The sequence below is a fragment of the Natrix helvetica genome (assembly GCF_964273705.1).
Source record: "Natrix helvetica genome assembly, chromosome: 9".
In the NCBI taxonomy this organism is placed as follows: domain Eukaryota; kingdom Metazoa; phylum Chordata; class Lepidosauria; order Squamata; family Natricidae; genus Natrix; species Natrix helvetica.
In genome coordinates this window covers 18367063-18428010 of record NC_138560.1, presented here as the reverse complement: position 1 = coordinate 18428010, position 60948 = coordinate 18367063, and the positions used below count along the sequence as shown (strand labels likewise).

At 44.3% G+C, this 60948-nt stretch overlaps 1 protein-coding gene across 3 annotated transcripts; it reads left to right on the top strand.

The window, feature by feature from the left end:
• Positions 1 to 371: 371 nt before the first annotated feature.
• On the top strand, positions 372 to 48813 carry CLSPN (claspin). Of its 3 annotated transcripts, none has more exons than XM_081962653.1 (25): positions 372 to 511; positions 2560 to 2689; positions 3291 to 3670; positions 7356 to 7526; positions 8289 to 8366; positions 8546 to 8618; positions 9046 to 9154; positions 12668 to 13215; positions 15358 to 15552; positions 16635 to 16837; positions 19789 to 19988; positions 20758 to 20822; positions 24399 to 24604; positions 27708 to 27868; positions 29018 to 29232; positions 32036 to 32147; positions 33775 to 33859; positions 36191 to 36315; positions 37177 to 37341; positions 37459 to 37580; positions 38120 to 38250; positions 40064 to 40175; positions 44294 to 44376; positions 45626 to 45787; positions 48128 to 48813. In XM_081962653.1, exons 1-25 carry the CDS (start codon positions 494 to 496, stop codon positions 48236 to 48238), a joined length of 3960 nt encoding a protein of 1319 aa, XP_081818779.1. In that variant the 5' UTR covers positions 372 to 493; the 3' UTR covers positions 48239 to 48813. The 3 variants fall into 3 exon arrangements, with proteins under 3 accessions (XP_081818779.1, XP_081818778.1, XP_081818780.1); XM_081962652.1 differs by having other exon boundaries at positions 33772 to 33859; XM_081962654.1 differs by lacking the exon at positions 372 to 511 and adding an exon at positions 743 to 916 and having other exon boundaries at positions 33772 to 33859.
• The last annotated feature ends 12135 nt before the right edge of the window (positions 48814 to 60948 follow it).

Genomic DNA, 60948 nt, shown 5'->3' with positions numbered 1-60948 from the left:
AATTATAGGGTAAATATTAGTACATATATCATGAGTTAGATCAGTAGATGGGCATGTGAAATTAGATGTTTAAATACTATTAATTTTGAGTGTTATTTAAACAATGTTGGGAATTTAAAATGTTAATGATTGGGGAAGGGGAATTCGTGAGATATTTTCTTGGAAGAAAAAATAGGGTAAATAACTGGAACGAAAACATCTTAGATTGTATTTCTGTAGTCTTGCAAATCCAAGAAACTCCTCCACGGGGAGGGCGGTTCGGTACAAGAAAGACGATTGGACCATTGGTCCGGAGAGTCGCCGGTCCAAGCTATTGACCAATGGGGACGAAAAGGGGAGGCTCCCTAAGGCTGGAGGCCAGCTGTGACTGGCTGGGGAGGAGGGGAGGAGCCAAAGGCCGAGCAAGAGCGCGAAGACTCAAACGCAGCCGCTTTCCCTGAGCTTTTGGCGCTTTCCGTGTCGCTCATCTTAGCCAAGGCGGGAGGCGGCTATCATGACGGCGGCGGGAGTGGTGAGTCTGGCCCGTGTCAGGCGCGGGGCCGGGACGAGCTATCCGCTAACCGGCGGATGAGAAGCTGCCTCGGGTGCCGTTTGGGGAGGGGGGGAGGGGGATGAGGTCTTCCCTCGTAGACATTTCAGAGACCCGGGACTACGACTCCCGGCATGCGCTGCGGCTCCTCTTCGACATCCCGGCATGCCAAGGGCGCCCCGCTTAGGTGTGCTGCCTCTCCTGGCGGTGTTTCCAAAGTGGCTGCGCGTGCTGCGAACAGATGGGGACAGCGCCCCCAGACGACCCCTAGGTGGCAGCAGAGACCCAACTCGCCAATGCCATCTAGGCTTTGTCCGGTTTATTTTTTAGTTCGGATCCAGCAAACCTGGTTTCTTGCATCCCGGGTTGGAGAAAACGGGGATGAAGGTGTGCGTGTGAGTGTGTGTGTTTACGTGTTGGGGGAAAAAAAGGACAGGTTTCAAGGTTCAGATTCACAGGTTTTATATATACTGCACGAAGTCGGAAAATGCTGGCTTAGCAAGAGGGGTGAATTAGCAATGGCGAATTGGAAGGCAGGTTTAGGTCACCTAACTGCAAAGACAACAAAGGCTTAGAAAATAAACCAGGATGAAGAAAAGTATTAACTAGCATGATCGTGAGCCTGGGACCCTGATGGGTGGGGACCGTAAAATCTGAGATCTTGATAGCAATGGCACTTAGACTTATATGCCACTTCAAAGCGCTTTATAGCCCTCTCTAAGGGGTTTACAGAGTTAGCTTATTGGGTGTTTTGGGGGGTGTTTTTCAGGCCAAAAAAACCACAACATTTTTCAGGCCAGACAAAACGTCCATAAATGTCCGAAAACCAGCCTGGAAAATGGCCCAGAAACGCCCCTGAAAATGGCCTGCTTTTCGGGCATTTTTCAGACTATTTTCAGGTCGTTTTCCAATGCTCCAGGTCCCACTAAGACAACCGGAAACCAGAAGAGCAGCTGGGCATGGCGCATGTGCCGACAGAGAGGGCTCTGCGTGCCACCACAGGCACGCATGCCATAGATTCACCGTCACAGACTTAGCCCGTGATTAACTTGTGACAGTTGAGATTTTGGCAAGATGTAGGGATATGATAGAGTATCATTTTAAATAAATCCAACCCTTATCCCGGCTTTGACAGCTGCCATTAAAAAACAACGGCCAGAGAATAGAAAACCTATAGATGTTGCTTCAATCTCCAAACGGGTTCTTATATTTTGCTTTTCTTAGCATAATGTGTGCCCCCAGTATTATGATGTGTGAACCATGTTTCATGGTATACTGTAGTATGTGAATCCAATTAACTTGTCAAAAGTTAAGCATAATGCAACCCTCTTGCTAAAAATTGGAAAAATGAGAAAATACCAACGCAGGAGGAAGTTATTTACAAAATAATGGAATGTGCAGAAATGAGTAAATTGACGTTTGAAATTAGAGAACAAGAAGATAAACAATTTTATAAGACATGGGATTTATTTTATTAATGGTTAGATAAAAAACATATGGAAATGAAAGATACTAGAGAATGTTACCAATACAAAAATAATAGAATGACATTGAATATACTATAAAGATACATTATTATTGGATAGATTGAAGATGATGTAACGAATTGTTATAATATAAATGATCCCAATATTTTATATAGTTTGTTGAAAGTGAAGGAATAAATAGTGATAGTCAAACAAATGAAGTACAACGATAATAATATATATAAATATATTGGATTTGATAATATGTGAATTCATATAAATTGCAAGTGATGACTATGGAAAGGATGCACAAACACCTTATAACCAATCGACACACTGTATGTGATGAAAGATGGTTTTATGTATTATGTCTTGTTTGTTTATGTTTCTCTAAAAATTTAAAAAAAATTCTACCAAAAAAAAAAGCATAATGCAATCTATGTACTGAATCAACCTTCTTGAATCTGACAAGAAATGAATAATGGCATATTTGCCTCCCTTTTTTAATTACTGGATATGACATGTGCTTATCTTTTCATACTTGCCAATGTTCCTGGACTGTAGTTCCATTTGGATGGCCAGGATGTTGAAATTCAAGATGCATCTGACAGCGATTCAGACAGTGGGCAAAGCAGCTGTGAAATGAGCTTCCGGTCCCAGATAAGCAAGGGAGTTGCATCTGTTGATGAAGGAGGTGCGTATCTTGGGTACAATTTCACTACAACAGGGAGTCCCCAACCCCTGGCCCAAGACCCACTACCGGGCCGTGACATATTTGCAACTGGGCCGCATGAGCTCGACTTGCAGTAGGCCAGCACAGATGCGCGATGCCACTTGCAGTTGAGCTGTGCATGCTGGCCCACTGGTTGCACAGGTTTAACTGCGTGCATGTGTGCCGGTCCATCACTCACACGGCCCGGTTCTCCTCTCCTCCCCCCCCCCGGCAACCAGTCTGCCAAGCCACAAAGTTTGAGGACCACTGCATTAGAATACAGTTTCAATTTAGTTTGTGGATCTAATGTTATGTAATGTTGTTTGAGTGTTCTGTGCGAATTCCACGTTTAGTCATGCCAGCCACATGACCACGGAGACGTCTTCAGGAGAGCGCTGGCTCTTCGGCTTTGAAACGGAGATGAGCACTGCCCCCTAGAGTCGGGAATGACTAGCACATATGTCCGAGGGGAACCTTTACCTTTATTATGGTTTAGTGGATTGTGTGAAATGGCAAGCTAGATGTAAACAAACTATGGCTTTGCGCATAAGTAAACCTGATGTCATATATATATTTGGGGCAGATTCAGATGAAGAGATCTGCGTGCGTAAGAGAATCCAATGCAGGAGGGTGCTTGCTGACAGCAATAGTGAAGGAGAAGATGGCAGCCTGGAGAAAGTGAAGGTTGCCGCTAGCGATGTGGAAAGCACCAAGGAAAAGTATCGTTGGTTGGGAAACAAAGACAGCGTCCTCTCCTACCATGCTGGGGTGAACGGCGATGTCAGCGACACTGAGAACCTGTTGCCACCACTTCAGCTGGGGATCCCCGAGAGGGAAGACAAGAGCTTGAACAGGAGAGAAATGAAAGAAAAGAGCAGCTCGAGGAAAAGGAAGAGAAAGGAAGAGAAGAAGAGAAAGGCCACAAGGCAAGCAAGAAAGAAGGAAAAGTCACAGGAACAAAAGGTAGGATGGGAAGTGAGACAGTGGCTGAGGACTGTAGCATCATTTGGTAGCATGCAGCATGATCTAGAGCAGGAGTCTCCAACCTTGACAACTTTAAGCAGAGCTGGCTGGGGAATTCTGGGAGTTGAAGTCTGCCAGGCTTAAAGTTGCCACGGTTGGAGACCCCTGTACTAGACCCAACTGATGCAAACAATTGAACAGTTTGTCTCATCACACAAAGAGAAATGCTTTGCCCATGTTCTAAAACAGTGATGGCGAACCTTTTTGTCCTTGTGTGCCGAAAGTGCATGCCCACACCCATAATGCAATGTGCACACGACAACCCCCTTTGCGCCCTGCCCCCTGCGCATATGTGCATGATCCCCTTGCGCTCCCCTGCCCCTCCATGTATGCGTGTGCGACTCCCACGCATGCATGCACGACACACACACCCTAGAAGGCCTCCCAGAAGCCGCCTGGGACCAAAACTGGCGCGGGCAGGGGGGCATTGCACCCCGTGCTCACCCCCTACACATGCACACGCATCTCCCACATGTGGGCCAAAGACCTGAAAATCAGCTGGCCGGTGGGAGGCGTGCATGCATTCACGGTGGAGCTGAGCTGGGGCGACAGCTCACAGATGCCGTGTTCGCCGTCACGGTTTTAAAATACCCATATTTTATTCTTTGCAATGTGGTCAATCGCTTATGCAGGTGTTCCTCTCTGTTTACAAAAGTAACAACTGCCAGCATTGCACATAGAAACATGAAAAACATGAGTCACTTCAACACAGTTTTCCCAGACACGAAAACGTTCAGTGTTATGCAATTGATTGAAAGCCCACTGCTTGTATATCCACAGTGACATAGTGCAGGATAAATGACTTGAAAAGAGACTGAGATGTGGATGGATGAGGGGAGTTCTAACACGAATGGGCAGGTTGTCTAATTTGCTTGGCATCTGATGGGGAGGAGTGGAGTGATTCATTGTTCCAGCGTAACCTTTTATAAAGGTTTGTGGTGTTTTCTCTCATGCTGGCCTCCCCAACCTACCGTGTTTCCCCGAAAATAAGACAGGGTCTTGTTTTCTTTTTACCCCCTGAAATAAGTGCTTGGCCTTATTTTCGGGGAGTCATATTATTTTTTTAATATTTTTTTTCAAAACAAACACAACACATCCTTCTTTACATACTGTAGAAAGTGTATCAGTTGGTTACAAAAATCTTTCGTGCATCTCTTCCACAGTCAACAAACATAATTCATATTAACTCAAGTATTTTAACTCGGATATTTATACATGTTACCATCATCATACCTCCATTTTCATTTGACTATAATTGTTTTAACGTCCATCATAAAATATACCAAGATTTAATACATAACCACATACTGGCATTTCATTTACTGTTTCTAAAATCCTCCAATAACACTGAATCCTTATGTCCTATTCTAGCTAAACATCCATAATATTTAATAACAAAGTTTTCTAATCCTCCTTTCCAAATCACTGTTTACAATTTACATCCAGTTTCCTTATGTTGTACCCATACCTATATATACGTTGTTATCATTATCCCTCCTTTATTTAACTATATCCTGTATCATAACATTTTCCCCCTAATAATCAAGACTTAACTGTGTCTAACTTAGTTCTTTTTTATTATCCTTTATATATAATCCAAAAGGATTTCCAATCTTCCTTTCATAGGTACCATTCAATATTCATATCCAATTATTACTTATCATAACACTACACATTGTATACATTATTATCATTATCAATTATTTATTTAACTATATCTATTGTCACTAAATTTCACTAAGTTTAACTAGTTTTAAATTATACTCTTCCATCTATCAACCTGAATCTTTCCAGTAGCAAAACAGTCTCATATCTTCTGCCATTTGTGGTGTCAGTCCTCTAATCATCTCCTTAATCAACTTTGTATGGACTCCTCTTAGCAACTCCTTGCTTATAAAATCTCTCATGTAATTTCGATGCCCTTCTTCTGTTTCCTTAATCAGCTTATCTTTGATTGTGTTATCAATGATATTGCTAATAAAATTTCTCTCTCTAAATCCATAAATTCTTTTGTTTTTTCTTCTTCTGTATCTTGCCATCTGGGGTTGATTTCCCCTCCATTTAATTCCTCTTTCAGTATTCCACTCTTTCCATTTTCAGAGACAAACCAATCACCATAAATATCAGCAAATTTAATTTCTTCATATTCATTTTCCTCTTTGATTTTTAGGATTTTAACTGCCACTTTTTCCACTTGATAAACATCTCCAACTTCTTCATCGTATTTGCTGTTAGATGCTCTAAGTCTTCTAACTTCTTCTCTATCCTCTCATATGTGTTTGATAATTTCTGTATTTCTGAGAATATCTTTTGCAGACTTAAAGTTTCTTTCTGCTGTTGAAATTGTGCCATTGTCTCCAGCTAACAAACACTGCTGCTCTAGCTTGGAAGGTTAACAAGATTAAGCATAGATTCACAATAAAGTTTTATTTTCACTTTTCTCTGGTTAAAGATATACTTCAAAGGGACATCTGTATGCTTTTCTTCTTATCACTCTCTATAAACAAGCAGTGAGATCTTGGAGTGCCAAGCCAGGATAATCAATGAGAAAAGTAAGAGTGTTTCATTTCCAATACACTAACCTCCAGCCTCCGAGTAGCAGTGTTATTGTTGCAATTTTATTTGTTTCTTTTTGTATCTTTTTTGTATTTCAAGTTTTTTAAAAAATCGGATTCTTGAATGACTTAGAAAAACACCCACAGTAATGAAAGAGGAGAATTTTAGTCCATAGGTTACAAAGAATAATAAAAGAAAACTTAATCCATTCATTTTAAAAGGCTTACACAAATTCCATCCATGAAGATAGCATTTAAAAAGTAAGATAACCCACTGTCCAAAACCATTCCAAACTTAATTCAGCCGCTTATTTCTTCTGTTCTCCAATTTAAATAAATTTTAAGTTTTTTATAGGCAGTCTATTTTAAAACGGTAAAAATTCCTCACCAGCTGGAAATACTTTCTCTTTCCGTATCCTTCCGTTTTGGAGCTGCCCCGACTTCATCAGCCTAATGGCTGGATTTTTTGTTGCTGGCTTGAAAAACTTCTCTTGGATCGATTAGGGACTTTGCAATGTCCCTGAGATCAGCAAGATGTATTCTTCCTGTTCACCGTCTCTGTGGGACGGTTTAGGTTCGTTTGGACCACCCAGTGGCAAAAGTATCGACGGCGATCTCAGAGCATTGAGATCGCACGTCGTCTCGTCGCGACATTGGCTCCTCCTCGGAGTCATATTATTTTTGAGGTGCAAGAGGCCCCTTAACCTCAGCCCGCGGATCAGCTGATCCAAAGAGGGCCAGAAGTTTCTGGCACACTCTTGCCAGCCCTAGCATCGCTGGGCCTGGCGCTCTTTTTGCGGCCGTCACTAAGAGAAGGGGCGCGATAGCTAAGATTTGCAGGAGCAGATTCTGCGAGGCTGTTCGCGTGGGTGGCAGGTACATGTGGGATATATTTCCCCTCTTTCCCCCCAGGAAATGGCGGAAACCGGCTGTGTATGTCTTTATATATTTTAGGGGAGGGCTTATTTTGGGGGAAACAGGATAGTTTCTAGTAGTGGGTTGGAAAAATCTCATTTATGGAATTGAATCTCTTCACTGGAATTCCTGTATTTTATTTCCGTTGTTCTTAGAATGGTGAAGACTGTCCTTTTAATGACAGTGGGTATTTGCTGACGGATAAAGAGCTCTTTGACAATGGCCTGGAGGAAGAGGAGGAGGAAGAGGATGGCTCACCTTTTCAAGTTGGAAATTTGGAAATGTCAATAAATACTGCAGAGAAAGTGAAAAGAAAAAAACGGAAGGTGGGTTGCATCAAGGTGGTTATTATTATTATTGTTCATCATTCAGGTGTCTAGAGTGGATTTGGTACTTTTATCCACTGGAGTCCTTCTCAAGGATCTGATTATTATGATGATTATTGTCTCTTTTACTCATTAAATATGAAACTCAGCCAACTGAACATTTAAAAATGTGTCACAAATACCATTGACTGGTGCTAATGGTTGATACGGGTTGCTGCCAGCGTCCTAGGTATCAACCAAGTACCTTCTTAAAATATAAGATGTTCCGAGTAGCGCAGTTTTTTGCAGTTCCGCTGGTGTTATTGCAGGAAGCTGCAATTTGTTGATGAATTTTGTAAAATTCTTGGCCATGGTACCAAGTGCCCCGATGACAATGGGTATCACTGTTACATGTTTCATCCATAATCGGGTGGTTTTGATGGCCAGGGTGCAGTATTCCATGATTTTTTTCCCCCCAGTTCTTTTTTTTTCAACTCTGGCATCTCTTGGTACAGCGATATCAATAAATTGTACGTTTCGGTTTTTGGACAACTGTGATATCTGGCATGTTGTATTCCAAATGACGATCTGTCTGTGATTGTTGTTGTTGTTATCAGGCTGTAGGACCTGTTTAGCGGGGAAAAAATCCCAGAATCCCTAACCAATAGGCAATTTGACTATGTTGGAGTAATTTTTATTTTTTGTCCTTCGTCTCCCCTAGAATCCCATTAAGTCCCTCAAATATGAGATGAAAATTAACATTCCCTTTTTGGTTCCAAACAGCTATTTTTAGAGAGTGAGGATTACCAACAATTGACGGATGACAGTGAGGGGCCCCTTCTAAAAGAATCTAGGAAAAGGGTAAGTACTTCCCCCAACCCATATTAACTTGTACTTTATTTTCCTCCCACTTTTTGTTCAATTTAAGTAGAGATTCGTATGGCAGCATATCCGTCTTCTGCCCGTCTGCTTTTTAATTGCATTTCACAATATGTTCTTGAAAGAGTTACTTATTCCAGGATTTTCCTTCCTTTATTTAGAAGCTGAAACCAGCCAAGTTAACGAAAGAAGAAAACAGACAGCTGCATAGTGAGAGCCAGAGACTGGTTAGAGGTATAAAAAAGCAGAGACTCTGTAATGCTTCTAAGAGACCCCAGGGGCAATTTTCATATAGCACTGTAATTATTCCCCCCCCCCAAGTGTTCTACTGTCAAATCATTTGTGTAATTTACCTAAGAAAACAGGATGCGTAGGACAGCGCTGGCTCTTTGGCTTTGAAACGGGGATGAGCACGGCCCCCTAGAGTCGGGAACGACTAGCACATATGTGCGAGGGGAACCTTTACCTAAGAAAATTCTTAGAGCAAGGTTATAAATCAAGGCCTACCTGTAATCTATTGAGCACTCTGGTTTATGCTGAAAATCAGCTTTGTAATTTTTGGTACTCTTTGCATTTTTGTCAAATTAAGTTATGACACGTTAGCAATGCAATTAATGGTTTGCTTGGGTTGATTTTCTTCTATTTTTTTTTTTAATGGTAGAAGCCACAATGACGCTACCTTATCACCTGCCAGAGGTCAAAAGCGTGCAGGAATTCTTCAAGCACAAACCTCGGCCTTCTTTCCAAGGAAGTGCAATGACTTTGCTGAAGTAAGTCCATTTTCCTTTTTTTTTTCCATATTCTTTTAACTTCTCAATGTTCTTTGCTGACACTGTTGGAACAGCGTAAGCTGCAGTTGGATGCATGATCCAGCTTCTAAAAGATATATATATATATATATGTATTTGTGTTACAACCCCTGGTATGACTAAATATGGGAGGAAGGTCACTACTCCCTCTTTCTGTCCTTCGGCTTATCACAAAGACCATGCAGGGAGAAAACCATATTTTTATTTTTACTGTTGCCTTTTTATATTTGTGTTGTAATTGTACTGATAAATAAATAAAGGGAGACTAGGATAGATATATTTCGAGCTAATTAGCTCTTATCAGCTAGCCATACCCTTACTGGGATTAGAACCCGGGCATATATATATATGTTGTATTTGTGCTGATAAATAAATAAAGGGAGACTAGTATAGATCCATTTCAAGCTATTTAGCTCTCATCAGTTAGCCATACCCTTACTGGGATTTGAACTTGGGCTGTATTGCATATTAGGCAGGAGTCTTAGCCACTAAGCCACAAGCTCTCCTCCTTTTATCAGCTAAGCCAGGGAAATAGGTATGTATTTGTGTTACAACCCCTGGTATGCCCAAATATAGGAGGAAGCTCACTACTCCCTCTTTCTGTCCTTCGGCTCATCACAGAAAACCATCCAGGCAGAAAACCATATTTTTATTTTTAATGTTGCCTTTTTATATTTGTGTTGTATTTGTGCTGATAAATATATATATATATATTTATATGTATATATATATACATACATACATACATACATACATACATACATACATACATATATATATATATATACATACATACATTTTGTGGGTATGAAAATATGCTTGCTGCAATTTCAAAAATTGAAGCGGTGTCTCTGAAAAAGATTATAAATGTCAAGAATGGGAGTTTTGTTGTCTATCCTGGCTTTTTTGGCTTAACAAAACATCCCAAGAATGCTATGTAAAATAAGCAAATATGAAGAGTTTTTAACTTGAGAACCTTTCTCAATGCTCTTTGTTTTCCTTGGATAAAACTGGATAAGCTTGAAGAATTCTTTTGATTCAGAGTACACAGTTTGCCCTTGTCCCTTTTAGATAATATGCTATATAGCGCTGTGATAATATTTTCTTGATTTTTATATCTTGTTGAATTTTCATATTTTACTGGGGTTTGACTGTTTCTTAATTCAAAAGATCGTTACTCAAACTATAGTGTGTACATAAGTACAGAATAACTGTAACCCCAATTAGCCCCAATTGATATGAAAATCTTCCCGTTTAGCGTATTCTTATATTTATGCTTGTTATTTAATCTGAGTTTGAAAGTTTTACTAATTTGGCATGTAGAAGTGAACTGATTGACGTTTTCTTTGTTCTGGAATTTTGTGCACAAGTGGGTAGTTTCTGTTGCAGCTTCATAAATCATGAAGTGTAATTTTGTCAGAAATATTATATAAATATAATAAGGTTTGATTGGATTTGGAGGCTGCTTGATGCCAGATTGCTTCTGGAGCAGGTTACAATTTAAAACTAAAGCAAGAAAAAGGATCTAGAGCATCTCAGTAACAATATCGCGCAAGATAAAATACAAATTTTACCCCATGTGAAACTTAGGAGAGCAACTATATTTTAAAAGATCTCTGGAACGTCATTAGGATGCAAACCATATGAATGTTTGGGCTAGGGGGTGGAAGTTACTGCAGAAGGCATCACTTCTGCCTGATCTTTCCAGACGGATATAATCCAGACGAGATAACAATGCCTCAGAAAAATGTTCCATGTGCCATGAAGGTCTTTATAGATGACTATCCGATAACCCAGCATTGCCCGGGTATTTATTTATAGAGGGAAAATGTCCAGACCAAACCTAATTTCTAATGTTGGATTTTCCCCCTTTCCAGAGGGAGCCCTCTTGTGGAGTACTGTGAAGCCGTTACCATGGCAACTGCACTGTGCTGCGGAGTAGAAGCCATTTTACGGCAGTTCAGTAGAAGCCATTTTAAGCCACAACAGGCTGTATCTTAACAGAACACACACCCCTAGCAGTTTTAGGGGCGTCTTAACCCCTATAGTATTTATTTCCAGAGAGTAAGTCATCTGTGTACCAAGTTTGGTTGAAATTGCTCGAGGCACTCCAGAATTCTGCTACACACACACACACACACACACACACACACACACACCTTGATTTGAACAAGTAACCAGGGCAGGTAATGGAGCATTGGAGTTAATCGTTCTGGTAAACATCATTAGATGAACTAAATCCATTTTATTGAAGGCTACCTGAACAGAATCTTGCAAATTTGAAGGTACAAACTTACTACTGCCATTTTTAACCTTCTAATCCATTATGGTGCATCCTTCCTAACTTTCTTTGTGTGACTATTTACACTTCTGTTGTCTGATTGTTTCCTGGGCAGCATCTCTTCTCGTCCCTCGAGATCCATCCACACATTTCATTACAATACTAACATTAGTTGTGCCACTGCATTCTGTACCACTTGTGGGTTCTGAACGGTTTACAAGGTCAGCCTCATGTGGAGCACATTGCAATAATCCAATCATAACTTTTTATTTCATATAGATCCCTTCTTTTATATTCTGTATACCTTTAGCTCCCCCTCTCCCCAAGTTTTTTTATTTTTTACAAATATATCGAATCAAAGCATGAACAGTGTGGTACCTGGGTGTCATACAGTCTAATAGAAGTAAAACGGATAAAGTTAAATCATAAATATTACATTCAATCAACTTCTGTTTTTCTAATAATAATAATAATAATACACGTTTATATTAGGTTGCAATCTATCATTATTCAAATGATAAAAAATACATTCAAAAATGTATCCACTAATATTCCCCTTTCTCCTATTTCTATCACTTATTCTAGCTTTAGTTCTGTCACCCTTTATTAAAAGGCTTTTTTCTAATTTCTAATCATGTCACCCACCTAAGAAAAGAAAAGAGAGAGAAAAGAAAAGAAAAAATAAATACCTTTAGCTTGATTGTCTCACGTTTTGAATTCGAATAGAACAACAGAGTTGGAAGGGACCTTGGAGGTCTTCTAGTCCAACCCCCTGCCTAGACAGGAAACCCTATATCATTTCAGACAAATGGTTATCCAACATCTTCTTAAAATCTTCCAGTGTTGGAACATTCACAACTTCTGGAGGCAAGTTGTTCCACTGATCAATTGTTCTAACTGTCAGGAAAATTTCTCCTCAGTTCTAAGTTGCTTCTCTCCTTGATTAGTTTCCACCCATTGCTTCTTGTCCTGCCCTCAGGTGCCTTGGAGAATAGTTTGAGTCCCTCTTCTTTGTGGCAGCCCCTGAGATATTGGAAGACTGCTATCATGTCTCCCCTAGTCCTTCTTTTCATTAAACTAGACATACCCAGTTCCTGCAACCGTTCTTCATATGTTTTAGCCTCCAGTCCCCTAATTGACTGAGTTCAAGGGAAAAGAGGAGGTTGCTGATTTACCTGTGTCTTGATAAACAGGTCAACGAAAACTCAACCTGACTCATTCCAGGAAGATAACGTGACAGGGAATTCCAATATCGGCTGCCATAGCAATGGGAAAGAACGACCTCTTCAGCCAGGAATATTGGACCAGCCAAAGTCAGGTTTTGCAATTCCTTTGGCTGCCAGTCTAGGCGGCTCTTCTGCAGAGGAAACGGAGCATTTGATAGCAGATTGCTCGGAAGAAGATAAGCAGAATGACCGTTCCAAAGCAGGATTCGGGGAGGATCTAAGATCCAGGAAAGAAGGAGAGCTTAATGAAGTCCCCGCTGACTCCATCAAACCACCAGAGGAGAAACTGGAAGGAGATATAGTTGAAGAAAGAGAGGCGCAATCACTGGAATTGCCTGGGGTACCCCAAGAACCCGTTCAAGACTTGGAGCCCCCGGTGGAAATTCCTGGTGTCAAGATTAAAGAGTCCCGATTGGATCGGCTTCGGAAGCTGGGGGTGGATCTGAGTATTAAACCCAAGCTATGCTCTGGCATGGAGTCGTTTATTGACCTTGATGAGCCTGAACCCAACAGAGGTATGGTAACCCTGAGCCTGCTCAGATTGCTGCTATGTGTGAAGCTTTGCTAAGTCTCTTTGTGTAGAAGCCCCTCCGTGCAATTTATTCTGAGAGGTTTGCGAGGGGGTGGGGTGGGGGTGTAGGAAAGACCTTTCATGTTGCATTTTTTTCTGCTATTTTTTGCCTTTTTTTGTATTGAATTATAGCAGCAGCAGCAATTGATTATCAAAGATGATGCCATAATTCGTCAAATCAGTCTCCTAGCTCACATATACCGTGTTTCCCCGAAAATAAGACAGGGCCTTATTTTCTTTTGACCCCCCCGAAATAAGCACCTGGCCTTATTTTCGGGAGGTCTTATTATTTTTGAAGTGCAGGTGGTCACCTCATGGCTGCCTCTGTGTTGCAATATTTTTTTGGGAGGGCTTATTTTAACGCATGCGTTCAAAAGCCCGATTGGGCTTATTATCTGGGTGTGTGTGTGTGTCTTATTTTCATGGAAACAGGGTGGATAGTCTTTGACTTACCACCATTTGTTCAACTGACAACTTCCAATAAAGGAGAATATTTGTAGCTCGGGGTTGAAATGAGAGGTCCTTGGTGCTCTCTGAACTTGGTTGTTTTCTTGCAGAGGTTTCGTTGTAGGTAACATCATCAGTGCTAGAAGGAGTGAGGTTTGCTCTTGGTTCCTTGAGCACTCCCCTCCTAGCACTGATGAGGTTACCTAATTCGGGTAAAGAAACGTCTGCAATAAATCAACCAAGCTCGGAGAGCACCAAAGGACTCCTCACTTACAACTTCAATGACTAAAATTACAGTATTGCTAAATTAATGGTTACGGCCAATCCTTGGGGTTCTGGCCATCCCATCACCTATGGTCATGTGATTGCAATCAAGGTCCTTGGCAACCCACTTGCACTTAATTAGTTGAGCCACCCCACAATCGTGAGTACCATTTGTGACCTTTCCTGCCGGCTTCCCCAGAAAGCCAATGGGGAAGCCTGCAGGGGAATCCACAAGTTGATGGGGTAGGTCTCCCCTATCCATACACACTCTTTGACCCTTGCTGGACTTCTTCTCTGCCCTACTCTCAAGTGCCCTCCCGCCCTCAGCCGTAGCCACTTACCTGCCTGTGCCCAGGACTTGCAATTTCCTGCTGGCTTTGCCATTGCCTTAATGACAGCAACCAGGACTGAAGGATTCACATCACTAAACATTTTTGTGCTTTATTGACTGCATTGCTTACCGATGGAAATTATGGCCCTAATTGCTTTGTAATTCAAGGACTACCTGTAATAAATTCCTTTAACATGAGGAATTTAAATATGCAATTTAAATTTAATATGCAATTTAAATCAAAAGCAAGAACAGAAAAAAACATTGATTAAAAAGGGAGAGAGATAATTCTCATAAATACCCATCCAATCAATGAGTTGTGATTTTACTTCTCTCTGTCCAATATTTGCTGTTTGCCCTTCTGAGGTCAAGCAAAAGACCAGGTAATTTGATTTTGTTTTGTTTTTTTCAAAATCAAGCAGCAGGAATTACCCCAATAAAGAAATACTTCCAAAACTGATTTTATGAAAAAGATAGTTCCAAATATTTAATCACTTTATGAAGGCCATTTTTTTCAGTTTATTTACACATTTAAAATAATAACCTGTGGCATATACTGTAGATATTCATGATAATCATTATGGCACACAGCAGTCGCAAGAAGAGAAGGAAATGGAAAAAAAAAGTTTTTTTTTCTTTTGCGAAAACTTCCTATTATGATAGACTGGAGCAGTTCCTAATTTGCAGAAGCTAATATAAATTTGACCATTAGTAGGTAGAGGATACCGTTTGTGGTATCCTCATTCAAACAACAGAATTACTCTTATATGAAAAGAATGCTTGAGCATCCTTTTATCTTGATTTTATCCTGAGTCTTGATTTTAGATCTGTGGTATTTTATGATTTGTTCAAGAGACAAATTTGTTTCCTGTTATCTGCAACAAATATAAAGAAACTGAGCGGATAGCTTTGCAGAATTGAGTTATGGGTGAATCCAGTATTGAATTGGCTTTTTTTTTTACAAAATGAAAAAAAAAAGATTAGAATTATTGTACAAGTGATTTCTAGTCAATTTCCTTTTGCATTTTTCTTTGGGTTTTGCAGAACTGGAAGCTTTGAAAGAACGCTTTGTAAAGCATGCATTTCACATGGCCAAACCAAAGACGGAACAGCCAATGGTGAGCGTGAACATTATTCGTAAAGAAGTGATGAATGATGGCAAAGAGGAGCTGAAAGCGGACGTAGTAACAGTAATTCTGGCTACAGAGATGGTAGAGGATGCTGCCCGGACTAAGCCAGGTATGCTTAGGAGAGCACAGATTCAAGGTTTAAGGATTGATTCTCTTGGAAGCAGGATGCTTGGCACGTAGGAAGCTCTACCATTGATTGATCTGTGAATCAAACAAATTCCCTTCAGTGTGAGCTGGTATTCAACTCTGCGGTCCAGGAAGTTATAAAAGTTGAAGTCTAACTCATCTGTGTCATGCAAGCACAACCACCAGCGTAGGAATAGTCGAGACGACTAACTGGTGTTAAGGTACACATACCGTATTTTTCGGAGTTTAAGACGGACCTTTCCCCGCCCCCCCCCCCCCCCCGCCCCCAAAAAAGAGGGTGAAAATTTGGGTGCGTCTTATACACCGAATGTAACACACACACACACACACACACACACACACACACACACACACCATTCCCACCAGAGGCCAAACACGTGAGGCAGGGATGGTCTTTGGCAATCCCTGCAGCCTGGAACGGCTGTTTGGGGGCATTCCGGCAGTCCGATCCACCCGCCAATCAGCTGTGCTGAATCAGGCTACAATGCCGCAAACTCTGGCTGGAGTTTTTTCAGCAGCAATCACATTCAGAAAGCACAGTAACTGATTCAGCAGGATCCAAAATAATAATCACATACAATGCATTACCAGAAGTAGGTTTTCCAAGGTAGCAGTAAATCAGGGGTGGGTTCCCCATCCCCTTGCAACCGGTATGCTGCAACGGGGCCCCGCGTCCACCACATGCACACGCGCAGCAAGCTCATGCGTACTTACCGCCCGCGATGCTCCAGCTGCATCATCTTGTCCCCAAGAATACAGAACCCTTTGGGTCTTGTTCTGAAGCCAAGAGAGCAACTCAGCACCGAGGATGCTTTGATGCAAAAGGTGTTGATGGATTGTTTTAATTGCCTTGGAAAATAAAGCCCAGGGCTCTTCTAGTCAATGGGTGAAATGTCTTTCCCTTTTCAGGTGCCTCCGTTATTGCTTTTTAGCTCAGTTACGTGTCGCTTTGCTGAAACGATGGCTGGAGGCCATCAACTAAAGGGGTGGGTTGCACAGGCCTTAATGTGGGGATCCAACCTACCTGTCTCCCTGACTACCCAGGTGAAAAGTTGCAGGCGTTGAAGGCTAAACTGCAAGCGGCCATGAAGCTTCGCAGGACGGAAGAACGCCAGAAGCGGCATGCCTTGTTCAAACTGGATAACGAGGAGGTGATGGAGGAAGAAGAGGAGGAGGAGGAGGAGGAGGAGATGTCAGATGAATTGGAGGAGGAGGAGGAAGAAGAAGACGATGAAGCGAATCAGGAGGTCTCTTTCCTTTTCTTTTTGCCTCTTTTGGCAAGATTTTTCACGTAGTTGGGAAAAATCAGCCAGGGAATCGAGATAATTGGCGTGTTGATGAAGAGAGATCTTTTCTTGGCTTGCTGCCCAGAAGATAAAAGTTCTTTGAAATTAATACCCCCCCCCTCCAGCCATAATTAAGTCATGAAATCTTTTAAAGACTTCAGCTGTCCAGAGCAAAGCATTTAAATGAGAGTGATGGGTGTTCTATAGGCTTAATTATTGAGTAGCTTTGCAGTCAGAAACCTCACCTATCCCTGTGCTCTATACCTAGAACAGTCCTGGCTAATGAAAAGGAGATTTACTCTCAAGAAGCAGGGACATAAAGGTACAAAGCAGGGATGAAATGCTCCGAAGTCTGCTACCGGTTGGCTTCGGTTTACCTGAACTGATAGTTTAAAAAAAATGCTTTGAAAAAGGATCCGACAATCAGCTGGGCAACAATCAGCTATGCCGCACAATCGTTGGAACTTTTAAAAAACTTTTTTAAAGCATTTTGTTACTACCAGTTCAGGCCAGGCCATTATCTGTGATTGTCTTTCATGTGACTGGAGGACCCCAAGTTATGAAAATGGCTGTTCCATAATCTCACCTTAGTTACATAGTCATCAGATAAGTGTTGGTAGGGGATGAAGCTGAGGACCACCGGATTACATCCAGTGTAACTCACAGCCCTGCTCAGCGGTTGTGTATCAAAGAGAAAGCAACAGGTTCTGAGTGATGCCAAATGGGTTATACCCCAGCTTCTTTTTATTACAGTTTCTCACGTAGTGTTTCCCTTATCCTCCTGGCTACTGCAAGATGTAAAATGAAGGGAAAGAAAGAGGGACTTTGGTTCTTGATTTGCATTATACCCTTTTCGCCCTAACTGCATGTTACAACATGGTTACCAGATTGTGCTCTGGCCATGCAGCATGGAATGTGTTTGCAGCTTCAGGATTCCTTTAGAGCAGTGATGAGCAGAGCCTTTTTCTTACGGCGTGCCAAAATTGTGTGTGCGCCCGCGTGCCCACACCAATTGAATCCTCCCTGGCCACCTGCGCATGTGCGCACAACACCGCCAGGCTCAGGAGTCTTTCCTGAAGCTTGGGGAGGGTGAAAATGCCCTCTCCTGGCCCCCTGGAAGCCCTCTGGAAGCCAGAAATGGATTGTTTCCGAACACCCAGTTGGCCCGTTGGGGCCATTTTGTGCCCTCCCCAGGCTTCAGGAAAGCCTCCGGAGGCTCGGGAGGGCGAAAACGGCTTCCCCCGGCCCTCTGGAAGGCTGACAATCATGCGCCCGCCAGTTGACGACTGGCGTGCCAGCAAATATGACTCTGCGTGCCACCTGTGGCACGCATGGCATAGGTTTGCCATCACGGCTTTAAGCGTCCTGGAATCTATTTTTGCTGGTTCTCATACCCGCTTTTCAGAAAAGGTGGAGTTGTAAGGGCCAGATATTTGCTTGTGATCTATGATTATTGTTGTTATTCACACTTTTGCATAAGGAGAGGCCAATTCTGCAATGGCCACCAGTAGGAGAAATATCAGAAGAAGGTTTCCTGATGCAAATTTCTGCAAAATGAGTTCAGAAACAAAGCCTGGTGGTTTTGGCTTGTGGTGTAGTAGTTGTGAGCAGGACTTTCTCAGTGGTGACACTGTGACTCTTGTCCAGGGATTTTTTTTTTTTAGCATAGCTTTTATTGTCATTGTACAAAATAACTACAACGAAATGGGTTTTAGCCCACTGGTGCAATTCATGACAACAAATACAAACAACATAAATAGTATAAAGAATAATACCGATGCAGCATAAATACTATAAAGAATAAAGATGGTAGTTTTAAATGCTATAGTGGCCTTCTCCAGCTGTGCCTTCTGGGTCAGCCTGGCTCGGAATTCTGAAAGCCAACACTTTCAGAAAGAAACAGTCTGGGGTAAATTGCACTGGGTTTTAACTGGATAACATACAGAGAAAGAATAGAATAGGAGTGTCCAAACTTGGGAACTTTTAAGACTTGTGGACTTCAAGTCCCAGAATTCCCCAGCCAGCATGGCTGGCTGGGGAATTCTGGGACTTGAACTCCACAAGTCTTGTGGACTTTATGACTTGTGGATTTCAACTCCCAGAATTCCCCAGGAGAATTCTGGAAGTTGAAGTCCACAAGTCTTAAAGTTCCCAAGTTTGGACACCCCTAGAATAGAACAAAACAGCCTTGAGGGGGGTGGGGAGGAATACACGGTTATCTATTTTTTTATTGTTCCATCATTACAATAAGTTCTAGGAAAAAAGACTTCTGGGGTGTTTGAGACAGATTTATAGGCACAAGATCTGTTCACCTTGTGAGCTTATGGGTACGGCACGCCCGCACACGACCCCCCCCTGCGCTCCCTCCCCTTGTGGCATGCGAGCCAAAAAAGGTTCGCCATCGCTAACCTAAGCCATTGGTCTTGTATAGGGTAGGGATGGCGAACCTTTTTGGCACCGAGGGCCCAAACTGGAACGTGCCTTCATGTGTGTGCGCCCGAGTGCTGGAAACCCCAAAACCAGCTGGCTGGTGCACATATGCGCGCCAGCCAGCTGATCTTCGCGTACATGGGGGCACTGGAAACCCAAAGACCAGCTGGCCAGCACATGCATACCTATTTTTTTTGGCCATTTCTGGCGCTCTGGTGCCTGCGAAAATACACCAGAAACCAGAAGAGCCGCTGGGGATAGCGCACGTGCCAACAGAGAGGGCTCACCATCCCGGGTCTAGGGCTTCCTTCCTGAGCAGGGATTTGGACTGGGAGACCTCCAAGGCCTCTTCCAATTCTGTTATACTTTTTTGAGCACCGTTGTTAACTTTGAACAATCACTGAACTAATGATTGTAAGTCGAGGAGCACCTGTGGTTCTGCTTCACTCATGGAGTTTGTGTGTCTGTGTGTGTCCCGTTAGGACCCAGATGGTCTCGGAGAGATGGAGGAGGAGCACGAAGAGCTCGGGGAGAAGGATGTTGAGGATGAGAAAGAAACAGACAAAGAATCAGCCGATGAAGACGAAGCCGCCAACGTTGGACTGCCCTGCAGTGTTGTTTCAAAGCCTGCCTCCACAGAGTCCACATTGCTCCTGTTTAAAGACAACTCTTCAAAAATAGGGTACTGGGAAAAATCCAGAGAAAAAGCAACGGCTTTCATTGTACACCCTGAACCCGTGATGGAGAACCTATGGCACGCGGAGCCCACTCTGGGCATGCAAGCAGTCACCCCAGCTCAGCTCCATCGGGCATGCCTCCTGCAGGCCAGCTGATTTTCGGGTCTTTGCAGTGCATGCAGAAGACGCGCGCATGTGGGGGGGGGGCGGGGGAGCACAGGGGGATGCCTCCCCCTAATGGCCTATTTTTCATCCCAGGAGGCTGCAGGGAGGCCTACTAGGGCCAAAAAGGGGCGCGGGGGGGTGTCGTGCGGCATGCATGGGGGGAGCGTGGGGGTGGCACAATCAGGGGGCCCTCCCGTGCATTGTATTACGGGTGCAGGGGCTCTGTCAGGCTCCCGTGTGCATGCTTTTGGCACGTGACGACAAAACGGTTAGCCATCCCTGCCCTAAACCTTATTTCGGGAGAGCCGATGGCCAATATCTTTTATAACTGTCAAACGCTACACAAAACATCTCGATGAACTGTTGTTATTTAATCCGTTAGAAAATTTATTAGCTTCTCATGTTACCTTGGGGCAACTCCTTTCTCTGTATCCCTTTCTATTTGTTCCATTTGTTCATAAAATTAACTTGCGTTTCCGTGAATAATTGCTCGGTGGAACAAGAAGCCAAAACTAATAATTAAGGCCCATTTAAAATAAATCAAAAGTAGGTAGCATGTCATGCTGATAAATCATATTGATATCTTAAATGGGTTTTGTTTTCTGGCAGATGTTTTTTGGCAGGTGAAAAAGTTGAGCTGGAGGAAGCCCTGAGCAAGAGAGCAGAGAAGCAAGGTAGAACATCTGTCCCTGTGTTGTTTCTTTCAACCCTTTTTCCTGGTGAACGAGGCAAGGGCATTGCAGACTCTTTTCTTTACTGTCTTTTTAAAAAAAATTCTGCTTTTCACACCTGTCGCTCAGGGTGGATTACATCCATTAAAAAAATAGAAGGAGGCCCTGTCCTCAGGCCCTGTCCTATGGCCCTGTCCTCAGGCCCTGTCCTATAGCAACTATAAAGCTGCTACCTTAGAATCACCTGAAAGATAGGTAACATGTGGAATATATTAGTGGCATTGCTGTTTTCATTTTTAGTGGGCAGTGGATAAATCATGTGGTTTTATTTTGGAGGGGCTTCTTTGAAACTCAACCCTGGGACTGATCTGGGCAGCCAAATGCTTTCTAAACAGCCATGCTTCATGGGGCTCCAAAGCAGGTCCTGAGCCCAACTGGACTCAATCTTTCAGCATATGACAGTGACGAAACAATGTTCCTGTAAATAGCGGAAGGAGGAAGAGACAGTATGAAGCATAAGATTTAAAAGCTGGTCACTGCATGTATTAAAAATAAACTCACCTGTTCACCTGAGTTGTTATGATTAGACCAGTGCCATGCGGTTAAATGTGTGCTGGAGAGTTTAGGATCCTAAGAAGCTGTCTTAGAAAGCAATTCCAGCCTGCTACCCTGTTTCCCTGAAAATAAGACCTCCCCGGATAATAAGCCCAATCAGGCTTTTGAGCGCATGCGCTAAAATAAGCCCTCCCCCCGAAAATAAGCCCTCCCCGAAAATATTGCAACACAGCAGCAGCCATGAGGTGACCAAACTTGCCGCCTCCTGCACCTCAAAAATAATAAGACCTCCCCAAAAATAAGGCCAAGTACTTATTTCAGGAATCAAAAGAAAATAAGACCTGTCTTATTTTTGGGGAAACAGGGTAGTTTATTCGTAGTTCTGGTCACCTATGTGATTGACCTGGTACCCGAATGAATCAATTTTTTGGGACTGAATGGTAAACTAAACCAAAAGTCTGGATTCACACAGTAAACTGAACCACTTAGATGGAAGTTAACCATGGTTCAGCAGAGTTTGTAGACTCTTGGTTCTTTCATCAGAAGGCTGAAAGCTGTAATACCATTGGAAAAGGGGTGGGGCTTGTGTGGCAATGTGACAATACAGATATTCTTCGACTTACGACCAGAATCGAGCCCCAAATTTCCTTTGCTAAGTAAGGGGGTTATTAAGTGAGATTTGCCACGTTGTATACCTTTTTAATGTGATCGTTAACATGAATCATGTTGCTAAGTGAATCTGGCTCTCCCTTCCCCCCTTGACTTTGTTTGTTGGAAGCCAGCTGGGAAGGTTCCAAATAGTCATCACATGACCCCAGGACAGTGCAAATGTCATAAATACATGCCAGTTGCCAAGTTCTCAAATTCTGCTCACGTGAGGTTTATGTGTGAAAACCAGTCATAAGTCTTTTTTTTCCCCAGTGTCGTCGTAACTTTGGATATTCACTAACCAAATGGTTGTAATCCGAGGACTACCTGTACTTTTTTCATCACTTCCTCTGTCCACTTGTAGGTGCTGCTGATTGGATTATTTCTTTAAAAAGAAATATGATTTTAAATAGCATACCTGAAGTGCCGAGTGTCTTTATAGGTTAGGTTTATAGGTTTATTGGACTTATATGCCGCCCTTCTCCCAAAGGACTCAGGATGGCATACGACATACAAAACACATATTACAAAAGTTAAAAGAAAGATTAAATAGAATATCCAAAAAACCCAATAGACATTTACAATGAGATTTAGAAAGTACGTTAAAATTAATAATTAATTTTATTCAGGCCAGGCCGGCTTGCTGCAAAAGCCAACTTTTCAGGGCGCGCCGGAAGGACTGGAGGTTGGGAATTATGCGAAGCTCCGGGGGCAGCTCATTCCAGAGGGAAGGCGCTCCCACAGAGAAGGCTCTCCCCCGGGGGTCGCCAGCCGACACTGCTTGGCCGACGGCACCCTGAGGAGGCCAACTCTGTGGGATCGTACTGGATGGTGGGAGGCTATCGGTGGCAGTAGGTGATCTCGCAGGTACCCTGGGCCTAAGCCATGGAGCGCTTTAAAGATCATAATTAACACCTTGAATCGCACCCGGAAAACAACAGGCAACCAGTGCAGGCTGCCTAAAAGGAGTGTAACATGGGAGCACCTAGGTACCTCCATGACAATCCACGCGGCCTCATTCTGGACCAGCTGAAGCCTCCGGGTGCTCTTCAAGGGCAGCCTCATGTAGAGTGCATTACAGTAGTCCAGGCGAGAAAGTACGAGGGCATGAGTGACTGTACACAGGGCATCCCAATCCAGGAAGGGCCAACCTGGTAAAAGGCTCCCCTGGTCACGGCCGTCAGGTGTTCTTCTAAACTAAGCCGTGTATCCAGGAGGATTCCCAGATTGCGGGCCTTCTCTGAAGGGGCTAAGATTTCTCCCCCTATCATCAAAGATGGTACAAGGTGCACAAATCGGGATGACGGAAACCACAGCCACTCAGTCTTGGAGGGATTGAGCTTGAGCCTGTTCGTCCCCATCCAGATCCGTACAGCCTCCAGGCATCGGAACATCATGTCGAGGGCATTGTTTGGGTGGTTTGGGGTAGAGATGAAAAGTTGGGTATCATCAGCATATTGATGATACCGTACCACAAAACCATGGATAATCTCGGCAAACGGTTTCATGTATATGTTGAACAGGAGGCGTGAGAGAACCGACCCCTGGGGCACCCAACAAATGAGGCGCCTCGGGGTCGATCTCTGCCCTCCAGTCAACACAAACTGCGATCGATCCGACAGGTAGGAGGAGAACCACCGCAAAACGGTGCCCCCCACTCCCAACCCCCCGAGTCGTCGCAGTAGGATACCATGGTCGACGGTATCGAAAGCCGCCGAGAGGTCTAATAGGACCAGGACAAAGGAACAATCCCTACAAAGCGAAGCTTGGAGACCGGACAATAGTTGGCTAAAGAAGCTGGGTCCAGGGAAGGCTTCTTAAGGAGGGGCCTCACCACCGCCTCCTTCAAGGTGGTGGAAAAGTACCCCTCTGTCAATGAACCGTTGGTAATCACCTGTATCGTGTCACCTCCTGGGAAGCCGAAACTAACCAAGAGGGACATGGGTCCAGCACACAAGTGGCAGCACTGAGTCTCCCCATAATCCAGTCCATGCCCTCGGGAGTCACAGGCTCAAACTCATCCCAGATAGTTTCCACCAGATTCATCCCCGTCGACTCCCCTGAATCTACACAGTCAGAGTCCAAGCCTGTCCGGATCTGAGCGATTTTATCCTGCAGATACTGAACAAATTCTTCAGCCCTACCCTGCAAGGGGTCTTCCCCAGTTCCTTGATTAAGTAAGGAGCGGGTCACTCTAAACAGGGCGGCTGGGCAGTTATCTGCGGACGCGATAAGAGCGGGAAAATGTTGCCGTTTTGCCGCTTTTATCGCCACTAAGTAGGATTTAATATGAATTCTTACTAGTGTAAGAATTTACTTTTATTGTTTCTCTAAAATGGATCGTGTTTTCTATCCTCGCTCCTTTCCTTCTCTTAGATGATGAAGATTCGTTTTTGCTGCCAACCTTGGCAAAAGAGAACAGCCACAATAGCAGCTTTGAGCTCATTGGCTCCATGATTCCCTCTTATCAGCCATGTAATAAGCAAGTGGGACGTGGAGGCCACTTTTTCTCTGCGGTTGGAGCAGCCCGCTCTCCTTCTCCGGGCTTCTTCAAAACAAGCTTCCTCAGCTCAGCTTCTAAGGTAAGCCTCTATTGCTTTAAGTCTTTACAGCATTTTAGTTTGATGCTAAATGAATTTGTGAGAGTACAAAGCCACACAATGCAAAGGGAAAGGTTTTAAAGGCAAGTTTTAAATGGCGTGAGAAAGTTTCTAGAGGAGATTCTGCATCTTGTAACGTGGGTTTGAATCCTCCACCCCTCCTGCCCATCCCTCTAATACAGTGTTTCTCAACCTTGGCAACTTTAAGTCCTGTGGACTTCAACTCCCAGAATCCCCCAGCCAGCACAGCTGGCTGGGGAATTCTGGGAGTTGAAGTCCACAGGACTTAAAGTCGCCAAGGTTGAGAAACACTGCTCTAATACCACCAAGAGTATCAACGATTAGTAGGGCGGTTCTCCTCTGATTGGAAACCCTGAAGCCTGGTGGGCCAGGTAATCAAGAAACACCTCACGGCCAAGCTATACGCAAAACGTATCTAAATGCGAATTTTACCACTCCAGCCTAGGCTACCTGGGGTATCGAGTCTCCTGTGAGGACGTAGAGACGGACCCAGGTAAAGTCAAAGCCGTCCTAGACGGGTAGCCTCCTCGCACCCATAAGCAACCCCAAAGCTTCCTAGGGTTCGCAAACTACTACAGATAGTTCATAGTATAGTACAGCCTTTATTGTCATTGTACATCATGTATAAAACGAAAGTGGTTTTAGCCTCACTGATGCAATCCCTGACAACAAATACAAACAACCTAAATAGTATAAAGAATAGTCCCTATGCAAGTAATTAGGAAAAATTAAAAAAAAAAACTAGTCCTACGTTTCCACATGCACGTGGAGTGATTGTGTTTAAGAGTCTTGACAGCCCAAGGATAGAAACTATTTTTAAACCAGTGTGTTCCGCTGGCTATGCTTGAATGTCTTCTGCCCGACGGTAGAAGTGTGGCTAACTAGTAAAAGCCTTTCCTTTTAACTTTTGTGATATGTGTTTTTTAATGTTGTACGCCTCCCTGAGTCCTTTGGGAGAAGGGCGGCATATAAATCCAATAAAACTAAACTAAACTAAACTAAGTGTGAAGGGACACTGACCAGGGTGTGAATCATCTCTGAGTATCTTCCTTACTCTGCTAAAGCAGCGAGAGCTGGAGATGTCATCCAGTGGTGTCAGAGGGCAACCAATGGCTTCTTGTGCTGAATAGATCACTCTCTGTAGTGCCTTCCTGTCTGCAGCTGTTAAACCAGCGTACCATCCCCTCGTGTGCTGTAATCTCCCGTCTGATTACTGACCTATTAGAAATGGGAGGGATAGGTGGGGGTTAAACCGTAATCCAGGCAACCGCTACAGTGGACCCCAGAGTGCCAGAGGGCAATTGAGGCACTCAAAGACGATTTGCCAAAGAGCCAATCTTCAAACTCCCAAACCCCGAGCATCCATTTATCATTCAAGCAGATGCCAGTGATGTGGCAGTGGCTGCAGTTGTCCTCCTGCAAAAGAACGCAGAGGCTCAGCTGCAACCCTGCGCCTAGATCTCCAAGAAACTGAAAGTAAGATCATTTCATTGCAACTGCTTCATTTAATGGCCAAATTGCTGGTCCCCATTTGGTCATTAAATGACGTCAGTGCCTAAGACGCTGAGCTTGTTGATCAGAAAAGTCGGCGGTTCTAATCCCTAGCGCCGCATAAGGGAGTGAGCTCCCGTTATTGTCCCAGCTTCTGCCAACCTAGCAGTTCGGAAGCACGTAAAAAATGCAAGTAGAAAAATAGGAAGCCACCTTTGGTGGGAAGGAAACAGAGTTCTGTACGCCTTCTGTGTTTAGTCATGCCGGCCCCATGACCATGGAGACATCTTCGGATAGCGCTGGCTCTTCGGCTTCGAAACGGAGATGAGCACCGCCCCCTAGAGTTGGGAACGACTAGCACATATGTGCGAGGGGAACCTTTACCTTTAGTTTTTGACTTACAACCATTAATGACTGTTCAAAATTACAGTGGCACTGGAAGAAATAATTGGTCATCCCCAGGGTCACGTGATCAAACTTTGGGCACTGGGCAAACTAGCATGTGTTTACGACAGGTGCAGCATCCTGGGTCATGTGACCATTGACTTTCCCAGCCAGCTTCCATCAAGCCAAGGCAAGCCAGATTCATTTGACGACCACACAATTCACTTAACAAGTCGCCTGCGAGTGAGTAGGCGGCAATATAAAATTTCCAAATAAATAATAACTGATGATTCGCTTAAAAAATTCGTCCTTTCTCGCCTGGACTACTGCAATGCTCTCTACATGGGGCTGCCCTTGAAGAGCACCCGGAGGCTTCAGCTGGTCCAGAATGCGGCCGCGCGGATTGTCATGGGGGTATCTAGGTGCTCCCATGTTACACCCCTTTTAGGCGGCCTGCACTGGTTGCCGGTTGTTTTCCGGGTGCGATTCAAGGTGTTAATTATGACCTTTAAAACGCTCCATGGCTTAGGCCCAGGGTACCTGCGAGACCACCTACTGTCACCAGTAGCCTCCCACCATCCAGTACGATCCCACAGAGTTGGCCTCCTCAGGGTGCCGTCGGCCAGGCAGTGTCGGCTGGTGACCCCCAAGGGGAGAGCCTTCTCTGTGGGAGCGCCTTCCCTCTGGAATGAGCTGCCCCTGGAGCTTCGCATAATCCCCGACCTCCGGTCCTTCCGACGCGCCCTAAAAAGTTGGCTTTTCCAGCAAGCCGGCCTCTTCTGTTAATTTTAATTTTAACTTATTTTAAATGCATTGTTTTTTTAAATTTGGTTTGCTTTTTTGGATATGGATTTAATCTTTTTTAACTTTTGGGATGTGTGTTTTTTAATGTTGTATGCTGCCCTGAGTCCTTTTGGAGAAGGGCGGCATATAAATCCAAATAAACCAAACCAAACCAAACCAAACCGTGGCATAAAAGGTTGTAAAATCGGGTGTGGCTCACTTAACAACCACTTTACTTAACAATGGAAATTCTGGTTCCCGTAAGCCAAGGACTACCTCTAATTTCAAGTGTCCTCTGATACTCTTTCCTCTGTCTCCTCCTCTCACCTTACCTGTTTACTTCCCGATGTGGGTTGAAGATGTGGCCTGTATGAATGAGTTTCTACTTTGTTTGGAATCTACGCAGAGTTCAGGCAAAGCATCGGAGCCATCACTACCCATTGAAGATTCCCAGGATCTCTACAATGTTACACCGGAGGAGAAAAGCCCAGTTCCAACCGGGGGGAGGTTTCAATTCCAGTTCTCCCTAGAGGATGACACGCAGAGTCAGTTGCTTGATGCAGATGGGTAGGTAGCAGAGGAACACAAGAAGCATCGATTAAAAAAAATGCAAGGTGATACAGGCTAACGCTAATGCTGACGAGGCTATGCAGGAACCATGAAAAGAAAATTGTACCCACATCGATCCCGAGAAAGGAAGACAGGAGAAAGAAACTCAAAATAATCCTATATTGCAGGGGTGTCAAACTCTCGTCATGTCCTCGCGTGACCAGGGGTGGGATTCAACCGCTTCAGGTGAATCGGATGCTAATTTTACATCTGGTTCGCTGAACCAGTAGTTGCAAGGACTGGCTGGTCCCGCCAACCCCGCCCTTCTCAGGAGTCTCCACCTGGCCCGTTTTGGATGCCAGGCAAGTGCAGGGCCTGGGCAGAGGCTCTGGGAGGGCGAAAAGCAGACGTCCCGGAAGTCCAGAAATGAGCCCGTTTCTGGCCTCTGGAGCCCGGGAGAGGCTGTTTCCGCCCTCCCGGAGACTCGAGGAAAGCCCCCTCCCCACCAAGATGCAGGAGGCCGAGATGACCACGCGCACTCAGCAACCAGACAGAGAACATATTGTGACTCCCCCTCCCCCTTTTGCTAAAACGGGGGTAGGTGTGGCCAGGGTGTGACGCATCTGGCCTGTGGGCCGCGTGTTTGACACCCCGCTATATTGATTCAGTTCAGTATAAGAAAAGGCAGAGGGTTAATTTGGCAGATTTTAAAGATTCCGTTGTTCTGTTTAGTGTTCTTAAGCTGCATTCCTGAAATCCTTGCACCCTTTCCTCTCCTGGCCTAGCTTAAAAGGGCTAACTTATAAGAACCAAAACTCACATTATTCTAGATCAGTGTTTCCCCAATCGTAGCCATTTTTAGATGTGTGGACTTCAACTCCCAGAGTACTGCTTGTTGTGGCATATTGAGGGTTGTGGAATTCTGGGAGTTGAAGTCCACACATCTTAAAATGGCTACGATTGTGGAAACACTGTTCTATATGGATTTCCAAGTCCAAAAACTAGCGGGTTCACTTGTTGGTGGTTGGCTTGTTTATTTTGGATACAGCCAGCCGTTGCTGTCTGTTTGATAAACCATGGTTTATTAAACAAATCCAGGGGCGGGAGGAATGGGACTCTCCGAATTGGCTTTAAGGGCACCTTATAAAATCCACTCTTGACTTTCAGGTTTTTGAACGTTGGCCCTCACCGGAACAAATATCAGTCCTGCAAGAGCCGTCTGCCTTTGGCCAGCATGGACGAGAATGCAATGGATGCCAACATGGGCGAATTGTTTGATCTGTATTCTGGGCAGAACCAACAATCTCCTAACCCAGGCAGCGGCAAGAAGTCAGACATGGAGGAATTGCTCCATCTTTGCTCAGGGAAATTCCCATCTCAGGGTGAGTCGGTGTCTCCTCTGAAAAGTACAGGAGGGATAATTGCTATAATTAAGAACACAATGAAGAATCCGGTTCTGGTCCCCATGATACAAAAAAGATGTTGAGACACTATAGAAAGAATTCAGAGAAGAGCAAGAAAGATGATTATGGGTCTGGAGGCTTAACCGTATGATGAATGACTGAGGGAACTAGGTGTGACTAGTCCAGTGTTTCTCAAACTTGGCGACTTTAAGTCCTGTGGACTTCAACTCCCAGAATCCCCCAGCCAGCATAGCTGGCTGGGGAATTCTGGGAGTTGAAGTCCACAGGACTTAAAGTCGCCAAGTTTGAGAAACACTGGACTAGTCTAACAAAGAGAAGGATTGGGGTTAAATGATAGCCATCTTCCACTGCTTGAGCGATTGTCATAGAAAAGAGGGGGGTCAATCTTTTTTCCAAAGCATTTTAAGGGCAGGACAAGAAATAACAGGTGGAAGATCATAGGAGATCCAACCTAGAATGATGTTGTGGCTTGCTGGCGGCCAGCAGAGTTGGACAATGAGGAGGTTGGGGAGGAACATGGCCCAGTCTGGGGGTTGAGGAAAGCTCAGACGAGGGCTCTGCCTCGGAGGCAGAGAGAAGACTACACAGCAGCGAGGCAGAAGAACAGCTGGAGCCTGTTCCCAGTGTGCGCATGCGCAGAGCAGCCAGAACACAAGAACAACTAAGAAAGCAGTTGGGAGTAAAGTCAGCTGCTTGGGAGTAAGTCACCTACTTGGGAGTAAAGTCACCACAAGTCACTTGGAGGTGATTGGCCCCTCCCATAGGAAACAAAAGAGGAGCGAATGGGGAGTGGGCTTTAGCAGGAAACAATTCATTCGGTCTGGAAAGTTCTGTTAGTGATTATAAGAGACTCTGTGTCAGGTTTTGCTTTGCCCTGTGTTGTTATCTGGCAGCTCTCCAAACGAGATAAGGTGCGTGTGGATAAGCATTCCTCTGAAAGACTGTTTGCTAAAGCCTTGCTGGCTGTGAATGAAAGGAATTCACAGTCGTGTAAATCAAAGAGGTTTTGTCGGGACCCAGACTTTGCTTCTTGCTTTCTAAGGAAGCCTGGGTCAGAACAAACGAAGGAGAGATTTCTCAACAATTAATCTGAAACAGCTTACTTCTGGAAATTGTGGGTGCTCCATCACTGGAGGATTTCAAAAATAAGGATCTCCTTCTTGAGCAGAGGGTTGGTCTGGAAGACCTCCAAGGTCCTCTCCAACCCTATTGTTCCATTCATCCTCATCGGGCTGAATGGTGCTAAATCCTGCACTCACCTTTTCTCAACCAAAATGCAGGCAAGGGAATAGGAGTTCCACATTTCTAAGCCCTGGGTGAAGATTATATTTGACCCCTGGGTCAGACTGGCTCTTACCTTGGATGCCAAGTACTCAAGGATTGTTGGCTCCAGGGCAACAGCCATTTTAGAAGTAGAATAATTAATAATGGACGCACTTAACCTCTCAACATCGTTTTTTCCAGCCGGCTGAACTGAGTGTGTTTAATCTCTTTGCTGTTTTATTCCAAGGATTTTCCATCCCTCCCCCACAAAAAAACCCGGTCAGTTAAATAAGTTACCCTGAGAATCCTGCTACTTGGCTCTCAGATAGTGTGTCATTATGAGCCAAATGTCCTTGGAAGGGAGGGGGTGGGGCTTCTGAAGTCAGCCCCGCCTTTTTTGTTACACTTAGAAATAACTGCTTTTAGAACCCCTCGTTGTGTTCGAATAAAACTTCCCAGCCTTCCAGTGTAGTCTCCACTGGAGTCCCCATCAAATTATCGTAGAAGTCTAGGCTTCCACAAAGCTCAGTTCAAAAAAGCTGTGCTGATGTCTGTGCGAAACCTGTTTCTTTAAAGTAACCAGGCAAGTGGGGGGCAATTTTATGGTGGCCAAAGCCCATCCTTGGCATCTGAGGAAGGGTAAGATCTTCAGAAGATTGGGCCGTGGTGTGAAAATGGTTGGGGCCACGTTATGTACATGGAAAGGATTCGCCTTTTCTGTGTTTTTTGTTTCCTTAACTATTTAGCTTCTTTTAGGAATTTATTTTAATTCCTGCCAATCTAGCAGTTCGGAAGCATGCAAATGCAAATAGATAAATAGGTATCGCTTCGGTGGGAAGGGAATTGATCCGTGCACCTCTGCATATAGTCCTGCTGGCCACATGACCACAGAAGTGTCTTTGGACAACGCTGGCTTCCTCAGCTAAGAAATGGAGATGAGCCCTAGAATCAGACATGACTGGGCAGGGGGAAACCTTTACCTTTTAAGGAATTTATATGAGTCTTTGGTGGGTCTCCTGCATTAAATTATGCCGCTAACGTTTGACACAATAGTCAGAGAAGAATTCAGGGATCACAAACAATGATTCGGGTTAGGTTTGGGTGAACGGGGAGCTCTGTTGATCAGCTGGGAGCAAACCGGTTCGCTCCGACAATCAGGTGGGTCTGCCTGCCCTCCCCTGCGCTTTACTTGCCCATATCCTCTCAGTTGTGTTTACTTACCTATATCCCCACCTCAGCTGTGTTACACCCCAGAAGCAACGTGGAAGGTAAGTTTTGTTAAAACTGCGTACATGCACGGGCATGCATGCGATCACCGAACCAGTTGTTAAACTGGCAGGATCCCACCACTGGGCTAGATATGGTCTGTGTCTGGGGTAGCACAAAGGTCTCCCCCATCCCACTTAAAGTAGCAGAAGAAGCAAAACTTGGAATAGTTATCTTATGTTTTGATCTGCAGTTCGATCCTGTTCTAAAGACCTCTTATTTCTGATCTCAGATTCTCCTCTTCAGTCATTGTCGGCCACTTCTAAACTGAAAAAGAAGAGAAGGACCAAAGACCCAGGGGGGGAACCCCTCTCTCTTTTTTCTAACTCCTTCCCACCTGAGAGGTAAGGCGTGGAGACATGCAAAGTATTTGGCTTTACAAAACTATCCCCGAGAGATGAATATAAAAGCTGTTGTGAAGTTCAAATAATAATAGCAATCACACTTAGACTTATACATCGCTTCACAGTGCTTTACAGCCTTCTCTAAGTGGTGTTACAGAGTCAGCATATTGCTCCCAACAATCTGGGTCCTCATTTTACCCACCTTGGAAGGATGGAAGGCAACCTTCAACCTGGTGAGATTCGAACTGCCAAATTGCAGGCAGCCAGCAGAAGTAGCTTGTAGTACTGCACTCTAGCCACTGCACCATCATGGCTCAATAAAATGTTGGTTAGTGAAGCATATGCATCAGGGGTGGTATTCACTTACCTTCCCTACCAGTTCACAAATGTGAGTGCGTGCTCCTTTGGTGAAAAAAGGGCCTAAATGGGATGCCGTAGACCTGGGGCGGGTGAGCAGAGCCACCCATGATTTCCACTACCAGTTTTGGCAAACCAGTCTGAACCAGTTGAATACCACCTCTGATACAGCCTCCTGACAATCAGCTGTTTCAGGATGCAGGGATTGCCATAGCCTATTGCTGCCTCTGTGCACCCCATTTTCAGCTTCCGCATCCCATTTTTGGCCTCTATGCGTGTCATTTTTGGCCTCCCTGCACCCCATTTTGCGCCCATTCCGATCCCCACCACCTGGAATGGGTGGAAAATGGGGCACATGGAGGCCAAAAATGGGATGACGGAGACAGCAATAGGCTATGGCAATCTCTGCAGTCTGAAACAGCTGATTGTCAGGAGGCCGATCCAACCGACAATCAGCTGCTTGTGCTAATCAGCCTGTGCTGAAACTGAAACAGGCTGTTCGCTGTTTGCTCCAAGAAGGCAAATTGCTGAGAGACAGGCAGATTCTTTTTTTTTCTTGTTTTCCTCCCCAAAAGGTAGGTGCGTCTTATACTTTGGAGCGTCTTATACTCTGAAAAATATGGTAATTTTAGGCCCCGATGAACTCCCTGCTGGATCTGTCCTTTTTCTGCCAGCCTTATCAGAGTCTGTAGTGATGGCTCCTATAGAATTAGGCATGAGCTTTTCAGTAGTGGCAGCCACATTCTGGAATTCTCCCTCTCTTTGTTTATGCTTTAGAAGATGAAAGACACATACCAGTATTATATCTCCCTGCGCTCCTGTTGAGTGACATACCAATTTAAAGCCCATGTTAAATAAAAATCACTGTACCCAGCAACCATTTGTTTCTACATGTTCTATGGTGCTTAGTTAAGTCAAAGCATTCAGCAATTAAACTGGCGTATCCAATTAGCTACCCTGTTTCCCTGAAAATAAGACCTCCCCAGATAATAAGCCCAATCGGGCTTTTGAATGCAAACGCTAAAATAAGCCCTCTCCCAAAAATAAGCCCTCCCTGAAAATATTGCAATACAGCAGCAGCCATCAGGTGACCATGCTTGCCACCTCCTGCAGCTCAAAAATAATAAGACCTCCCCAAAAATAAAGCCAAGTGCTTATTTGGGGGGGGGGGGGGTGTCAGAAGAAAATAAACCCTGTCTTATTTTCGGGGAAACACAGTACATTCCTGTTGCATTTTCTTTTTCTAAAAAAAATGTTACTTTTCAAGCAGGGAGGCAGAAGATGAAGAGAAAGAAGAGGAATTTGGGGAGTTCCAGCTTTTAACAGATGATCATCCTTTTGACAGTGAGGAAGAAGTAAGTACTGTGCACAATTGGAGCGAGGTCCAAATGGAGCATAAAGCACACATGCCAGTCCAATCCTGAAACATGGTTTCCAGTCCTAATTCAGCAGCAATGACAACAATATTTTTTGTTCAGTTGGTCAGTTTAAATGCTCCTATTTGTTCTAACCCAAACTTCCTTAAAAAGCAAGAAGCAAAGTCTTGGCCCCAGCAAAACCCCTTTTAGTTACATGACTGTGAATTCCTTTCATTCACAGTCAGCAAGGCTTAGTAAACTGTCTTTCAGAGGAATGTTCATCAACACGAACCTTATCTCACTCAGAGAGCTGCCTGATAACTAGTTTCCAAACGCAGAGCAAGGCAACACTTGGCACAGAGTCTCTTATAGTCACAAACAGAACTTTCCACTCTTGAAACAACCGAAGGAATGAATTGTTTCCTGCAAAAGCCCCCTCCCCTTTCGCTCCTCTTTTGCTTCCTATGGGAGGGGCCAATCACCTTCAAGGTGTGGCTTTGCTCCCAAGTCGACCCTGCTTTCTTAGCTGTTCTTGTTTTCTGGCAGCTCTGGGCATGCACACACTGGGAACAGGCTCCAGCTGTTCCTCTGCCTCACTGCTGTGTAGCTCCCTCTCTGCCTCCGAAGCAGAGCCCTCGTCTGAGTTTTTGTCTACCCCAGAATTGGCCCATGTTCCTCCCCAACTTCCTTGCTGGCTGCTGGCGGGCGACAACATGATTTTCATTCATTTTCAGGCAAAGTAGAAGATCATTCTGCACTAAGCAACTTAATTGTCCGATAAAATATAAGACAATTCATATTAAGTAAAATGCTCATTATTCTCTCTTATTTTGCACAGAGGTAGTTCTTGACTTACAATCATTCATTTAGTGACAGTTCGAAGTTACCGTGGCACCGAAAAGAGTGACTTGTGACCGGTGTTCACATTTAACAGCCCTTGTAGCATCCCCATGGTCCCATGATGAAAATGTTTGACACTTGGCTACTGGGGCGTGTTTATGACTTGCGTTATCCGAGGGAGTCACATGATCCCCATCTGTAACCTTCCCAGCCAGCTTCCGACAAGCAGAGTCAATGGGCGAAGCCGGATTCGCTTAAGGATCTCATGATTTGCTTTGCAACTGCAATGATTTCGCTTAACAGCTGTAGAAAAAAAAAGTCGTAAAGCGGGACAAAACTCACTCAACAACCGCCTGGCTAAGAAACAGAAATATTAAGCTGAATGGTAAATTGAGGACTCACTGTCAGGCCTGTAGTTAATGTTCCTTTTAGGATCTTTGGCCTGCCACACTTTCTATTAATTCACTATGCTGTTTCATTAGTGTAGTAGTTGGGAGGGGGGAATAGAAAGGAGTAGAATTGTGGAATGTGTTGTTGTCATTCCTTTCTAGAAGCCCAAGGTCATCTTTTGTCTCTGCACCTCTACGCTTGACTGGAACCAGCTGGGTGGAGATGCCAGCGTGGCCGAAGAAGATTGAACCATGTGATGGATTTATGGGTGTGGGGAAAAGATCATGAACTTTCAACTGGGTGGAATCCCAGGAAGTTTTCAGATTTGGGATTCCACAGTTTGATGCCAACATGTCTGTCTTATTAATTGGAACCTTAAGGATAGCTCTGACTTGGACTCTGATTTAATTCTGCATGATATTTGGAACGCTGACACTCGCTATGCTTTGTCATTCCTTCCGGTTGGAAAAGAGCGAATTGGAAGCGTCCCCACTCACTGCCATGTTCTGCTACCTGTTTGGTATCTTTGAGATTTCAACGGGTGACTCCCATGTTTCGGAGCAGCACTAAATCCTAGGCCTGTAATGGCGAACCTATGGCATGCATGTCAGAGGTGGCCCATAGAGCCCTCTCTGCAGGCATGCAAGCCGTAGCCCCAGCTCAGCTCGGCTGCACATGCACCTTCCCCCCGGCCAGTTGGTCTTCAGGTCTCAGCTGTGCGTGTGCAGAGGGCGGGGTGCATGCACAGGGGATGTGCACAGGATGCACGCACATTGCATTTTGGGGATGCGCACGAGCATGTGCGCTTTGGGCGTTCGTTGCCGAAAGGGTTAGCCATTACTATCCTAGGCCCTTGCTCTCTTTTTTTTCCTCCTCTAACAAAATCTTTGATGAAATTACTCTGGGTTGCTAATCTCATTCTTTGTTCTTTTGCTCCCAGTTTAATACAATCATAATCTCCCATTAGGAGAAGAATGGTGGTATTGACTCCGCTAAAGGGGGAAAAGAAAAGAACAAATAGAGATATTGAAAGATATTAAAGGATATGTTACCATGCTTCAAGGATTCATGAACGTGATATTTTTTTCTGATTCATAGGATGAAAAGTGCAAAGAGGAGGAAGAGGAAGAGGAGAGTGATCAGGAGGAAGAAGGAGGTGATGAGTTAGAATATGATGATGAAGAAGAAGAACTGAAGCGAAGGGAAGGAAGGAAGAATAAATTGTAAGTAACGCTTTCTAAACTTACTGGCAAAGTTGATTTCATCTTAAATCCTTTAAAGCAGAATGAAACTGCATAAAACAAAATGGAAAAAAAATAGATGTATTTAAATACTAGCCAGTAACCCGGCGTTGCCCAGGTATTTATTTATAGGGGAAATTGTCTGGACCAAATGTAATTTCTAATGTTGGATTTTCCTCCTTACCTACCAGAGGGAGCCCCCCTTTGTGGAGTACTGTAAAACTGTTACCATGGCAACTGCACTGGGCTGCACAGTAGAAGCCATTGTACAACAGTACAGTAGAAGCCATTTTAAGGCACAATGGGCTGTATCTTAACAGAACACACACCCTGAGGGGTTTTAGGGGTGACTTACCCCCACAATATTTTTCTCTAGAGAGTAAGTCATCTGTGTACCAAATTTTGTTGAAATTGCTCGAGATGTTCCAGAGTTATGCTGGAACACACACACACACACACACACACACACACACACGTTTTTATATAGATAAGTTAAAAGTTAAGGAACCTTTCAAGACAGCTTGTCTGAGAAGCTTATTAAAATTTATGTGGGATGAATGAACTGATATTACAAATAAAGCTGTATCGTGGCAACCCAGCTCTATCTTAGCTTGGACTTTGCTTCCAACCTTCCATTTGTCTTCCTATATTTCACCGAATTCTGAGTTCTCCACGTAGGAATCTCAGCGCAACTCTTGTGTCGCATGTCAATTTTTTCTAATAGCAGAGCTGAAAGGAAATATTCTCTCCTGGAGATCCTGGCCAGCTTTCTGCGAACAATATTGCTTTGAATTCCTTTTGAACTCAACTTGCCTTCTTCCCCCCCCCCGCCCCCCCTTTCAGCAATTTAAAAGAGTTCATGGAAGATGAGGCTGAGCTGTCGGGCAGTGAAGGGGGAAGTGAAGATGAATATGACGGTGAGGAACTCAATGAGTACGAAGAAGACGTTCTGGATGAGATTCTTCCAGCCGATGGAGAACTTCATGATCAAGTCAATAAAATCCATATGTAAGTATCTGGCTGTATACCAGTGTGCTTGTCTATTATGGCTGCGCTTCAGTTTTTGCGTGGATCTTCCGAATGGAAACTAGTCATGTTCCCTTTCCTGGCCTGCTCCCTCTCCAGGAAGATGATACGCGATGATGATAAACGGCAGTTGCGCTTGTATCAGGAGCGCTACCTTCTCGATGGAGACCTTCACAGTGATGGTCCTGGGAGGATGAGGAAGTTCCGATGGAAGAACATAGGTAGGATGAGTTACTACGCTGGTCTACATCAAGTTTTGTATTCACAGGTTCTGTGAAGCCGTTATCATGGCAACTCCACAGCGCTGTACAGTAGAAACCATTTTAAGGCAGTACGGTGGAAGCCATTTTAAGGCACAACAGGCTGTAACAGAACTCACACACGCCAAAGGGTATTAAGGGTGTCTTACCTCCACAGTATTTGTTTCCAGAGGGCAAGTAATCTGTATACCAAGTTTGGTTGAAATTGCTCGAGGTGTTCCAGAGTTATTCTGGAACACACACACAGGCAGGCAGGCAGGCTGGCAGACACACACACACACACACACACACACACACACACACACACAGAGCCATTTATATATAGATATGTAGATATCCATTATCACTTTGCCCTGGTCACAGATCTCATGCCTTCTTCTCTGAGTCCAGATGCTTTTTCTCAAATTACCCTTTTTCTTCTAAAACAAACCCTGAGACTTAGAGGGGGGGTGGGAACTGGGACAAGGAGCTTATTTTCCTTTTGTGTGTTGCATTCTCAGATGACATTCCCGAGGGAGAGGATCTTCAGAAGGAGGCCGACAGTGGGGATGACAATGAAAACCACCTTGAAGAGACCGAGGCCAAGTGGAGGAAGGAGCGCTTTGAACGAGAACAGTGGTTTAGAGAACAGGTAACCAGCATGGTACCAAGTCACGTACAGATAGTCCTTGTCACTGTGTTAATTGGTTTGCCAACTTGTGCTTATATTCTGAGTTATACAGTAGACTGAATTGTTTCTTATCTGACAATGATTAATGCGCATGTCTCATAATACGTCACACATTCTCTTCTTTCCTTCTGATCTTCTGTTCGCCTGCCAAGAAGGTGGGCAACATAGCTCTTGCCAAAATGTAAGATTTAGATAGCAAGTTTTGTATTTTATTTTATATTAAAGTTGTTAATTAGAATATGCTCCGGGTTTTATTTCTGCTTATTCCGAAATATGCTGCTTGGAAAGCCAACGGTCCACGCCTCATTAATTCAGGGTGAAACTTCCCCTGACAGTCCTCAACTTACAACGGTTCATTTAGTGACCGTGAAGTTAACACCGGCGCTCCAAAAAGCAACCGACGATCGTTTTTCACACTCAAGGCCCTTGCAGCATCCCTGTGGTCACGTGATCAGAATTTGGATGCTTGGCAACTGGCATGTCTCTATGACAGCTTATTTAATTAGGGAATTTATATTGTCAACTAGTCGCCCATGGCGAGTCAAGGCAGCTTACAGAATATAAAACCTCATACAAGAACAATAAAACGAATGAAAGAAGAGTCATACAATAAATTAAGGAAATCACCCCCTGCCCCAGCGACAGCCCCTCACAATGAGCCATTTCATGTCCCAAGGTCTCGTGATCACTTTTGGCAACCTTTTGACAAGCTAGGTAATATCATCCGTGCTGGTTATCCTAAAATTTCTAGCACTGATGATGTGACCAATAGAGGAGAATATGCGTAGCTCAGGATTGAAATGAGGGGCCCTTGGTGCTCTCTGAGCATGCTTGTTTTCTTGCAGACATTTCACTACCTTACTAGGTTACATCATCAAGAAACAAAAACAGGGGTCATCTACAACATACAAGTCAGATTCACTTAACGACCTTGTTACTAAGGTCATAAAATGAGGCAAACCTCAATGAACAATTATCTCGCTTAGCAAGATAATTGGGTCATAAGTTGAGGATTACCTGTATTTCCCAGAGAAGGCCAGGAGAACCTGCAACCTAGGCTAGAAGCCCCCAAAAGGCCTAATGTTACATGGTTGTCAGCTTAATTTCAAAAACTCTTTATTGGCAAGTAATTTAGATGGGGGGGGGGGGCGTTTCTTCCCCAGCAGTCTATCACATGAGAGGAACAGAGGAAAGAGAGTATCAAAGAGTGGGATGTCCACGAGAGACAAATAAAGGATGGCACCAGTTTTTTTTTAAATATACCTCCCTGATCAAGGCAGAAGTCTTGTACCATCCCAATCAAATGGTTGTCCAGTCTGTTCTTGAAAGCCTTCAGTGACGGAGCACCCACAGCCCCAGGAGGCAAGCTATTCCATTGATTAACTGCTCTCACTGTCAGAAAATTTCTCCTTACTTGTAAGTTGGACAGGGTGGGTAGGCTGAGAGAAATCATGGAGACAAACAACCAAGAAATGGAATTTGTTCGCAGCTAATCTCATAATCTTGTGCGCCTTTGGCGTTTAGCCATGTCGGCCACATGACCACTGAGAGGCCGTCGGACAGCGCTGCCTCTTCAGCTCTTCGGCTTTGAAACTGAGATGAGCACCGCCCCCTAGAGTTGGGAACGACTAGCACATATGGGTGAGGGGAACCTTTACCTTACCGACTAGTAGACAGTGGTTTTGTTCAATTTTGTTCAAGAGAGAATTTTTTTCTGTCTCTTTCTTTCCTTCTTGCTGCTTTGTCTAACGCAAGTTCTTCTGCTTATTCACAGTCTACGAAAGGAGGAGAGAAGAAGGAGGAGGAGGAGGAGGAGGATGTGGATGAGGATAGCCAGTTCATGAGACTGGCCAAAAGGTTCACCCACAAGTCATTGCAAAAGAAAGGTATTCTTCTTTTCTCCCCTTTATGAATGGTAGAGTTACACCTTAAGAAGGAAGGACTCTATACTTATTTTTTCCCCCCAAATTGGCTGATTTAAAAAAAAAATCAAGGCAGGGCAATTCATGCATTTAATCCATCTCTTTATGCTCCATGGATCTTCCTCATCACTGAATTTCAATTGTGCAGTAGGAAAAAATAACTGCTATGTTCTAATTAACGTTTTGCTGATTGACTTGAGTTTTTTTTATTTTAACCTGCCACAATCAAGAGACTCCTAGCAGGTTATAATATCAACCACAAAACAAAATATGACAATTGAAACATGGGAAAAATGATAATAACAATATAACTAATAAAAAAAATTGAAGGAGAGACCAGTAACTCAAACGTGCCCTTTGAAATGTAACAAGGTAAGAGCTGACTGGATTCTTGGAGCCAGGAAGTTCAATTGAATCAGCACTATCATGGAAAAATATTTTAAGATTGCCCTCTAATCTCCCAGAAATGGGTGATTATTAATAGATAAAATAAATTAGACAGATAGGAACTCTACATTGGGCTGGTCAAAAATTTGAGTGAAAGAGATGATTTTGGGAGATCCAGGAAAGAAATCAAAATGAAAGCAACTTTAATAAGCTTTGTTGTTGTTAGTTGTGAAGTCGTGTCCAACCCATCACGACCCAATGGACAACGTTCCTCCAGGCCTTCCTGTCCTCTACCATCCTTTGGAGTCCATTGAAGCTCAGGTCTACTGTTTCAGTGACTCCATCCAGCCACCTCATTCTCTGTCGTCCCCTTCTCCTTTTGCCCTCGATTGTTCCCAGCATGAGGCTCTTCTCCAGGGAGTCCTCCTTTCTCATTAGCTGGCCAAAGTCTTTGAGTTTCCTCTGCAGGATCTGGCCTTCTAAAGAGCAGTCAGGGTTGATCTCCTCTAGGACTGACCGATTTGATCGCCTTGCAGTCCAAGGGACTCACAGGAGTCTTCTCTAGCACCATAGTTTAAAGGCCTCCATTCTTTGGCGATCAGCCTTCCTTATGGTCCAACTTTTACAGCCATACATTGCAACTGGGATACATACGTGGCATACATTCACAGCCATACATTGCAGCTTACCATAGTTTTAAGAAAAATCAACAACCCTGACATTATCCCCTCTCTCTTGGCCATCTATATAAAATTAGTAAGGTTGAGTCACACATATTGGCGGGGGAGGGGAGACACAGACAAGAAGTGTTTTCTTCTAGGCTTTAAAACAACTTTATTTTCTGTGTGCCAGCCAAAATCAATGATTCATCCTTGCTAATTTTGTACCATTGCCCTTTTCTTTGTATCCCTAACTTCCCTCCCCCAAAGTTAAGAACAGCCTTCAAAGGTCATTAAATCATTTTAAATATTCCTAGGTTAAAAAGAGAAGGACGTGGTGGCTCAATGGCTAAGACACTGAGCTTGTCGACCAGAAAGGTCGGCAGTTTGAATCCCTAGCACCGCGTAACGGAGTGAGCTCCCGTTATTTGTCCCAGCTTCTGCCAACCTAGCGGTTCGAAAGCACGTTAAAAATGCAAGTAGAAAAATAGGGACCACCTTTTAGTGTTCCATGCAGCTCTCCACCAGGAATCAGCACCCAGCTCAGCATAGAATAGAATAGGAGAAGAATGGAATGGAATAAGAATAGGAATACTTTATTGGCCAAGTGTGATTGGACACACAAGGAATTTGCCTTTGGTGCAAATGCTCAGTGTACATAAAAGAAAAGATACATTCATCAAGAATCATAAGATACAACAGTTAATGATAGTCATAGGGTACAAATAAGCAATCAAATCATACTAGGAAACAATCAGTATGAATCATAAGGATACAAGCACAAAGTTTCAGTCATACAGTCATAAGTGGGAGGAGATGGGTGATAGGAACGATTAATTCCAAGATTAACATCAGACCAACAATCAAGTGAGCAATACCCCAATCAAGAAACTGCCAAAGAACCAACAGTAAACAATCCAACCAATGAGTCTCTTAAGACCGCTCCCACCCTCACACAGATAGGCAAGTCACCAGAATATAAACTGACAGCAAACAGCACTCCTTACTAGCAGTGATGATGTTACCTAGTTAAGTAATGACACAAGAGCACCAAGGATAGCAGCATCACTGAAAACACACACACACCTGAAGTTTCCACCTGCTTCTCTAAAAGTGGCCTCTGTAAGACCCAGGTTTCGGCTATAATGGAACCTGCCCATCACCGTCATAAATCATGACAGTCATAAATCAAGTCACCCATGTGACAGGCCCAATCTTACAACTATTTTTGTGGTAGTCATTTAGCAAATACAGTGTCAAGATTCCAAATAGCATCCTCAAGTAAATCAGAGTCCAAGGCAAAGCATTGCTCAAAGTTCCAATTTATTAAGAGAGCCATGTTGGCACATCTGGGAAAACCCAAATCCGAAAGTTTCCCGGTTTTCCACACCTAGTTGAAAGTTCAAGATCTTGCCCCCACCCACCCACAACTCCATCCCATGGTCCAATCTTCCATTGTCATGCTGGCAGTTCCAACCCATCCAGTTCCGGTCAGGTGCAGAGGTGCAAAGGCAAAGGATGACCTTGGCTTTCTAGAAAGAACTTTGTTATGGCTACATGTCATCTAACTCCATACAACTCCCCCCTCCCATTTTCCCACAATAGAAAAGGCATAGTAGAATAATAGAAAGTGTGGCAGGCCAAAGATCCAAGAGAAAAGATGGCTGCAGGCCTGACATACGGTGGGGTTTTTTGTTGTTGTTTTTTTAAAGCAGCGGTTCGCTGTGTCCCAGTTTTGGTGAACACTGTAAGCAAATGCTGGTTTTTGACAAAACTGTCGGAGACGTGGTCATGTGAATGAAAAATACTACAATACAATACAATAATACAATAGTAGAGTTGGAAGGGACCTTGGAGGTCTTCTAGTCCAACCCCCTGCCTAGGCAGGAAACCCTATACCGTTTCAGACAAATGGCTATCCAACATCTTCTTAAAGACTTCCAGTGTTGGGGCATTCACAACTTCTGGAGGCAAGCTGTTCCATTGGTTAGTTGTTCTAACTGTCAGGAAGTTTCTCCTCAGTTCTAAGTTGCTTCTCTCCTTGATTAGTTTCCACCCATTGCTTCTTGTCCTGCCCTGAGGTGCTTTGGAGAATAGCTTGACTCCCTCTTCTTTGTGGCAACCCCTGAGATACTGGAACACTGCTATCATGTCTTCCTTAGTCCTTCTTTTCATCAAACTAGACATACCCAATTCCAGCAACCATTCTTTATATGCTTCATCCTCTAGTCCCCTAATCCTCTTTGTTGCTCTTCTCTGCACTCTTTCTAGAGTCTCAGCATCTTTTTTACATCGTGGCGACCAGAACTGGATGCAAATATTCCAAGTGTGGCCTTACCAAGGCATTATAAAGTGGTATTAACACTTCACGTGATCTTGATTCTATCCCTCTGTTGATGCAGCCTAGGACTGTGTTGGCTTTTTTGGCAGCTGCTGCACACGGCTGGCTCCTATTTAAATGGTTGTCCACTAGGACTCCAAGATCCCTTCTCACAGTTACTACTACTGAGCAAGGTACCACCTATACTGTACCTGTGCATTCCGTTTTTATTGCCTAAATGTAGAACCTTACTCTTTTCACCATTGAATTTCATTTTATTAGATAGGGCCCAATGTTCAAGTTTGTCAAGATCCTTCTGTATCTTAAGCCTATCTTCCGGAGTGTTGGCTATTCCTGCCAGCTTGGTGTCATCTGCAAATTTGATGAGTTCCCCATTTATTCCCTCATCCAAATCATTGATGAAGATGTTGAAGAGTCCTGGGCCTAAAACAGAGCCTTGGGGTACTCCACTGCATACTTCCCTCCGTGTACTATCCTCAAAGCAACTCTGAAATGGACTCGAGGATGGTTTCCAAATCAAGCTTGTCCTTGGATTGGGTTAGCCTGACCTGTGAGTAGCCACACGGGAAACAGTTTGTCCGTACGTAAACTCTCTCGGCTTCTACACTGCATGAATGACTGAAGAAGCAGACAGTGCAACTTTTCCTGCTGTTTGGCTTGCCTTCTGAAAAGCTTTCCTTCCTGTTTTTTTCTAGCACCCTCTGCAGTAGCTGTTCAGGAAATTAAATCACTACCCAGAAATCCTTTTGAAAGTTTCCAGCCCGGTAGGAAACCACAGGTTAGTATCATCTGAGGATGGACGATTCCTTGTTTAAAGTTACACCGCCGGTAGGAAGCGTTCTTTATAATAGAGGTGGGCTTCCTGTCTCTGGTAATAAATACCAGATTGCCCCCAGAGGTTCGGCTGTCACAGATGGCCTCGATTGCGCGGGGAAGCTTGTGTATGTAATGCCTGAGTCTTGGGCTTCCCTGTGGAAAATATCCCAGGTTCAACTCTGTTTTTTTCCAGTTGCAGAATCTCTCACTGCCAGAAACTCCTTGGAGAAATGCCACTAGTAGGGACCTGGTAGCTCAGTGTCTAAGACACTGAGCTTGTCAATCAGAAAGGTCGGCGGTTCGAATCCCTAGCGCCGCGTAACAGAGCGAGCTCCCATTACTTGTCCCAGCTTCTGCCAACCTAGCAGTTCGAAAGCATGTAAAAAATGCAAGTAGAAAAATAGGAACCACCTTTGGTGGGAAGGGTAAAACTGCAGTCCAGTGTAGCCTTTTGAGGGGGGGGGGGTATTTATATGCATATGTATTTAAATATATTGTGAGGGACTCAGTGGCTAAGGCGCTGAACTCGTCGATCAGAAAGGCCGGCAGTTCGGCGGTTCGAATCCCTAGCGCCACGTAACAGAGTGAGCTCCCATTACTTGTCCCAGCTTCTGCCAACGTAGCAGTTCGAAAGCATGCAAAAATGCAAGTAGAAAAATAGGAACCACCTTTGGTGGGAAGGGAACAGCGTTCCATGTGCCTTCGGCATTTAGTCATGCCAGGCACATGACCACAGAGATGTCTTCGGACATCGCTGGCTCTTCAACTTTGAAATGGAGAGGAGCATCACCCCCTAGAGTTGGGAACGACTAGGACACATGTGCAAGGGGAATCTTTACCTTTAGGGTAGATCAGGGCTCCCAAAACTTGACAACTCTTAAGACTTGTGGACTTCAACTCCCAGAATTCTCCAGCTAGCAAGTTGCCAAGTTTCGAGACCCCTGTGGTAGACACAAACCAGGCTAAATGTATCCATGGACTTGCTCCCTCTTTCACTGCTGCACAGCTCGTGTGTTCCTGATACGCTTCCACTGTGGCTTGCCTACATTAGGAGAGAGAGAGAAATTCATTGAAGCGCTGCTCTTCCTTATTTGCCCTGCCTGTGAGATGGGAGGAGGAGGACTCTCTACTCTCCTGAAGGCCAAAATGATATGCGGTCGTGTTACTTGAATACAATGTCTTAGATAACTTTTTTGCCCCCCAATTGATAGCTGAAGAATGGATCTCTGCTGAACCAACCAAGAGCCGTCCTGCAGAAATTGGCAGCCATGTCCGATCTCTACCCAAATGCCCCCAGGAATTCAAGGAATTTTGTCTTCCAGACCCTGTCGCCAGTTAAGAGCGAGGGCGTGAAAGAGAAAGCCAAACCCCAGGTAAGAGATCTGATTGATTTGCGGGGAACCTGTTACTTAACATGGGTATTGTTCTTATTTATTCTATATCTGTCCCTCCGGCCCTCTATGAAATCCCATCTACCCATTTTCCTCACCTCCCTCCCTCCCTCTAGGCCAGGGGTCACCAGCTTTTCAGACCTCACGGACCACTAAATTCACAATTTTAAATCCTGCGGACCACTAAAATGAATTTATTTAGAAGATAAATAGTATTTAGTGCAATATAAAAATGCAAATATTTTTTCTGCGGACCACCAAAATTTTCTCACAGACCACCAGTGGTCCAAGGACTACCAGTCACTGACAATTTTAGCCTGTCTGGACTTCAACTTCCAGAATTCTCCAGCCAGTCACTGAAAAGTTATTTCAGTGCTGTTAGGCTTGAATAGTGAGGGAGGGGTCCTTGGTGCTGTCTCAGCTTGGTTGTTTTCTGGCAGAAGTTTCGTTACCTAAACTAGGTAACATCAGTAGGGACTGGGTAACATAATCGGCATTGTTAGAGACCCCACACACGGACTTCACGGTCTGTTTCTGTTGCTCTCCTCTGGGAGGAGGTTTCGAAGTATTTCTAGCAGATTCTGTAGCAGCTTTGTTCCCTAGGCCCGTGATGGCGAACCTATGTCAGGCGTGCCAGAGGTGGCATGCAGAGCCCTCACTGTGGGCACGCATGCCGTCACCAGCTGCTCTTATGGTTTCTGACACATCCAGTTGGTCTTTGCGGGTGCCGGAGCGCTTGAAAACGGCTTGAAAAATGGCCCCCAAACAGGCTGTTTTTGGCCTGAAAATGGCATGTAAAACGGTCAGAAAATGGACAAAAAACAGGTATGCGCACCGGCCAGTTGGTTTTGGGGTTTCTGGCGCATTCCAGTTTTGGCACTCAGTGCCGAAAAGGTTCACCATCACCGCCCTAGGCCATCCACCTGGCAAACTCGCAAGATTCGTTTCGCCATGTACAAGTATCCTTCTGAACTAGACAGTGTTGTTTCTTTGCGTCATATAATATATGTGGGTATATGCACTATTTTATATTTATTTTGTCATGTTTATGTAGTGTATATTACAGGTGATGACCCTTTGAGAGCTGTCTGCAATGAGATGTTGTTTTCATGTGTGCCGATCAGTGTACATTCAAAATGACAATAAAGTAGTCTTAAGTTAGTAAGGATGGGGGTTTGCTCTCAGTTTGTATTCTAGTTGCTTCCTCCGACGTGATGGTCTTAGAGGTTCTTTGGTTGGGCTGTTTATTGTTGGCTTGTTTGGCAGTTCCTTGATTGGGGCATTCGTTTACTTGATTGTTGGTCTGATGTTAATCTTGGAGTTAATCTATGCTCGTCTGGGTGCTGATCGCAGGTGAGGAGGTGTTTCGGTCTTTTTGTTCCCTTTTTGGCATGTTGATTGTCTCGTTTGCCCAGTAAATGGATGTTGTTTATATCTATGTGTCTGTTGATGGATAATTTGTCAGAGTGCCAGGCTTCTAGAAATTCCCTGGTGTTTTTAGACTTGGTTTGGTTTAGGCTTGGATGGTGTTGTGGCCCAACAGTGGCCAGCAGAGCTGGCAGCAGATTCAGACAGTGAGGAGGTTGGGGAGGAACCTGGGCCAGTCCTGGAATCTAGGAAAGGCTCTGATGAGGGCTCTGCGTCGGAGGCAGAGAGGGGGCCAGGGCCGTCTTGACAGTTATCAGCTGCCTTCAGAGTCAGACATCAATGAGGCAGAAGAACAGCTGGAGCCTGTTCCCAGTGTGCGCATGCACAGAGTTGCCAGATGAAGGGAACAGCTAAAGAACAGGGATTGACTTTGGGAGTAAGGCCACAGGTGGATGGTGAACGGCCCCTCCCAGAGGAAATAAAAGAGGAGCAAAAGGGGAGTGGAGCTTGCAGGAGACAATTAGTTCACTTAATTGGTTTGTGACTCTCCGAGACTCCTTTCCAAGTTTTACAAATATCGGCCTGGCAGCTGTCCAAGCTAGATAAGGTCTGTGACTGTAAATCCTCCCTTGAAAGACTTTGCCAGATGTGAATGAACAGAATTCACAGTAAATTAATAAAAGGGGTTTTTGTTGGGACCAGGAGTTTGCTTCATGCTCTTAGGTCAGATCAGATGGTGTTATTCAGAACTGGAGAGAGCAGTTGATCAAACTGACTATAGAGGCAAATAAAAAGTTCAAAGATAAGTTACATAAAGATGCTTCCTTTAATGGAGAACAGCCTGGTCCTTTTCCGGTAGCCAATGACTGAGACACGTCCAGGCAGATTGAATGAATGAGATTCTGGTCATCGAGAAAATCTTTGGAACTAAACTTACTTCCGGACATTTCTTAGGTCAAGAGAAGAAATCTGCCTCCTGCTGCCGTGCCTTCTCCCAAACGGCTGCGACTTGACAGCACGTCAGTTCAAGAAACCCGAAGTATATTCCAGTATTTGGAGAGGTAAAAAAAAAAAAGCATTTTGTCTCGTCCAGCCACATTTTGGATTTTGCAGAGCTGTAAAGACAACGCACGGATCTTTTGATGGATGGGCAATACCTACATTGTAAAACACACGGCATTAAGATTCCTCCCCTATCCTCAGGGATTTGTTGGGAAAGAGGAAAAAAATACTTTTTGCTGTCTGTCGTTACAGTACTGACTCAAGCACTAACTGAGCCTGCATTTCTCTCATTCATTCTTTTTCCTTTGGGACTTTACTCGACCCAAGTCATATTGTAAAACAGTGCTTTATTTGGAGCATTGGGATCCCGGTGGCTGGGTTTTAAAATCACTATGGGGACTGTATGTATATATAGAACTTTGTATATATAACTTTTTTCCCCTTGGTATTTTGGAAAATTCTGATGTACTTTTAAAATCAAGGTTTTAATTTTTCTAAATTCATATTCTAGAACAGGATATATCTGTAATGTGTATATATGTACCTTTGTTGTTGTTGTTCCCAGTGCTTTCATCTCCTGCTGGCATTTTAATTTTTTATAAATAAACAAGGATCTTGAATTTGTGTCAAGAACAAAACAGGGAGGGAAGCCTTACTTTTTAAAAATGTTACCTGTCTTTATGCATAGTTTAAAGCACACAAAATGGGGAGAAAAGGAAGTCTGGACGAAATGTGCCTCGTTTACAACGATGTTCCATTTGAAATCTGGAGGAGACACGGGATTACACACAGCAGGCTTCTGGCCACTTTTTCCAGGTGTTTCTCCCAAGACATTCCTTCAGCAGGTTCCTGACTGGTTCTTCACTGTGTTAATTCATCTAAGATCATTCCTTCTAATTCAGTCTCAAAGATCAGTCTTCTGGCAGTGATCCAAGGTTGCAAATTGTTCTGTAAACACTAAATGAATGAGTCACACTTGTGTGCAAAGAGAGCGAGACATAGACATCCACACAAGGCCCTGAAATCAGGCTTTCTGTTCTGACCTAGGCTTCCCCCAAAAAGCACGAAGCAGAGTCCTGGTCCCGACAAAACCCCTTTTATTAAACGCATGTGAATTCCTCCCATTCACATTCAGCAAAGGCCTGGCAAACAGTCTTTCAAAGGAATATTTATGACTACTGACCATATCTATCTTGGAAAGCTGCCATGTAAATATTGTCCAAATGAGGTGCTGTGCAAGGAAAGACTTGGCACAGAGTCTCTGAGATTCACGGACAGAACTTCACACTCCTGAAACAAATCTAACGACCAAACAAACAAATTGTTTCCTGCAAAAGCCCCCTCCCCTTTCACTCCTCTTTTATTTCCTATGGGAGGGGCCACTCACCTTCCACCTGTGACTTTACTCCCAAGTCGACCCTGATTTCTGAGTTGTTCTTTTTTCTGGCAGCTCTGTGCATGCGCCCACTGGGAACAGGCTCCAGCTGTTCCTCTGCTTCACTGCTGTCTAGCTCCATAGGCACCTGATCACTGCCAGACGGCCTTGGCCCTCTCCCTGCCTCCGATGCAGAGCCCTCATCAGAGCCTTCCCCAGCTTCCAGGACTGGCCCATGCTTCTCCCCAACCTTCTCACTGTCCGACTCTGCTGCCAGCTCCGCTGGACATTGGCGGGCCATAACACTTTCATAATAAACAGAGTTATTAATCGTGGGAAGAAGCAGAAGAGATTACGTCAAAAATAAAGACTTCAAAGGAAGCTGTTGTGTTTGATACAGGCAGCAATTGAATTCTTTTTCTGTATATGTATTTGGAACTATGGTCTGCAGATATATTACTGTTTATCTCCAACTCAGCAAACCATCCGGACACTGACCTACACCTGTTTCTTTCGACAGAGTAGCCGCATGTTGTGAGTTTGGATAAGGCCCCCAACATTGGTGCATTCATTGTTTTCCCATTAAGAGAAATGCGGGCTTCACCTTCCATTTGTGGCTGCAATTCATTTCTTTACAGCATCCGCATACCGAAGGGTAAAAGCAGGCGCTTGCAATTTGGTAAGGAGGGCTGGGGAACATTTGCTTGCAGTCCCCCCAGCCCTTCATTTTTGCCCCCAAATCCTCGAAGGTAACATGACAAAATCCTTTGTGTGATTCCCTCCCCTTTCCTCCTTTTAAGAGATAGGATTATGTTAAAATAGTGCATACAATTTTAATAGTCTAAAACCAGCCCCAAAGGTGCTTTTTCAGGAGGTAGCTGGACTTTCTTGTCTTTTTCTTTGAAGATGTTTTGCTTCTCGTCCAAGAATAGCAATAGCACTTAGAGTGACATACCGCTTCACAGTTCTTTACAGCCCCTCTCTAAGCGGTTTATAGAGTCAGCCTTTTGCCCCCAACAATCTGGGTCCTCATTTTACCCACCTCGGGAGGATGGAAGGCTGAGTCAACTTTGAGCCTGGTGGGATTTGAACTGCAAAATTGCAGGCAGCCAGCAGATGCGGCCTGCAGTACTGCACTCTGACCACTGCGCCACCGAGGCTCTTCTTCAGAAGCTTCTTCAGCTCCGACAGGATGGTGGGGAATGGAAGGATTTATATTCCTTGCAGATAGCTGGTAATCTGCATCCTTTTAGAGCAGTGTTTCTCAAACTTTTTTTAACCATCGCCCCCTTAAGACACAATTTGATTTGCCACCGCCCCCTAAAGATTATTTAATTGTATAATATACAAAATGTATTAAATTGCAAAATGTATTACATGTAAATAAATTTTTCACCGGTAGATCTATGAACATGATGTCATAGAAGTATTAGGAAATTCCATTGATAACTCTATGGCTTTTTCTTCATTCTCATCGATGAATCATAGAAAGGTGACTTTGCAAGCGCCTCCAGCTGCATGCAAATTTGCGAACGGCTTTGCAAGCGGATTGGAGGTTTATGTTACATTGCCAAAAGCAAGTGGTTGCATTTTTTACGTTTGTGTGTGGCTATGCAAGCAGTTGCAAGAAAAGACGTTTTATGTTACAGGAATGTTTGCAAGTGCTTGCTATATCCTAGTTTGCAAGCAGCTTAGCTTTTATGTTACGAGCCCCAGAAACAATAGGCCAGCTTTATGACTGAACTCTATTAATTTATAACAAGATATTGAAGCACGGATGTTGTAATCTTGTACATCGACTTATACGAAATATTTATTTAAATTCTATATCAATAACAATAGTTCTAACGGTTAGAACGACCATAGAGGTGGTCAAACACTCACCTTATCTTAGGATGGCTGATAGTACAATTAATTTGAAAATCCGTCGATTAACAACATCATCATCCCGGTGGAAAAAGCCATAGAGTTATCAATAGAATTTTACAATATTTCTATGGAAATCTATTCATAACTCTATGACTTTTTTCCACCGGGTATATGACTCAAATTTCTGAAAAATCCCAGTAAAAAAATATTCATAGAAATATCAATAGAATACCACAGAAATTTGATGAAATTCTATTCATAACTCTATGGTAGTAATTACTGGGCATCTCCGACGTCTGACACACAAATGACCATCTGTAACGTGATTGGCTGTTCAGACAGAAGGGAAGGACGTATCTGAAACTGGCATTTTCACTCGTCAGATGTGCCAAGGACGCCTAAACTCTAAGGAAGAAGACCCAGCAACCCCAACAGCACAGCCATAGAAATTTAAATAGAATACCGTAGAAATTTGATCACCTTTCTATGAGATTCTATTGAAATTTCTATTCCTTGTGCTACTGGGGAAGCCTCCATTCCTGGCGCAGTGAAAGGAGGCTGACTCACACTGCGCGCGGCAAACACTAGACCCCCAGTAGCACAGCCATAGAAATTTGAATAGGATATCATAGAAATTTGATCAGCATTCTATGGGATTTTATTGAATTTTCTATTCCTTGCGCTACTGGGGACGCAATGTTACACCCAAGACTGACTAAGGAAGTGCACATTCGCTCGTATGAAAGCCATGTTTCCAACAGCAACGATCGGTGTTGCAGGTTTGCCCACGTGTCGCGCGCAATGACTGCTGTGTGAGTCCGGCAGAACAAGTAATAAATAGAATTTGTTCAACGCCCCCTTCTGTACGTTCAACGCCCCCATGTAAGGCGGAACTTCCTACCGCCCCCTTGCACTTCTTTAACGCCCCCCAAGGGGGCGGTACAGACCACTTTGAGAAACACTGTTTTAGAAGGTCGTTGATGCCTTTGTAAGTTTTATCTGTGTCCTCAGGGTCACCTGAGTGATGCTCCTGGTTCCTGTAGTCCGAAATTTTTTTTCTCAGGAAGAGAAAAGTTGCCTCCCGAAAAAGCATCTTTGGGACAACCATGACCTGGATGACTGAGAAACTGTACAGACTTTAACAACGGTGTTTCTTAAGAAAACCATGTTTTCTTTGAGAACTTTATGATAGGTGGATTTCAACTCCCAGAATACCCCAGCCGACATGACTGACTGGGGAATTCTGGGAGTTGAAGTCCAGATATCTTCAAAGTTTTCAAAGTTAAGGAACACTGGTCTAAAACGTTCCTCCCCATAATCACAAATCCCCAAAAGATGTTCTGCCATTTCCACTGGGGTAATGACCTCACTGCTATACCTTCTGGGCCCCTCAATCACTGGGGACAAATGTATATTTTAAGTGCCTTCCTGCGAGAAAGACAGGTGGAGGGAGGAATGAAAGGAAATGAAGGGATGACTAAAGGATTTGGATGCCTTCCTTGTTGCAGAAGTGAGTTTTCAGAAAAGGTGGCATGCCATCTTGTTGACACTCCTGGAACTGAAGCCCAATATGGAAGGCGTCCTGGTTAGAAACCAAATTGCTGCTCGCCTCTGGTAGCCATCAACTTGCTGCTTCATTGGGTAACTATTTTCATTCCAATGAAATAGCTCTTGCTTCTGACTTGAGCCTGGCATCCTAATTGTTCTGGGAAGCACCACATAGCCACCTACCTCTTTGTATTTTGTCCTGAACTTGAGCTGAGGACACGTTGCTCATCCCTCTCCCTGCAAACGAGTGGCTTTTATTTGATTTCTGGTGCCAACAATGAATTATTGTTAGAATAACTTGCAACCTCTGGGAGCAAACAAAAGCAGATTGCTGCAAATGGAGTTTGCTCCTTCCACTTCTCTCCCTTTGTTTGTTTTTTTAACACATTTACATTTACAGCTGCCAGAGGGAGGGGTTCAGAAATCTGGGCCAAGGAATTGAAAGCAGATATTAGATGCCATTTTATTAAAGGAGAGGCGCTAACAAATAAGGTAAAGGTAAAGGTTCCCCTCACACATATATGGCAATCGTTCCCAACTCTAGGGGGCGGTGCTCATCTCCATTTCAAAGCCGAAGAGCCAGCACTGTCCTAAGACGTCTCCGTGGTCATGTGGCTGGCATGACTAAATGCCGAAGGCGCATGGAACGCTGTTACCTTCCCACCAAGGTTGGCAGAAGCTGGGACAAGTAACGGGAGCTCACTCTGTTACACGGCACTAGGGATTCGAACCACCGAAATACCAACATTTCTGATCGACAAGCTCAGAGCCTTAGCCACACTGAGCTACCGCGTCCCTCGGCTGCTTTATCCCAAATATTTGTTGTTTGCAAAGCTTTGCACTTAGATACCTTCTCGGGGTCCATAAAAAGCCATGGGGAGCTCAAAACAGTGACCCCCTGCGATGTGATGTCACTGCACAAAAGGCAAGAGTTACACAAATCAGTGTTTCTCAACCTCAGCAAACGCGGCCTGAGGAATTCTGGGAGATGAAGTCCAGACGTCTTAAGGTTGCCTAGATTGAGAAACACTGATGACATCTTAGACAAGTACAGGTAGTCCTTGTCTTATAAGCATTCATTTAGTGACAGTTCGAACTTACCGCAGCACTGGAAAAAGTTGTAGGACCATGTAAAGCAGTGTTTCCCAACCTTGGCAACCTTAAGTCCCGTGGACTTCAACTCCCAGAGCTGGCTGGGGTATTCTGGGAGTTGAAGTCCACGGGACTTAAGGTCGTCAACATTGAGAAACACTGATGTAAAGACTTAGGGCCATTTTTCACACTTAGAGCCATTGCAGCATTCTGATAAGTCATGGGAGGTTCCTCACTGGAGGCTTTCAAGGAGATCTTGTCCTGCCATTTGTCAGAAATGCAGGGCAGTGATGTGTAACCGTTTCATTGCCTAGTGCCCAAAGCATGTGTGTGTGCCCAAAAGTCCAAAATGCAATGCGATCACCCTCCCATGCATGCGTCCCTCCCCCTTTGCCCATTTTTGGCTTCCAAATTGGTGCAGGAGGCTTTCTAGGCCCAAAATGAGGGCACCGGGGGGCCTCGCCTGCGCCCCCGTGCCCCGTTTTGGCTTCTAGGTTGGTGCAGGAGGCTTTCCAGGCCCCAAAGGGGCACAGGTGCGCAAACCCTCGCATCCACACGTGAATCCCCTGGGCTCCAAGATCACAGCAGATGGGGACTGCAGGCAAGAAATTAAAAGATGTTTTCTCCTGGAGAGGAAAGATGTGGCAAATCTAGACAGCATACTAAAAAGCAGAGCCATCACCCTGTCAACAAAAGTGCCTATAGTCAAGGTTATGGTTTTCCCAGTTGCAATGAATGGCTGTGAAAGTTGGACCATAAGAAAGGCCAAAGAATGGAGGCCTTTGAACTCTGGTGCTGGAGAAGACTCCTGCGAGTCCCTTGGACTGCAAGGCGATCCAAACGGTCAGTCCTAGAGGAGATCAACCCTGACTACTCTTTAGAAGGCCAGAGCCTGAAGAGGAAGCTGAAATCCTTTGGCCACCTAATGAGAAGGAAGGACTCATTGGAGAAGAGCCTCATGCTGGGAAAGACTGAGGGCAAAAGAAGGAGACAACAGAGAATGAGGTGGGTGGATGGAGTCACTGAAGCAGTTGGTGTGAGCTTAAATGGACTCCGGAGGATGGTAGAGGACAGGAAGGCCTGGAGGAACGTTGTCCATGGGGTCGTGATGGGTCGGAGACGACTTTGCAACTAACAACAAGAAGAAGAAGGAAGCTGGATTGCTGCTTAGCTGTTGGCCTTGTTAGCTGCACTGGTTTGCACTAAAAGGGATTAAAAAGAGCTTAAAAGTTATACGGGCATCCTGCGGTCTGTTAAATGGTTAACATTTCAGACACGTTTGCAATCATTCCACCCTCCTTGCTGCCCCTCAGATTTTGCACTGGTGAGATGGCCTTTCTGGGGCTCCAGGCGTTTGCTGAATTCTATATGCTTTTGTTTTCCATCCAGGGAGAGGTTGAGGGTAGATGCTGGGGAAGGGGAGGGGTGGGGAAGCAAAAGGGTGGGGGGGGACCCTATTTATTTGTCTTGTCTAATTTAATTTATGTTATTTATCAAAGAGACAGGCTATTTGAGAAACCAGATGGACCCAGGCTAAAAGCGATCTGTATTTTCAGAGTGTGAAAAATGGCTGCAGAGTGGACAAGGCAAGTGGAAGCTGGCTTGCAAGCTCGCTGGTTCCTCTCTGTACTAGCTTTTATTTTTATTTTTATTTTATTTTTTATTTATTTATGGGATAAATTTATGAAGCATTACAATTTAAAAGATAAAAGCTAATGCAAACTAAAAAGAAAAAAAAAAGAAAATTCAGGAAAGAAGAAAAATGGAGACGAAGGGGGAAAAATAAGACTATTGTAAAGATAAATAAGGGTGGCAGAGTGGCTAAGATGCTGAGCTTGTCAATCAGAAAGGTCGGCAGTTTGGCGGTTCAAATCAGCGCCGTGTAATGGAGTGAGCTCCCGTTACTTGTCCCAACTTCTGCCAACCTAGCAGTTTGAAAGCATGTAAAAATCATCCCCCCCAAATCTAAGACCTTAAACTTTATTTAAAACTTCTTTTGCTAAGTATTGAAGGGTATACCTGGTGCTGTAAAACCTGCCAATTGAAAATTCCTAATAGCTGAAAAGTAGTTAAAAAGCAATTTCGGAAAGTGATAAAGGAAGTATATCTTTTCAAAGGAACCAACCATATGAGTAAACCTGGGCTCGCCATCACCTCCCTAGACCAGCGATGGCGAACTTTTTTTGGCTCGCGTGCCATAAGTGGGGGGAGCGCAGGGGGGTTCGTGTGCGGGCATGCCGCACCCATAATGCAATGCGTGACCCCCAGTGCGCATGCGTGCACTACAGGTGCTCCCCCTCCCATTTTTACATGATTTTTTTCACCCTCCCCAGGCTCCAGAGGCTTTATAGGAGCCTGGGGAGGGTGAAAACAGCCTCCCCCGCCCCTCCGGAGGCGTCAGGGAAGCCTCCGGATGGTCCCTGAAGCCTTTGAAGCGCTCAAAACGACCCTCCGAGCAAACCGGAAGTCACTTTCGGTTTGCTCAGAGGATCGTTTTGAGCGCTCCGAAGGCTTCAGGGACTGTCCGGAGGCTTCCCTGACGCCTCCGGAGAGCATCCGGGGGGGGGCAGGGGAGGCTGTTTTCGCCCTCCCCAGGCTCCTATAAAGCGTCTGGAGCCTGGAGAGGGCGAAAAATGGCTTTAAAAAAGGGTGAACTCAGCTGGCCAGCGCACGCATGCGCGCTGGCCAGCTGACAGGGCAGTGCCTCGCGTGCCCTGACAAATGGCTACGCGTGCCACCTGTGGCACGCGTGCCATAGGTTCGCCATCACTGCCCTAGACCAATTATTTAAAAATTGCAGTGTTGTGGAGCATTCACAACTTCTGGGGGCAAGTTGTTCCACAGGTATGCTCAGGGGATGAGAAAAAACAGGATTTCTTTTCAAAGTATCCACAGTCAACAGTTTTGTCTCTGCTAGAAATCATTTCCTTACTTCCAATACGCTTTACCAAAGGGTGATATGTGTCCTTGGAGAGTGACATCTGTGTTTAGATCCCCCTATGATATAACATTCAGTTCCAGAAATCAACAACCTTTTCTTGTCCCTGAGTCTGAACTGATTATGTTTCAGTTTCTTGGTCAAAAAAATAAAATCACCATCCACCGTGACTGTAATACACACAAGCTTTTCTTTTTAGCTTATCTGATGCCCTCGTTGACAAAACCAATCCCTGCTTTTTGTCATGCGTGGGAAGCTTTCTCTTCAGAAATTAGTGACGGATAAAATTTGTGAGGAAAAGCGGTTGATTTTCCTTAACTTCCTGTTGTTACTTGTGAAGTTGTGTCCGACCCATCGGAACCCCATGGACCATGTTTCTCCAGGCCTTCCTGTCCTTTACCATCCCCAGAGTCCATTTAAGCTCACGCCAACTGCTTCGGTGACTCCATCCAGCCACCTCATTCTCTGTCATCCCCTTCTTCTTTTGCCCTCGATTGTTCCCAGCATGAGGCTCTTCTCCAGGGAGTCCTTCCTTCTCATTAGGTGGCCAAAGTCTTTGAGTTTCCTCTTCAGGATCTGGCCTTCTAAAGAACAGTCAGGGTTGATCTCCTCTAGGACTGACCGGTTTGATGGCCTTGCAATCCAAAGGACTCGCGGGAGTCTTCTCCAGCCACCAAAGTTCAAAGGCCTCCATTCTTTGGCGCTCAGCCTTCCTTATGGTCCAACTTTCACAACCATCCATTGCAACCGGGAAAACCATAGCCTTGACTGTATGCACTTTTGTTGGCAGGGTGATGTCTCTGCTTTTTAATATGCTGTCTAGATTTGCCATCACTTTCCTCCCCAGGAACAAGCGTCTTTTAATTTCTTGGCTGCAGTCCCCATCTGCGGTGATCTTGGAGCCCAGGAAAATGAAATCTGTCACTACCTCCATTTCTTCCCCATCTATTTGCCAGGAATTGAGAGGGCCGGATGCCATGATCTTAGTTTTCTTAATGTTGAGTTTCAAGCCAACTTTTGCACTCTCCTTCTTCACCAGCATCAAGAGGCTCTTTTAGTTCCTCTTCACTTTCTGCCATTAGAGTGGTATCATCTGCATATCTGAAGTTGTTGATATTTCTCCCTGGCAATCTTAATTCCAACTTTTGATTCAACTAGCCCCTCCTTTCTCATGTGCTCTGCATATAAGTTAAATAGGCTGGGTGACAGTATACAGCAGGGGTGTCCAAACTTGGGAACTTTAAGACTTGTGGACTTCAACTCCCAGAATTCCCCAGCCAGCCATGCTGGCTGGGGAATTCTGGGAGTTGAAGTCCACAAGTCTTAAAGTTCCCAAATGTGGACACCCCTGGTATACAGCCTTGCTGGACTCCTTTCCTAATTTTGAACCAATCAGCAGTTCTGTGTCCAGTTCTCACTGTTGCTTCTTGACCCGCGTATAGGTTTCTTTTAACTGCCTTCCTGCCTTCTTTGTATCTATCATGACACAACATTTACTCCTCACTGATGGGGCTCTGGTCCTTTGCTTACTGTCTTCACATTCCCATCACACTAATTGCTCCATCAGGTGATACCTTAGCAACCTCTATTGAGGATGTCTGGTCAACTTTGATCCAAATTATTAGTTTTGATGAGATTGTCAAGTTAATTTCATTCTGCTAACTTGGGAATCTGCTTTGAAGATTGGACCAAATCACCACTGAGACTCTTGAGTTGGACATTTGTGTAGCCTTATAAGTCTGCAGTCTTTCTACCTTGGGCCTAGCTACCAGGAGTTTTTGTCTCTTCTCACCCACATGGCTGAATTCCCACATGACTAATCAGCCCATGGATTGGAATAAAGCACAACTGAATAAGCCACAACCCCATGGATTGAATAAGTGTAGACTTACTCAGGTTGAACTATAAAACTACTTACAAACCATCAGGACTAGGTCCACACAATAGGCTGATCCAAAAGCAAACAAATTATGGTGTTGTATAATGTGTGAATCTGGTCACTGAAGGCAACTCAGACCAGAATTACAAATATATATACAAATCACTAGGCTAAAACATAGGAAGAACAATTGCAGGAACTGGGTATGTCTAGTTTAATGAAAAGAAGGACTAGGGGAGACATGATAGCAGTGCTCCAATATCTCAGGGGTTGCCACAAAGAAGAGGGAGTCAAACTATTCTCCAAGGCACCTGGGGGTAGAACAAGAAGCAATGGGTGGAAACTAATCAAGGAGAGAAGCAACCTAGAGCTAAGGAGAAATTTCCTGACAGCTAGAACAATTAATCAGTGGAACTGCTTGACTCCAGAGGTTGTGAATGCCCCAACACTGGAAGTTTTAAAGAAGATGTTGACTAACCATCTGTCTGAAGTCATGTAGGGTTTTCTGCCTAAGCAGGGGGTTGGACTAGAAGACCTCCAAGGTCCCTTCCAACTCTGTTATTCTATCACAACAGATAGATGTTCAACTCCTTCATTACGTTTCTGCTTTTCTGCATAGATGAAAGCTGTCCAAAAGGAGCATTTTGCAAAAAATGTCTACAGTCTATTTTATCTCTAAATCCCAAAACCTAGTGATCTAGTGCGAAAGGGGTGGAATTGCAAAAGTGAAAATCCAAGGAAAAATGTTCAAAGAAATAATAACATATATAAAGATATGTGCTAGTCGTTCCCAACTCTAGGGGACGGTGCTCATCTCCGTTTCAAAGCTGAAGAGCCAGCACTGTCCGAAGACATCTCTGTGGTCATGTGACTGGCATGGCTAAACACTGAAGGTGCACGGAATGCTGTTACCTTCCCACCAAAGGTGGCTCTTATTTTTCTACTTCCATTTTTTACATGCTTTCGAACTGCTAGGTTGGCAGAAGCTGGGATAAGTAATGGGATATAAAATATATAAGAAATACTAAAACCCCGCCTCACTATGTGATACTTTAATTGTGGTTCTCAGATTCTTGAGCATGGATGGCTGGGGAATTCTGGAAGTTGAAGTTCACCAATCCTAAAGTTCCCAAGGTTGGACCCCCAGATACAATCCTATTGCTTTGAGAATAAAAATTCTTGAGTTTCAAGCATGGACCTGTCTCACTGGATCCCAAAGTCTCTGAGAATCCACACTAGATCCATCTGAAAACGTACTGCCTCTCCCCTCCCCTTGTGAAGCTTCCTTTCCTGGGCCATGTTTGATTAATTTATAGGAGAGCGTGATTATATGTTATTCTTCTGGGCAAGTCAAGAAATTTCCCCCCACAATCTCTGGACTGCATTAAATATAGGCAGGAGGGTGGGCTCCAGAAGTTGTCTTTCAGGCAGGGGGAGAGATGATTGTGTGTCAAAGAAGACTCCCACGCTCCAGGGCACAGCTTGCTTCATCTTGTCTTCCAATGACTACTGAACGCCTGGCCTCCTAGCCATGTAAAGTCTATTTAGCTCTTCGTATTAATCTACCTGTGACAGACCGAAGGGCAGTTCCATTTATCACTGCCCTGTACTGCAGCCTTGATAAAGTTAACGCTGTGTCAAAAGGGGGCCCTTTGTGACGCTTTTGACTCCCAGTATGTGCGTTTTAATAAATGGCCTGGAGTTAAAAGGGAAAATTGAAATTGAACAGGCTGATGTCTCGCTCTGCATTCTCTCGCCTGAAGCGGGCAGCAGTCCTAGCATTTGGCTAGCTAGTGTTAAAGTCAGCCTTGGAAAAATAAGTGTTGAGGCACCTGGAAGGTTAAAAAGACATTATTTCATAAGGTGGACTAGAGTGCATCTAATGACACAGAGGTTGATTCTGAGCTATAGATGGGAGTCCATTAAGTTGGAGAAAGAATACAACTGCCAGGGTTCCAAATCGCATCCTCAAGTAAATCCAAGGCAAAGGATTCCTCAAAGTTCCAATTTATTAAGAGAGCCATGTTGGCATATCTGGGAAAACCCGAATCTGAAAGCTTCCCGGTTTTCCC

What these genes read in the sequence shown, in the direction of transcription:
- CLSPN (XM_081962652.1), top strand. An exon ending in AAAAGTCACAGGAACAAAAG is followed by an intron (nt 3,671 to 7,355) that starts GTAGGATGGGAA and finishes CGTTGTTCTTAG; the next exon opens with AATGGTGAAGACTGTCCTTT. An exon ending in TCCTCAGCTCAGCTTCTAAG is followed by an intron (nt 24,605 to 27,707) that starts GTAAGCCTCTAT and finishes GAATCTACGCAG; the next exon opens with AGTTCAGGCAAAGCATCGGA.